The following is a 72,089-nucleotide window of genomic DNA, read 5'->3' on the forward strand; positions in this document are numbered from 1 at the left end:
ACGCACAGGGTCATGGCGTCCTGAAAGAGCAAACGAATAAGAACAAGCGAATTAGTGAATTTCGAACACAGGCGAAATTCAGTGCCGTAGAGAGTGAGCAAGGCTGTGCCAGTACAAGCGACGGCGGTCACGGCCGTAAGCGTGAGTGCCACCAAAGTGATCTGCAATCGGTGCGTCATGAAACTCAAGGAGAACAGCTTTGAAAATCTGTCGAGGGACGACACAGAACAGAAGGACCGGCGACGTGAAAATTACGGCGGTACAAAACGCCGTTCTGGAGAACGAACCACCGTAAGGATCGGACAGTAGGCGCAGGTTCAACTCGCTTAATGAGGGTCCGCAAAGTGGCGTCATGGCGTTGCTCATTAGTCATGTTTAATTCTTGGGAGAAGAAGAGAGAGCCGGGCTAGGTGGTGTCCACTCTTCGTGGTCATCAGGACCGTCGTCGTTGTATTTTTTGCCTCATCATAAGCAGACCTCTGGTGGGGAAGCGCAACCAACACTGACCTGAAAAATTCTTCCTTTAAACAAATTTATAGAGGATATACTTCTACCAAGGTCAAAAATGGGGCCTTTCTTCAATGAAACATTTTCTTTTGTTTGTAAAACTGAACACCCATTAATATGAAGTACATTGACACTAAAGATACATTGTTAGCATCATGGAGAAAATGGTGTCATTACAAGCCTGACGATAATCTACCAGTTCATACAGAATACATGCATTCCGTTCAATAAACGTTTAGGTCAGAATAGAAATGGCCACGGCTCCTTTGAAACATTCTTAGATCTACACGAAGTTGTATTACTACTAATATTTTAACAATGACCCTAAATAAATGTTTGCGATGAAGTATGCGTAAGAACTGGAAAGGATCCTAACAAATATTCGCGACGAAATTAAAACAACAAAGTTAATTACTTAAAGTTTCTTCTTTCATGAGCTCTTGAAAAGAAAAATAAGAAATTTAAGAACGTAAGGCGCACGCTGTGTGAAAGGCAGCAAAAAAATTAGAAACATTAAAATAACGACAAAATATTGCTCATGGAAAAAAATACAGCAGTAAAAAAGAGACGTATGAATGGGAAAAAAACCACCCGAAGGAAGTTTATGGAAGAAATAATTGAACAAAATATATTTAATTGGCCAACAAAGTTTCCTGCACAATGAGTTCCAGGCTAACCAAGGAGTTCAGCCCATCTAGTTTTTCACAAGAATTCGCTCGTAGCCTGCACTTAGCCTATCACTTGATCGTGCCATACGTGCGAGAATTCAATAGTCACACACTGAAGTCTTCTCAATATTTCAACGTTAGATTTCCGAAAGGAAAAATGGGTTCTTATCTTTCGAAAAGCGTTATATGAAGTTATTGTTGCTTCCCGGAAAGAAAATTTAAGTAAACGAAAGGGACGAGATACACAGTAAGTAAATCTGTCGTGTTCCTTCACTTATCACCCTTCCTTTGGAGAGAAAAGGTCCTAAATTAAGCTGTCCAAATTATACTACTGTTCTAACAGAAAGGGAGTGTCTTTAGAGCGACAGCAATTACCCGGGCACTACCAGCTTGTTCGCGGTGGTGAAGCCACCATCGTGCTGTCCTGGTGTTGAGACCGCATGCGCGACCCACAAATGAAGGCTCGAAATGCTTCCCGCGACGCGCAGTGCGTTTGGATGCACAAGCGACGAGGCCGAGGGAAAGCACTGTCCCGCTTCGCTCAAACGGCATTTCTGGAGGTGGAGAAGCATTGTGACTTTTATTTTTGGCGTGAAATTTCAGCTCTACAGATGAGGAGCGATGCGGATGTCACACGGTGGTACAGATTCTACTTTAATGGGAAACAGAAGAACGGAAGCCTGAGCCCTATTTCGCACATATTTGTATTCATACCTTGCGTAGCGCACGAAACGAACTGACGAAGAACTAGACCGGTTGTGCCCAAAACAAAGTCGGAGTACATGTAAGAGGACGGGTGTATAAAGTCCAGGTTGTGGTTTACACGGTGTGCAGCTTTCGTGCCCAATAGCTATTTATATGTCACACGCCTGCGCAACATATATTGACTGTGTGATTTATTTTTGGTTTCTTCATTAAACTTGCTTCCGTTCATGAGATGTTTATGGGGCCGGTACCACCATGTACCGGATACAGTGCTTTCCCAAGTTGCTCAGGCGACTTTCTTTCTTGATCTCCTCCTATTTGATTATATCTCGGAAACAAGAGAATAAACAGAATGGTGAAATCGGGCAATTTAGTTTGCCTAGGTTAAAGACCTATTCTTTGTATTTGACTTCATTCTTTTGCAGAAACGAAACAGTAAAGAAGATTTTCAGTAAAATGGACAGGTCGAGCGCTCATCATTACGGGAAGCATTTTACTTTACAGTGGAGGGTATGAGGCTCCATACCTGTTTCTTACCTTGCAGAAAAAAAAGTTTATGCAAACAAAAATTAAAAGAGGACTAAAGGCCTTCTTTCTTCTAGAAGTCCTGTTATTAATGAGTTTACTTGGCAGAGAACTGAGATCGACATTTATTCATATGGGTTCTGCGCTTTAAGATTAGGTCAAAGCACGCGCTACTGGCGTTATTTTAATTTCCTAGACCATGTTGTGTATTCACCTATGCTCGTGAACGGTTGGAAAACCTCGTTTTGCAAAGGCACCTAGCAGCATACATTGGTTTATTGCTCTACACCAGGATTCGAACACGTCCCAGGAACAGAAAAAAAAAAAACAGTGATCTCGGCCTTTACTGTTTTCCTTGAATCATTGCAGACAGTAAGCTTTCGTGCGAAATCATGACCTAATTCTTACGTATTTTCTTCCTCACCCTAAACAACCACCTCTATGTAAATATAAGCAGAAGATGGGGCTTTGTTAGCGCCTCCTTGACACACAGCGGCCATGGATTCTGACACGAGTCAGTTTTAGGAAAATACGTGGATCACAGCACTAAGAAAATGCTTGAAATCCTCCTTCTTCGTTGCATAATAGAAGCACGCGTGTAGGACCACCAGCTCTTTTTTTTTTTTGAATGAAATTTATCTATTGTGCCGTTTCTTCTTATCTTAATTTATTGTTGTTTTTGCGGTTGTAAAAGTTTTATTGCGAGCAACAATACTTTTGTACGTACTTTCTTTCTTTGGATGGCTCTTCGTATCAGCACTGGTCTTCCGAAATATACGACAACAACGAGATGAAGTCTTAATATTTTTCTCCTTGGCCAAATGACAATGTTAAATTCCTTCCACATTAATTTCTAAAGGATGTTTACGGATTGTCGCTTTTGTGTAATGGCGGGTAAACGATCATCGCAAATCCAAGGATCCAATAAAAGAGGCCCGATCAGGTTAGCTACGTGAAGAGAATGTGACCAGTGATTTTGTCCTCTCAGCTTCGACATGAGGCGAGAGAGCTCCTCAGACTAGAGAATCATGGTACGTGAATCGCGCTCTATTGGTGATAACGTTCATCGGAGTGCAACTCTTATACGCGTGGTGCGCGGCAGGCGAGAGAGTGGCGAGGCCACGATGGCACCCCAGCAATACGCTAGCACGCCACTGTAGAAACGCTGCTTCCAACACCATTGCTATCAGGCCATTGTTCCATCATATGAATAGCCTCCGATGCTAATTAGTCAATAACCGTGCATTTTAGGTGACTTGCGTGGCTTTAGTGTAGGGGCTGCAACGTGAACAATAGAAGATACCCGTCCACATCGGTCTTGATCGGAATAGTTAGTATTGAAAGCGTATCATTAAGCACTTGTTTCACTCTGTCAACTCAGGGTCATTTCGAGTCGGAGGTAGAGTGCGGAGAACGTGTATTCATTGAAGCAAAGTCAGTGGCAGGTATGATGACGCATAAATCTGTAAACCGTTCCTTTCGGCGCCAACTATCAAGTTAGTAAGATAGTACATGACATGTTTCTAAAACGCCTGAATAACAATAAATCTAGTGCGGTTCCATTTTTTTCCCAGCTGCTTCGAGTGCGTTTTCTCACACACTTAGAAATATTTAGTGCGTGAATTAAGGAAATGAGAGCGTTCTTTAATGTAACACCTTATGTGTTAAGTCTCAATCTCATTTGTGCCCTTTGTCGGGTGCACTGATCTCAATAGCAGTGCACTGCCCTTGAGATCAGCCAAGACGCTAGTGATGCTAGTAGTGAGGAATAGCAGTGCACTGCTCTTGAAAAGCCAAGATGCAAGCTTGCAAGTGTAATCGGCCCTATTGCGCCCAAGCAGACCAACCTAGAGAGCCCGTAGCCTGATTAGCACAATTACTGGGAATTTGAGTGCTAGAACGCACCTGTGCCAGCTAGCCAGTTTTTCGTCAAATTTTCATCAGTCTCTGGAGCGCTTCCCGCGTCCTGGCTTGAGGCGATGGACGCGGAACGTTCCGCAGGCTCGTGCAGCCAGAAGTCTGCAACTGCAAGCTCTTCTATGAGTCAAGGCACCTGGTCAACCACCAGTGAACGCTCCAGAGAGACTCGTACTCCTGTGGCCATGGATGCAGAGCCTATTGCCGGCCCGTCTGGCCAGATCACTACATTGACAAGTTCCTCAAGGAAACGAGGTACCTGGTCCAGCACCAACGAAGACACAGAGGTCTACTGAATCACAGGTGACGACTCATCCGATGACAGCTTCGTGTCGGTGAGAAGCCGAAGGGCTAAAAGGAGGCTTATCAAGGCGTCGTCACCAGCGAGTACGTCAACCATGCAGACAGGTAGTGAACGCTGGCCGCACACCATCCTCTTCATGCCAGTGGATTCTTCCGTCAACCTTCGAGTATTGAACAGGCAAGCTCTCTCTGTTTTTCTTGAGGGAAACGCGCCAAACGAAATCAAGGAAGTCCGGCTGAACACACGAAAGAATGTTCTAGCTGTCGACACAGCCTGTGGAACCACGCTCGAGACGCTACGGCAGATAACACAATTGGGGAACATCAAAGTACGAGCGATCATACCAATGGATGGGGCCTGCACTGCAGGTGTGATCTACGATGTTGACTTGGCTATTTCGAACTCGGACCTGCCAATTCTGATCAAACCGGCATGCGAAGGAGTGGTCATCACGCACGTATGCCGACTCGGCAACAGCCGTTGTGTGAAGATTGTGTTCAAGGGGGATTCCATCCCTTCACACGTAAAGGTCGGTCACTTTCGACATGTCGTACGGCGGTTTGTCCCAAAGCCGCTTCAATGCCACAAGTGCTTCAAGATCAGGCATGTTAAGGGCACCTGCGCAAACTCCCCAATGTGCCCCCGGTGCGCGGAGTCACACACTGTAGATGTCTGCCGTGCAACAAACTTTAGGTGTGGCAACTGTAAAGGCACCCATGAAGCGACATCTAAAGAATGCCCAAGACTCAAAAAAGAGTTCGAAGTTCTGAAGCAAATGGTCAGGGATAACTCAACCCATAGAGAAGCCTCAGAAAAGATCCGGCGTCGACGTCGTCATCGACGAAAACGCTGAAGACAGGGTGGAGTTCGTGCGCCGCTTGCGCCAACGCCATCATCCTCAAATAGAACGCCCGAGAGCACAAGGAGGCCTCAGACGGGAAACGCTGCCCCCGTGGAAGAGTGGCCGGCGCTTGCAAGCTCTCAGTCTTCTAAGGAGCCTCCACGCTTGATGTTCCCATCGAAGCCCGCTTCTTTTGGTGAGGCTTCAACAGTCGACTGCCAAATGATCCCGGTGCTGCGATCCATTGTGAATGTAATCAGGGCCATGCTAACAAGCATTGACACTCCATCTGCTCGAAGTGGACTACAAGTGCTCGACGCGCTGAGCCCCGTCCTAGCAAGGCTTGAGTGAAGCCATGACTGACAATCACCAGTCATTTCGAAAGGAGGTCAGAGAAGCGCCGATCCTTCAGTGGAACGCGAGAGGTCTAAGATCTCGCATCGCCGATTTTCGTCAATTTGTTCTCACTAACCGATTTCCAATCATTGTCATCTGTGAACCAAGATTATCCCATCCAATAAGACTATCCGGCTACGAGACAACTTTCTCATCAAGCGACATCAAAAGTAGCAAGGTCGTCGTGTTTATTCGCCGTGAACTTACGTCGTCCAACCGGTGCAACCTCATGACGACAATCAGTATGTGTGCATGACTGTTAAAAATAGGAATGTCACCTTTGCACTCTTGGGGGTGTATCTGTCTCCATCAAGCCGATTTGACACCAAAAGGCTAGAAGACATCTTAAAAACACAACCTGGTCCATGGATTATCACCGGGGACTTCAACGCACACCATACCATTTGGGGAAGCTCTAAGGTTAACGCGAAGGGAAGACGACTAGCTTCATTAGTTTCCAACAATGGTCTCTACCTGCTGAATGACGCGAGTCCAACATTTCTGCGGGGAATAACGTACAGCAGCTGCCTCGATTTGACTTTCGTCTCCCACCGCCTCGCCACACATGTTAAGTGGTTTTTGGACATTGAAACGCACGGAAGTGTCCACATCCCCACTTACCTCAAGATCAAGGGAATGTCGAACACGTATACGTCCACCACGATGCGAAGAATAGATTGGACTGTCTTTAAATCCCACAGTGAGGACGCTTGTCACAAAGGCCTCTCTTGTGGACTTCAACAAGCTATCAAGGAAACGGCACAGAGAGCCACGCGCACACTCACGTGTTCTCCAAGGTATTCTGAATTCGACCTGGAATTGGAGCGGCTTCGTGCGATTCGCCGTCGTGCCGAAAGAAGATATCGACGCACTAAGTCAATTCAGAATCTAAGAACAGCCAGGCGAATGCAAAAGAAGATACAACGCCGCATGGACAAACTAGAGGCTCAGCGGTGGTCAAAATTTTGTGCGTCGCTAGATCCCCACAAACCGCTATCTCAAATATGGAGAACTGTGCGAGGTCTACGTTCTGTTCCGGAACAGCGTTTCCCGTTTAAGGCCCTAGCACTATTCCAGCGCCGACAAGACATTGATGTGGCGGAAGACTTCTGTGCTATGGTTGCGGGCCAGCCAACTCGTACAAGTTCGCTTACATTGAACCGTATTCCAGATTCACGAGATTCACGCATGGATAGGCTTTTCACGACGCAAGAGCTTGACGCGGCGCTATGCAATCGGTCGTCGTCGCCTGGTCCGGATGGCATATCTTACCGCATGCTATGTCACCTTGGTGAACGGGCACGAAGAGCACTCCTTAATATCTATAACGAGTCGTGGCAGGAGGGCAACGTTCCCCAAGATTGGAAGATCAGCCGCCTGGTACCGCTTCTTAAGCCTGGCAAGTCTCCCTTAGAGATTACTTCATACCAACCAAGTGCGCTGGCAAGTTACGTTGGGAAGGTAATGGAGCGAATAATTCTCGCCAGACTTGAGTGGTACCTTGAACAATACGAAATCTACCCGGACGCCATGGCTGGTTTTCGACGTCACCGATGTTCTATCGACAACGTTATCGATCTGGTAACCTATGTTCAACACCAAAAGACGTGTAAGAGGTTATCTGTCGCAATGTTCTTAGACATAAAGGGAGCCTACGACAACGTTCTTCATGACGCCATACTTGAAGCATTGGAATCGGTGGGCCTAGGCGGTCCATTATATCGTTGGACTCGCAGTTATTTACATAGGCGGTCTCTCTTTCTTAACACTGAAGCTGGCCCAACCTCGCAATACTATACGCACCATGGAGTTCCACAAGGCGGTGCCTTGAGTCCCACACTTTTCAACCTTGTACTCATTGGTCTCGTGGAACGACTTCCGAACACAGTTAAAATATCAATGTATGCCGATGACATCTGCGTCTGGGCATCTGGTGTGACACGGCCGCAAGTACGCACCAGGCTTCAAAAAGCTGCCACGTCAACATCGGCATACTTAAATGAACAAGGCCTCAAGATCGCGCCAGAAAAATGCGCATTGGTCGCGTTTAGCCGAAAGCCAATGAGTACATACGATGTCTCTATCGACGGTCAAAGCGTACCTTATGTCAGGACGCACCGATTCTTAGGCGTAATAATTGATCGTGACCTCTGCTGGAGTCCTCATGTGGCCTACCTAAAGAAGCGCCTGACAGATATCTCTAATGTGTTTAAGTTTCTTGGAGGAAATGTCTGGGGTACTTCAGTACATGCAATGATGCAACTGTACAGGACGCTCTTTCTTGGGTATTTGCGATACAGCTTGCCTGTGCTGACCAACACCTGCAGAAGTAATATCCGTACACTCGAAAGCGTCCAGGCCCAGGCACTTAGAGCGTGTCTTGGATTGCCGCGGTGTTCGTCAACGGCTGAAACAATTGCCATTGCACACGATTTCCCAGCCAAGACCCATATAGTCATGGAAGCGCTCAGAGCACACCTAAGACACCTTGCTCGAGCCCCTGCCCATCATCTAGCCTCACTGCCAGAGGATCGACCACGTGCTTCCTTTTGTGAAACAGTCCTGCCTTATCGTGCATACCTTCCATCAGGTTGTACAGCTCCAGCGAAAGTTCCGTTTCCACCATGGTGCTTGGCTCAAGCAAATGTTCGACTAATGGTACCAGGAATACGAACAAAAGCCCAACTCCCGTCTCCAGCACTCAAGCAGCTTTCACTGCTCTTGCTGTATGAGACGTACAACGAGCATCATCATCTTTATACTGACGCTTCAACCACAGTGAATGGGTCTGCAGGATCGGTGATCTTTCCTGCAAAACCTTCCACCATAAAGATTCGACTATCTCACCAGACTACATCGACTGCCGCGGAGCTTGCTGCTATTCGTTGTGCACTTCGTGTAATTTCTGAAGAACTACCCAGGAAATGGAGCGTGTTCACTGACTCCAAGGCTGCTGTTCATTGTTTGGTTTCTGCCTTACGCCGAGGACCCCACGAACAACTAGTTATGGAAATCAGACTGCTCCTTCACCACCTCGTCGAGCAAGGACACGACATCACGTTGCAGTGGATTCCAAGCCACTGTGGCATAATGGGCAATGAACATGCCGACGCAGCAGCACGATCTGCACACGAGGAGGGCTTGCAAAACTCCATTCCATTCTGAAGAACAGACGCTGCAACAAAAATTCGTGTGCTTGCAAATGAAGCCATCATAACTTTATGGAACACACTCAGCTTAAAGCATACACGTCTACACCGACTGGACCCATCCCTTCGACTTCGACCCCCACCTGGACTCTCTCGACTCGAAACAGCAGTACTTTGCCGACTGTGGCTTGGTGTCGCCTACACAAGATCCTTCGCCTTCCGAGTCGGTATGGACGACAGCGCGGCTTGCAGACACTGCGGCGGCGAAGAGACTATCGAACACGTGCTTTGCCACTGTCCTCGATACAGCGCGCACCGGCTGTCACTAGCGACCGCGTTGGCACGCCTTGACGACAGGCCACTTTCAGAACAGTCAGTTTTGGAATGCCGACATGAACTGTCGTCGCAGCAAAAGTCGGTCGAGGCTCTGTTGACTTTTCTACGTGACAGTGGCCTATTAGAAAGACTATAATGACCCCATTTCGTCCCTTTTCATATTTTCTTTTTCTCACGCTTTCATTTTTGTCACGCTCTTCTTTCCGTCTTTACTTCCCCTTTCCCTTCCCCTAGTGCAGGGTAGCAAACCGGACGTTTAAAGTCTGGTTAACCTCCCTGCCTTCCTCTCATTTGCATCTCTCTCTACTGGGAATTTTGTGCCGCTTTTTCTGTCAGTAGGCAACCTTTTATGTCCAAAAACGTTCCCAATACGGCACAGCAGCGTAAATGGTGCAAGTAACATCCATAAGAGAACTAAATGAATACGAATGCCAAATAAGCCAGAAGCTCATACAAAAACAAATAATTATCTACATGGATTCTGCTGTGCCTTGCAGCGACCACTTCACCGCGTGCACCTTTAAGATGAACAACTTGTCGCATGTAGGCCTATTGACTGCGTACTTGCACAACCTTTACTCCTCCTATCATCGCCGTCCCTTCTTATTATACTGGAAGGATTTCCTCTGTCAAACGTATTGCTTCTCCACGTTCTGCAAGCTGTTTTATTCTTCAGCCATATGTAGTTAGAGGCCTGCATGTACAAATAATTGTGCTCTTGAAGGCTGGCGCTAACTCAACATCGAATTACACTAGTGCATCTGCTGCCGCGTAAGTAAGCCATGTCACAAAGTTATTATATTGAACAAGCGCTATTTGGTGGTTTCCATCCCACCATAACTTCTTCCGCAGCAAACGGGTGAAAGTTTGTATAGGTTATCGAACCTTTTTTGACGCACATATTTTCACCAATATTTTTCTTTCGCCTTTGTCGATTTGCTAATGCCACATATTTTGCAGCTATCTAGTAGCCACCAAATGTGTTGGGTATTTCTTTGTTATTAAAGTTTACGGAACAAGGCTTCCCCCTTTCCTATCTTGGAAATACGGGCCAGACATAGCGATGACAATGGTGATCTTAGCCTAGAGGCAGCGTATATTTCACGAAACCCCTAACATGCAATTTGAAGCAGCCGACAATGTCAACATTGTCGAATGCTTCTGTAATGGCAACTTTCCATTATGCTACCAATCGATAATGTAAACGCGCCTCTTCCTTCAGTCATCCTAGTATATGATACGATGAAAACTGTTGATATGTACAGAGAAAGATTTACCTGCGTTGTCTGCGTTTTGAAGACACGTACGCCTCATATGCTGAATGGCTGAATGCCTAATATGGCAGAGAAAGTTAGGTCAGGAATATTTTGAACGCGTCACAAAGACGTTTCGAACACTAAAAAGTACACGCGGCTTATCAAAATGGCTCAGTGGCAGTGAATTTCTACGAAGCACTCAGAACGCAAATGAAGAATTAGCGATATTTCAAGTGGTGTGAACTAAGCGGCTGGCTCTAGCTGCAGGCGAGGCGCAGACAAACAGTCGGCTGACGGCGGACGCTATGTCTACGCCTGCGTAGATGCCCACAGGCACACATGAGAAATGTCATGCAGGCCTCTGTTCAGTGTACACTTCAACATCCTTCTGATGAGGCGGGATATAAAAATTAATTGATATAACGAAGTAAATACTTGAACTCCACATAGACATCACCGTATTCAAAACCCCATTTTACCGAAGTAAATAGTTCTTCCGCCAGTGTAACACTGGCGGAAGAACTAAAGAGGGAGCATACAGGAAGAGAAAGTGGACGTACGTGGCATAAATTTCTTGTTCTTAAATGTTCATTCTTTAGTTATTCCGGCAATTTAAAACTAAGCACAATACAATTATGAACATCTACCAACGAGCCCCGTTGACTGCTTTAGACGAAGTTGTTCTGTCAAAAGATACAACGAACCAGATTACAGTCTGAAACGAAATAAAGTCACAGTTTTGCGCGAAAGGCGAAGCATCGATTGCGATAACGCATTACTGGTCAGCTGGACGAAATAAGAATATGAGCGTTAACTCCCGTATAAACTTGTAAACATCGGTATGCTAACTGAATTACCAAGCACGGCGTCAAGCGCGCACAACCAAACATGAACACCTCTGGCTCGACTACCGCGTAAACTGGCTCTCAACACGCTGGAGTGAGGAAGCATTCGTCGATGCCGAGAAACTGACCAACCTAATGCATAGGTAGGCTTGTTTTGCAGAAGCCTGCTCGAGTGTAAATTTTCTTCGTCAACCACGAGCAGACCGTGCTATGAATGCGCGTACTTTGAATATGATGGTGGAAACCGTGTCTAACCTACCTCTTGGATTCGTTGTTCATTATTCAACAAGTGAGGCACATGGGATTATCACCATTCAGACCTTTATTCCAGTCACGCATTTTTACGAAACAAATAAACTTGTGCTTTTATTCAGTGTACACAAACAACGACACTAAACGCAATTGATTTTGCTGCAAGGGCTGATGGGTGCGTAGGGAATGGTTTTAGTCTTGGTGTACCTCCAATGTAGCACCGATTCCAAATGGCCCTTACGTGAGATTTTCAGACTCATAGCTCAGTGTACTGGTAATTTAGAGCAAGGTGGTAGCCTGCTCCTCTGTGCTAGGTGCAGTAACGGAGTCCTTTGAAGAAGACGCTGTTTTTTGTACGAAATCAGTAATGACTATCGATGGTCGGCTGCTTACGGCGTCACTGGCTGCCGCGTCTTCGTTGGATTGAACGCTGGTCTCACTGGGAGAGGGAACTTTGGATTCCGCCGGGCTAGACATGCTAGCTCCTTCGAATTGCGATGCGGGCAATGTCTTTACAGATGTGGTTTTCGAGTAGTCAACTACATTGGCGTCAGACTGAGAGTCGTCCGAACCAATTGGACGAACTATTTCCTTGTGAGTAATAGTTGTTATAACCTTTACAGTGGCTGACTCAGCAGCAGCAGTCGTGGTCTCATAGACTTCATTTGCAACGGCAACAGAGCTTACTTCAGTGGCATCCTGCAGAACCTGAGACGCTTCTTCCGTGGAACTTGTCGCACTAGCTGTAGGGTCACCGGATACAGAGAGAGCTGCGCCCGTGTGGTCCGGGCTATCACTTACGCTTTCGCTGGATTCAGCCACGGCAGAATCTGTGGGATCAGATGCACTTGTTTTGTCAACTTCTGAAAGAGGCAATGTCTCCACAGATGTGGTTCGCTGTGTGTCGACTGAAGTTATTTCAGGTTGGCTAGCGTCGCCGTCTATCGGCCGAGTGATCTCCTTGCGAGTAATAGTTGTGATACTTTTGACAGTTGCTGATTCGTCCTCAACCGTCGTTTCTTCAGTGGTCTCATCCCTAACGGGAGCTGCTTTAGTTTCGGGTAATTCAGTCACAATCTCTTCTGGTTGGGCTGCTTCAACGGCTAAAGCCGTTGTGGCCACAACTTCAGGTTCATTTACCAGGACACCGTCTGTAGAGCTAGCTGCGGCTCCTGTATTCGTTTCGTCTGGAGCTACGCCAGGATTCTCGCTGGACACTGAAACCACGGATTCTGCTGTGCTAGATGCAACCGTTTCGTTGAGTTGTGATACGGGCAGTGTTTCCACGTAGGTGCTACGAGTCGAGTCAACCACAGTAGCGTCTGACTGGTCAGCATCTGGCCCTACGGGACGGATGATTTCTTTGCGAGTGACAACTGTGATAATTTCCGCGGTCGCTGTTTCCCCTACAGCTGTAGTTGCTTCGGTGGCCCCGCGTGTGGTTGCCAAAGTCGCGCCTTCAGTCACTTCCTGTTGAATATCAGAAATTACTGCATGTGAAGTCACTGTTGCATGTTCACCGTCAGCTGGCTGGCTAGACACAACTTCTGTCGCTGTGCGATCCCCATCTTCACCTTCGTTAGTTGGAGTAGTACTAGGATTTTCCTGGGTGGCTTCCGTTACGTCAGCTGTGACTTCTTTCTCAGGATTGTGTGTCTCAGTAACTTCTTCTAAAACACCTTCAGTTACGGCTGACGTCGAGCTTTCTGTCTTAAGCTGCGTCTCGGTGGGTGAACTTGCATCGTCAGCATCAACGTCTCCTTCTGAAGCAGCTTGGGAACCTGTGGTCGTGATGGATGGCTGACTTGTCTGTGGATCTTCTGTTTCCAATTTAACGTCGTCGTCGGCGCTACCTTCGGATGCTGACTGAGTAGACGGGTGTACAATGACGGTATCAGTTTCTAAAGCTACAGTCACAGTTTCCTCAGTACTACTACTCGGTGTAATTGTCGCTTCGTCTGCGGCGATTTTGGACGTAGACAGTTCTTCGATGTCACCAGACCCTTCGTCGTCCTCACCGGTAATTTGTCCAGCGGCAGTGGTCTGTTGCTCTCCTTCACCTTCTCTTTCACTGTGCGTTGTCACTTCATCGTCTGACGGTGTTCCAGCATGCTCACTTCCTGCAATATCTGTCGCATCTTCAGGTGCAGCCGTGCCTTTGGGCAACGAATCACCGGTGGTCTGGTCCTGGGTAATCGTCACGTCCTCTACCGAGTGACCTATGTTATTCTCGGTCGTTTCATATACTGCTGTCTCCGCAGCTGGTGCTGGTTCGCTCACGCTATCTTCGGTGCGCGCTTCATCATCTGCTGCCGGTGCTGAGTTCGCTGTCGTGGCCTGCTCGTCAGAGGAGCTTGCCTGCTGTTCGGTTGTCACAAATTCTGAATTCACAGTTGTGCTTTCAGTTGCACTGACTGAGGTGCCCTGGTCAGCGTTCGTGTAACCCCCTTGTTGAACTGCACTGGTTGTGGATGTTGATAGGGTTTCTACGCCTTCTGTGTCTGCTGCCAGCTGAGTTGTAGGTTCTTCACCTGCTTCAGTGGCAGTAACGGCGTCTCCATTTGTGGTCGTAGCGACGGTAGTAGTACTTTCTTGATGTAGTGTTGTTGCTGCTGTGGTCAGAACAACGGGCTTGCACTTGCCGTCAAAGCACACGCCTTCCAGAGTCTTCTTTCTCTGCAATTGTCAGAAAACCTACATTTACTTTAATAGCCAATATGACGAAAGTAAATAAGCAGTAAAGCTTTAGCTCATCTCTACATGTCGTGAACGATGAATGTTCCACCTAATATGATGATTAATATCAAACCAACGACCTTAGAAATTGATGCAATGCTAACAGAATTTTTGTTACTTCCTTGCAAAAATACATATCATGTATAAGAGCCAGCGCACTTGTCCCGCAGACCCACCGATCATATTTCAAGAATCACCGACTGTGTTCACCGTTCTCATTGTGCTTTGAGTGTAGCTTGCTTTTGAGAGCACAGGTTCTCTCAATAAAAGTTAGTGTTGTCCTTAACAGTTTTGCGACTGTCTTCTTCATCGTCATTACAACGTGATAACATTCTAAGTTCTGCCTGGGATTTATGCATGTACTAGTAAATTTAGTGGTACGGGTGACAACTCTTTAATATCGCGCATGACAAGCCCTCATAGAACGATACAAATGCGGAAGGAAATATGTATTGAACGAATGACGCCCAATTAGTCGTTATTGGTGAACAATATGAACGTGTTGGAATTAAGAAAATGGATATTTGCACACCCGAAAGCAAACCTGCCATCCTGTGCACTTTAAAATTCCTAAAAATCCCGCAGACCAGGTTAACGGGTTAGCACACATTTTAAAGAACTTTTTTCTGAGCACGCACTTTCTTTGGTGTGCACATACCTACCAACCTGTTAATTTGAATATTCGTATACATGTCGAATGCTCGGAGGCAGTTGCGTGCCTTTTGATGGACCTTGCGCTGGGCGCGCGCCTTATGTGACATACATACGCACCTCTTTGCATAGTCATCGTAGCAAATTTGTGGCAGCAGAGATTGACAAGCCAAACATTGTATTTTGGCCACAGTGATCTTCGAAGTGACTTTCCTGACACCTAATTCGCCTATTTAGGAAAATTGTCTCAGAAAACTTGCACGAACGAATCAAGTAGCTCTATTGTATGCAGCGTTTCTCGAGGCCACAGAAGGCGGTGGAAGTACAATCACAATTTCTTTTTTTCCGTGCATTTTAGGGAACCTCGCACCAACGTGCCTTTTTAAATCTTTAAAACATTTCGCATGAATTGAGTTTATCCTTCGTAAAACGTGACATAACATTAGTAACATCGCAAAAGACGCCAAATTCTTAAATGTTACCGAAAATTCGGGACTTGCAAGATATGCCTTAAAGTTAAAGATCATTTTTATTTGCACATGTTGGGAAGGATTTCTTTTTATTGCGTTCCGGACTATATCTTGGCCGGAATATAACTTTTGAAATGGGCAAGTGTAAAAAAAAAAAGTGTACACATGCCCAAACTCTGACAAACAGGCTGCTGGAAATCTTCGAGAAGTGCATACGTAGTGAAATATCGCCTAACAGTATGTCGGCTGAAATGGCGACAGAGCAGAAAATTGCGCAAGTCGCTTACTTTTATTGCGTTGGATTTTCTAAAATCGAGTGCGAGCGCATATAACGTTACCCTGCATTTCAATATTCTTGTTTCTTTTTTTTTTATTTTCAACGTACAGAATTCCTGACTTTAAATATTTCGAAAACGTCTATGACGATGAAAGCCTTGGATCTTCTAAGTGTATCGACAGCCTTTGATCTCGCCACCGAGGAACGTGATTAAAAGGCAACCCTGGTTTTGGTCGTCACCATCACCTGGTAGACACATGCCTGCCGCGCAGTTCTTGGTTCTCAACCGCGGCTCATCTTTGCACCAGTGCGCGCCCTTTCGTATGATACGGCTTTGATATGACGATAACAGATATCGCAGTGGTCGTGTTCTTCTAAATTTGTTCGTGCGAAGGGAAATGGAAAGGAGTGAACGGCTTTAACACACCAAACTTCCGGATCGGGTGGAGAAAAATTTTTTTTCTCTTGGAACGAACCACGAGATTCTGTCAACAGTTGTCCCTATTGTTTAGAATATCGGTGGCCTTTGCACCACACAGCATATCAGCGCCATATAAATGCGAAAACCCTCATGATTTGCCATACCAGACGCAAGCGTGGAAGCACTCAATTGCGAGCGCTCTCTCCTGTACCCTTGCCTTCACAAGTGCACACGCTCTTGCTTTGTTATCTGCGAAGTCATATCGTTGAAACGAATCACTGACTGCACCTCGCGCGTCCTTATTCATTCTCAGTTGTCCTTACAGCTGAAATCTGTCGCTCATGCACAACTACGATAAAACAAAAAAACAAAATAATAACTTCGTCGCAGTTTACACATTTCAGACCTGCACATATTCTGCGTAGCACGTAACGGTTTTGCGTCCTTTTTTGTAATATGACCGCATCCGTCTTGTAGGACATGATCTGCTGAAATAAATGGCGTGTAGCAGTGAATACTCGAGCTGGAGTATTCTTTGCTCCATTGCTTGTACTCCGCGTATCTCCGCGACACGCGGCGTTCTACTAGGGCGCTCTCATGCCTTGCGGTGGACGCTTGTGCTACATTTTAAAAAAATACCTCAGCCTGTAGTGGCTGTATGCGAATATTTTTGTGTTTCTATTTGTTGCTGCTAGTTATAGTGCTGTGCAGAAGGGCAAGGCTTTGTTTTCGTGAAGGCGATCTGCTAAAGGTACGCATTCCGATAGCGGCTGTGTTTAAAAGAGCTTGCGTACTTCGCGCTAGGCACAGATTAACAAAAACCAACTAGTTATAATATGTCAGTTACCTTACAAGTACGTGCGTCTTAATTACGCTTCCGCGTGTAAATGCTAAACAATCAAATGTGTTCCAGTCAACGAAGGTACGCTCTATGAGGCGCAAAACAATCTAACCTTGTCAAAAGATGCTGTGTAAAGTTAATTCAATTTTTTTTTTTACGAGCGACGTTATTTTTTCACTTGTGCCAGTTGATGCCTTTTGCATAGTGGCACTTCGAAAGTAAATAGCGGCATTTTATTTCCCCAGAATATATCTCGAGGGCTAGCAGTACAGTCAGATAAAGATACTCGCTAAGGATCAAAAGATAACTCTCAATAGCAGCCGAAAATATTTGTCTAAAAAATAAGATCTGCAATACCTAGAACACATTATTGATAAAGGAAGAATCTGATTTCGTACCGGTATTTGGGAAAGTCATCTGAAGCATTGACTGGCATTCGAAGACTGAATGAACAATTTGGAGTCAGAATTTCCCGATGAGATTGGTAAATTCATATGTATTCGCCTTGTCTCATACCGCATCTAAAAAATGAAGCTTGCCTTACCCAGCATGGTGTTCCATCCTCTTCAAAGCCAATGCCGAAGGAAGGGTAGCCTCGACACAGAAAGCGGCACTTAGCCACATGTCCATTGCTCTAGTAATTAAGAGGAGAAAAAAACAAGTAAGTTTAATTGTATTTGTTTGTGTTGTAAAGGCAATTTCGCGTTTGCGGCACGTACATTAACAGACTTTATTGGGTAATAATATGCATTTCCTAGAGGTTCCTTAAATTTGTACTGATAATTCCCTTATGATATACAAAGTTGCTGATCTTCCCTTCAGTACACTTTTGGTCATTAAAACGTGTCAGGAACCAAACCTCTGCTTTCTTTAATGTAATTCCAAGAGTAACAAAAACTTTGTTCGCAAATGTACCCGTTCCAAGTTTACAGGCATGCATGTGAAATGGTAGAGTCAACGGAATTGATGGCTATGTGCCAGGAGCACTACTGGAAAAGCGCTTAATGTTGCATTGTGCACTTTCTAGGTCAATGAATTGCGCTGCATCACTGACCACAAATAGAATGCCACAAGTGGTTCCCCTTCGGCCCTGAAGCAGTGCCAATTTTCTATCGCTGCAAATGTGTACAGTCGCCAGAGGGGAATGTTCCATCCATATCAAGCATTTTACAATCTTTACACTTTTGAAACTTGGAAACGTTGGTAACTTTTTAGTATCAATCCCACTTACCACTCTAGCCGGGTAAGCCCTGTCACACTTCACGCCGACGAAACCTGCAGAGGAAAGGACATTGTTATACAAGAGCGCACAAAGGCGTTCAGGAATATGTAACTACTCTGATTATTTCCTAAGCTGCACTGTCAAGTGGCAGGGTGTTGGAATAGTTGCATTCGACACGCTGCTGACGATGACCCGAAGAATATTAAGAACTCCTTAACTATACTAGCGAGCACCTTTAGCGCCGGAAATACGAATGCAGAGGCAAGAGTTTACCAGTGTCATCCAATGTGTTCGTTACGTTAACGGCTGTCCGAGTCTCTAAGCACCTTGCCGTCAGTACACATATTCCTCCGCATCTTCATACCATCTCACCAAGGCTGTTTTTGTTTCGAGATAAGAAATACCTGACATTTGCGACAGCACAGAAATAACCCGCAGTGCGTGTTTCGTGTAGTGCCAAATTGACGGAAACGAGTCACCAAGCGTTCCTATAACTGTATTTTGACCATTATGTTCAACCTTGCCCTTAATGGGCCAGAAACTTATGTTTACTATAACAATGTGGCAAAAGCTATGGTAGGTTACGGTTAAACCATTCAATGATAAATTTGCATTTCTGGGCAATGACTGCTGCAAGGTTCAGGTACGTAATCTGAGGCCAGAATGCACTGATCAACTGAATGCTCTGATGGAAGTAATTATAGCTAGAGCTGTCGACACGCACGTTTTTAATTGTTCTCGCACAAAATGAGGCGATACGCTTTTGCAGACGTCACGCTTGCCAATGTTTATTCGGCTGCTTCGAACTAACTTCATTGAAAAACAAGCCTCGAGAATTAGGACATTTAAAGTTACCCCTCATTTTATTGTGCAGGCGCGCGCCAACACATCGCAGAGGAGACACACCTGGTCGCCAAGGTGGCCTGGCCGCGGGAGCAGCAGTCGCCGGTGCTTGTGTGGCAGCTGCAGTCACTGCTGCTGTGGGTTTGCTGGTTTGCACTAGAGCAACATCATGCTCGGTTGCTTGTGCCGTAGCCGCTGGCACCGCAGGAGCTGCGGAAGAAGCGACTGGAAGCTGCGGTGTTGTCGATTGCTCTGTAGACGTTGTTTGTGCTGCCGTAGGCGCCGCGGTAGGTTCAACGGCCTTGCACGTGCCTTGGTCACAATAGCCAACATTTCCTCCCCATGCCTGCGTGTTGCCGCAAACGACGGTAAGGAGAAATATATAAATGAACTAATGGCAGGAAAAACGAAGTGTGAAGGGAATGAAGGGAATGACACTCTGGTATCTGGCGCTGCTGAGTTGCAGGTACTTGTTCGTCTAGTGCCGCTTCGCGTGCACATAAGTGAATATATGCTAGGAAAGAGCAAATACGTCCCCAAAGCAGGCGTATTGATGCGGCTTGCGGTCCATCGATAGCAAAAAATTACGAGTAGGTTTGAGCTCCCGTTCAAGCTGATTTTCATATCTTCTGGTTGTGTTGCGCTTCGGGGAAATAAAATCGTATAGGGGTTTGCGAACCAATTGGAGGAATCGTGAAGACAACCGGTACCGTTAATTTGTAGTAATATCTTCTCTGCTGAGAATAAACTATAGTTGTAAATGAGCGTTTATGGTGTGCCAGCCTCCCTTCCATTAAGGTCAGCGCATATTACGAGCACCGTGGTTTACCTGAGCTGCCGGAATGGTAGGCGGGTTACTAGATATCATGCTCAATCTATACAAGCTAGAGTAGTTTCGAAACCGCGCAAACAAACAAGAAGTGAGAAAAGGACAGAAAAGAGAGCTGACTAACAACCAAATACTTATTCTTTCAAGAAGCTTGTGTAAGCACTACGTTGAAAAGAAAACCAGAAAGTACGTGAAATGAGCATGCATGTAAATAAAGATGTGATCCCTACGATAAGAATGACAATTCCTTCAGAAGAAGTGAAATTGAAGAAACACAAAAGCATTGCCACGCTTCTGGATCTAGAAGTCTTCACAGCGTGTGAAGCGGGGCATTGTAAAAGCGTGTATCAATGAAGCCCTTAGCAGGTATTATGGTCACCAAGTGGCAACAAGCTTCACATCCCAAGTAAAAAGGCAAAAACCATTAGGGTGCCCCTTCAAGCTTTCGACGAACGATGCTGATTGTATACTGGCTGATGTCAAGATCAAGAAACTGGGAGCCGCTCAACCTGATGGTCCCTGGTTGAAAAATCTTGCCGTAATTCTGTATATGCACAAGATATGCCACAATCTGAAGAAGGTTCTTAACAGGACAGGCGTCAGGTTGCCATTCACTCCCCTAAATAACATTCGTAGTCTGTGCCAAAGGATTATTAGCGATACCGGCGATGAAATAAGTTGCCGAAAAGAAATCATGGACACTTTGTTAAGTGCCGTTATAACGCTGTTTATCGAATTCTTCGTTCTTGCGACCGTTTCTATGTTGCACAAGCGGGGCGCTGATTGAATGAATGGCCTCATGCGCGAACACTCAAACAAGTTCAGTAAGCAAGAAAGAAATAGCCACCTATTATTGCCTTGTTTTGAATGTGGCTGTGAGTCGTTTTTTATAGATTAGGCCATAATGCCAAACTATCATGATGAGGGCGCACGACTAATATCCGAATCCTTCCACATCTAGAAGAGTGGTGATGCTTGTGTACGTTTTCCTTCAATGTTACTCCTTCCACAGGATAACTCATTCACATCAGAGCGATTACCTCCTTTTTTCTTCCGCGAATGTTCCATTCATGTGTTTTCTGGCTTTCCTCGCATCGTGGTACCTATGTTTGCTGCGTGAAAGATAAACATTTGGTTGTGAATCGACGCTGTTGCTGGTCCCTTTCCCGCGACTTGTTATATTGCGCTGTTTCGGCTCAACTAATGAACCATATAGCCACAATGCGTACGCTTCTGCAGTCAAACCTGGATTAAGAGCACGCGTGTCTTAGCAGAGGTTGATGTCCACATCATGCACGAGATCAGACGGTTAGGACTAAAATTATTTCATTACGAGCAAATTGATAAGAAAGCCAGGCAATGTGTGATGTGGTGACAGGTTTACGCAATGACGGTAAAAATGTTTTTTTTTTTTTTTACCAAGCATGGTGTTCCGTTATCTTCATTTGCCAAGAAAGAGTTCCTCCTTTGCTTGCACACGAACTGGCAAGACCGAACAACACCGCCAACCTGCACAAACCAAAATTAAAATGCAACTTTCACAGCAACAATTAGACGTAGAGCTTGTTTAAGCGCTGATGCTAATGATGAAGCAAGTAACGTTCTTTTAACATGATTTGCACTAAAAAAGGAAGGGAATGACAACATGCACGTAGCGTTAGTTCGATTCCGTGAAGTTAGTTGAAATCCTTGACGAGAATGGGAAATCCAAGCTCCTTTTGTTTGCAACATTCTGCAGGAGGCAATCACAATCAAAATGCCGGAACGTCTGTACGAGGCGTTCTTGTGAGGCTTTTTGAACGCTACACGAGTCGGATAACTGTACATGTATAGAATGTAGATTCGAACGTCAAAGAGGAAGCCAGCAGATCACTACAGCACTTCATAAAGACCAATTTACTGCATTACAGCCCTTAAATAGGCCTAGAGCCCGCACATGACATTATATCACATTCTTCCCCTTCACTCCTACTTGTTGTAAGGTACTGAACTAGGTGCAGCCTGTGACGGCCTACCTGCCTTTTTTTGTGCTTATTTCTCTTTTGTTAAAGAGTATCGCTTAACAGCTAGCATGAGTAATATTGTCACGTTGTAGTCAAGGCAGAAAACCAGACAGTAGTACCACTCTGATTCATGAAAACTAACTTCTTGCTGCGCGAACTTGTGCCCAGAAAGTAAAGACGCAAGCAGAATGACAGAGGCGACCGCGGTAGTCGATTGCGGAAATCGTATCCACGGGGTCAGTCGCGTAAACAATTTTACAGGACTCTGAGTAAAGTGTGCTAGAATCGCTGTTACTCGCTCGCATGCCTTCAAAAATGTGCAACACAACACACGTCGAGTATGCAGTATAATTACAACGTTCGGCGAAATGGAACCGGCGGAAACCATGGAGATGTTCTAATACAAGTGGGCGCGCTTTGCGCCATGCGATAACCCCAATAGCTGATAGCAGATGAAAGAGCCGTCACAGGAAATATGATAAACTGTGTGCGCGTGTCAATACGATTATCAATGTGGTGCGAGCTTAATAGCTTCGTGGAAGAGTACACCGCTGTGCAGTGCTCATTAAAGCGTTAAGATTGAGACATCAATGCCGCTTTGCACTGTACTCACCTTTACTCTTTCCCGTCGGTTTCTACACATCAGAAAACGCACAGGGTCTTGGCGCCCTGAAAGAGCGAACGAATCAGAACAAGCGAAACACAGGCGAAATTCAGTGGACGTAAGCGCAAGATTTCGAGTACCTCATCTATCGAGTCTATATTTTCCCTGCTGAAATCAAGAATACAAAAAGGCCACTACGCATCGCAGACGCTGACAAGAAATTGAGATAAAAAAAATGCATGGCAATGATGACGAGCTGCATTTTCATTCAAGCTGCTGCTTAGTATTTTACGCCCTGTATTCTAAAACGATCCTCGATTCTTTTCTGTTCCTTCGCTCTACTGAGCTGAGTACTGCACCGCCCTGAACAGAAGAATACGCTACGTTTCTCAAAAATTTCTCTGGTGTCTCATCGAAGCGAAGTTATCACTTTGGCTATGGGTGGCGCTGTCATTCAGCTTTTCTTTTTTTTTTTTGTCGAGCTGGATTGCTGGGCGGAGGAACGTTCGAGAGTATTGGGTAAAAGTAGAGGGAGAGCAACAAAAGGGAAAGGAAAGAAAGGGAGGTTAGCCGGCGTAAATACCGGCTGGCTACCGTCTGTGGGTAAAAGTAAATGATTACTGCAAGTCAGGTGCGTAAGCTGTCTTCATAAAGCTTACCAATGTGGAAGTCCAACATTGTGACAGTCGATTCTGAGGGAGGCGGTCGACCGACAAAGTAAGAATCTTTCATCAGGAAACATTTGTTTTCTGAGAAGGTAGTTCTAGCTGTTTAATACAGAGTACAAGTAGTCAGTGGAGACAATAGTGAATTACGCAGCCAAATTGCTCTGTAATCGAGCAAGCTTGTCTTCGAGTATATATATATATATATATATATATATATATATATATATATATATATATATATATACATATATACGGCGATGTTAAGGACAGTTCAAGAGAGTGACATTTAGAATAAGTGACCTGTATAATGTACAAAAATTTAACGTGCACGGTATTGACAGGTTTGTAATAGCGTTTTCTAATAAACTGATGGTTGATATGTCAGGTATTGTGTATAAAAAAAGGAAATGTCCCAAGGAATGACAGACATAGCATACAGGATGAAACTGCTGCCAAGCTATTTGTAGGAAGTGAACGAAAACTAAATGAGCGCGTGTAAAATGTTTACAAGTACTGACAGCTCCAACCACGCTAGGCACTACTGCCTAAATGGGTTGAACTAAGGAGTTGCAGAGAGCCCAAAGTAAATGCTATTTTGCCTAACTTTCCATGGGTAAGCCGTCACAGGACCATAAGCGCCAAGAAGACACTTAAATTAATTTTAACGCATCCGGCAACATTGTCACCTAAGAGCACCCAAGCGTTGCCGGTAGCGAGCAGTGTGCGGTGACCCCTTTCTTAATGTCGCAGTGCAAAAATCGCGACATTCATTGCGTTCAAGTGTAGAAAGGTGGTACGTGCACTCATCTCGAAAACAGGTAGTTTTTTTGTACAGTCATTATTATAACCCCGTGGATGCTTATCTTGTATCTTAGGCAAATGCGACAGAACAAAGCTTTCCTGTACCTCTACCGAAGCGTGCTTTCCTAATGATAACCGGTAATTTTGGCTACGTCGATGAGCAAAAAAATTTAGCAGTGTGAGCTGCTTCTAGAAGCAACACTCGTGTCATCCTATCTTCTGTGCTAAGTGATTTTCGTGCAGTTAATCTGTCTCGCGTTCCTCGTATCTACCAAAACTAACATGTGTGTAAAACTGAGAACAGCAAGTGATGCAGCGCAAGCTATAGAATGTAAACGCAATATCGTTATCATGACCTTGTCACTTTAATTTTCAGGACCAAATATCTTCAGCTTTACTCTGGTTAAAATTCTCAATGCAGCGCAACCCTTTCCGATACCACTAGGAAGAAACATTTGCGTGAAATCCGTACTTATTTCCTAGTATAATCAAATACACATAACTATCTTCACAATCTTAACACCTGAATAGAGGCTGCTTGTTGCATGTCATTCACGCATGCTTTGGCAAAATGCGATATTAAGATGTTTCTTCAAGTAAAGACCGGAAATGCATCTTGCCAGCTTCATAAGGACACATAACACTCAGGTGTCATGAATACAAATAATTTGTTTCGGCCGCAATAACAAAAAAAAAATATAATTGATTTGTTACGGCCACTGCTTATGATTCTGCAAACGTTCGCAGTCAATTTCCATTATAACTTAATCGACGTAGATTCGGGGCACAGTGTATCTTTTACGATTTTATCGGTTCTTAAAATTTCATCAGTACGCTTTCATTGCACGGCATTTTGCTGGCGAAGTAATTTCCAGTATCCGTCCGTCAGTGTCCGTCCAGTATCTGTATCCGTCATTACTTTTTCTTTGAAGTTACAAGTTCCTCATGGGTTGTCCACAGTAGTTTTTAATGAAAGAAGGCCTGACAACCTTAACAGTCATGCGAAGTTTACTATATATTGAGGACAAAATAAATGAGACCTTACAGCTGTGGTCGTGCCACCTTGTTCGCACGTTGGAAAACATGTTAACCTGAAAAATTACTTTTTTTTACAGCATGCTAGAGTGAAGTTGTAAGCAGATCTAATAATTACCTTCTACGTTGTTGTCTTCGTCTCTTTGCACCGTTGGCACCAGGTACTGCCGTTGGCAGCGGCCTCTGAAGCAGAAGCCTTGTCGCCACCAGGACTGTATTGATGAGAAAACAATATAATACATGCTATAACATATCAGAATGATACTTTTGAACTGTGTCACCAAGAATAAATAGACTAGCTCTAAAGCGTGCCTGAATACTGCTGCGAACAAAAAGCAGTACGTCGCACTCTTGCAGAACTATGCGATGATAGCTACGATGACAGCTACAAAAAAAGCCTCGAATGAATGCAGCATCAAGACATCAAGCAGGGAAATGGTTTTCGAACGCCATTTCGTTTAGGAATATAACGTTTTTATCACAGCAAACACATAGGGACCATAACAAGCATTAGGAAAATACCAACAAGTGAAGGTTTTTCTTTCATTTCACTTAACCATTAACTTTGGCAAACTCTCTCCAATTCCTAGTCTAGCCCAAGGCGTTCATTTCACGCCTGGAAGACGATCGCTGATGACCCGTACATCGGTGTTTGAGACAGCCGCTTGTGATAATTTGAGGATCGTTTCACGTATGTTTCGCGGAGTTGTAGAAGCATAAGAAAACATAGCTCACCAGTTGGCATGGTGTGCCGTCTTCCTCGTTTCCGTACCGGACAGGCCAGCCTTGGCAGGGGTACCGGCAGGTTGTCCTTACTGCGCTGGCCTGCCGAAATAAGCGTGCAACGCAGTTCGAAGGCTTATTTTTCGAACATGTCTCAGGACTATGGGAAACAACTATGTGCGCAAATATGGTGAGTGTACGACAGCAAAGCGGGGAAATTTTAAAGATTCCATGTGCACTATTACCGGAAGTACACTTATCCAGGGACACCAGTAAAACTAGTCAAGTCAGTCACAACCACACAAGGTTGCCGACAATTGTATAAAAATGAAACTTAGGGAAATCTAAGTGTTAGTTTTCTTTAAATTTAGACATAATAAAGCGAAGGAAAATGAAAGTGAACTAAAATATTGCTTTCCGCACATAATAGTCGAACTCACATCTTCCGCATAATGCGAGCGGCGCTTCGCGTGTCAAGCTACCACGCAACCATGATAGAGCATAGTCTCATGGATAGGTGTGTATGCGTATACGAGGTTAGCCTGGGAGTGTTAGCCGGTGTCACCGGCGACCGTTGAGATAGACGTGAAGCGATTTTTTTAATTTTCCAGGCAGAATCGAGACAGCGATAGAGCGATAAATGAGAGGGGAAAGGCGGGGAAGTTAACCGGAATGAAAATATACAGTATACAAAAATATACAATATACAAATATATATGCACTGGATGGTGCTTGGTGTGTTGATATTGAAGCGGAATTATGCGTCACAATAAGAATGTTCCAACAGGGGGAGCGGGATGTTACATTAACGTCGTCGAAGGGTCACTTGATTCTTCTAACTTGCGAAATTTGAAATTGAAATTATTTCATGTTATGAGAGCAACTTCATCTAGAGCACCACTTTTCTGATAAATACTAGCGATGTTTGTACACTTGACGATAGGAAGACACCCAACTGCAGTGACAACCACTCATAAGGAGGGCAGGTCAAGTACAACTGCAATTCCACTGGTGCGTTTCCTCTCACCTCCCACGTAGACGAAATATCGCTACGATCGGAACTTCATCTTTGCCATCACTGGGGTCACTCGGTTCTGAATGGTGGATGATATGAGCCAAATAAAATTGGGCGAAATATATCCTTGCACGATACCGGGGTTGAAAGCGTAAAGTTTACTGATCGAATATCAGCTCAAAACCGGCTGTCTATATAAACCATACAAACTATATACTGAAAGAGTTCTTTAGCAAAACCTTAACGATAGTTTAAACTAAAAGTGACTTCGTAGAAGCATAAAGGATGGGCTTCCTACTCATTAGCTTTTCAGGCAATTTGAGAATCACACCTGCTGGTGAGGGAAATCTCACTTACCTCATTCACAGGGTAGGCGCGGTCACATACTGCACTGACAGAAGGCTGCCACACTGGTCTCCAACCGTAGCCACCCCAGTACTGCTGGCCTAAGATGAAGAAAAATAGAATACCAGTTTGCCTCATTGCAAATACAATCACCGTCGAAAGAAAATTCTTCCATCACTTAGCCTAGCTCATGAAAAAGTCACCTGAGTTTTCTGAATCACTCACATTACTCACAACTTCTTTTTATTTACGTATTGATCACGACAATTCATCTTGTGAATACGTGTGCTTATTTAGAAATGTTACCACCGCGTTTTTGCAATGAAATACAATTCCCGGCTTGGCAGTGGCATTTTTGTAAGAACGAAGAAAATGGTAATGTTTGCCGACCTATGTACAAGAAAGAATAAGTCTACTGAAACCATGTGCTTCTGAATCAGGTAGTCAGGCAAAAGTAACATGACACCCCAGTTCATTAACACGCAGTCGAAATGTATAGAATGTCTAAAAACGTCATTTTTTTTGTATTTGCTCGAGCTATTTACCTTGCGCACCGTTTAACTGCCATTCGTAGGAGGATACCAACTTTATCGTACAGCTGTACAAACTTATCAGCGCCAGAGTTGTCTATTTTTACTGTTTCACCAAATGAAATTATGTTGTACTCAGTATTATCCTTTCACTTCAATGTGTCACGATGCAGTTTATGCTTTTAAACAAAGGGAGTATTTTAGAAGATAAGGCGTCATTTATGGGAATAAACCACCGCCGGAGTACATATACTATAATTGAAACTCCGCACAGTATACAGTTACACACGAAGCCTGGCCTTTAAAAAACAACAGATGAAAAGTGAAAGAGAGCAAAATCAACGAGCTTGAGTAACACATATTTCGCGCCTTCTAGCCTTCATAGCGAATGTGGATAGGGCATAACAAATTCATAAACATCGCCACGAAGGCGGTAAGTTGCCGATTTGACAGCATTTCAACAGCGGCTGTTTAGTATTTCGAGAGGCGAAAAAGGCTCACATTTACCCGCAACACAAGGCCTCACATCGGCCTTCTCTACAAGCATACAAGAATGTATGGTCGCTTTTTAGTGAATTGTTAGGTGGCTATGGAGCTACTGCTAAGGAACAATACACAACGAAAAGAAGCCCGTTTCCCCTCCCCTATGCATTAAGAACACAGCCCGCGTTCGCGCTACGAATCTCGGAACCTCAACAGTCGTTTACGGCAAACTCACGCACCTTGACATACGGCTGGCAGGCAGATTGCGAGCATCACCGCACATGCGGCGACGCTGGTTGCTCCCATTCTTAAGGTCGAGTCGGCGGTGCGTTGTAGCACCTTGCTGTTATCCTTCAAACTGCCTCGACAAATTCTCTCACACCGCAAAGCGACCCTTTATACATGCCGGAAAAAGTCGTCAGCGTCCCACGTAGTCCACAGCAATAGCTGTGACGTCGTGGAAGGCAATCCTTATCGACGCTAGCACCGTTCGCCTCTGCGACAGCGACCGTTATCTGCTGTCATTGCGCGCCCAGGCTTCTACGTATATCGCAAGCTGCGAGCAAGCGAGCAGCGTCTGCAAGATGACGAGCGTGTCTAGCGCTTGGCATTATAGGGGGGGGCGTGTCGACGTCACTATACCATCACCAAGGCCCCTAATCATCTCTCCTTCTATCTTAAGGCTGTTTTATGTGCATCCGGCTTGAATATCTGGCATGCAAGAAGGTTGTAATTCAATGTCGAGACAAGTTGAAACCCACAGCAGGAAAAAAGAGGTTCAGGATAGATTTACGTAGCCGATCATAAACAAAGCAAATGTTTGAAATGCTTAACAATGCGCGGTATATGTTATGTGACATGAACATCGGAGGGCGACACTTAAGAGAAAATACTCGCAGACAGACACAATGCACAGAGCCGTGTTCACAGTGTATTTTTTCATACTCATATTCTCTTTGAAAAGCAGCGAAGACCTAAACTTGAATAATCACTCTGATTCTGATCATGAATGATTATTTGAAGCGATGGGCATTCAATACTTCGTCGTAAAACAAGCCCCAGTACAAGATTCGATGTAACATGCGACCCATGAATTGTTGCACCATTTTTTTTTTCATTTTCGTGAAGAAATCAACATCTGCTATCTCTTTTGAGTAAACCCTGCAGTTCAAATTGTGCGCTTACGTTTATTAATTGTCTTACTGCTTGGAATTTGTCTTACAGCTAGACAGTATGTATCATACAAACTCGTCCACGTCTCTTTTCCTTCACGTTATTAGCTTATTAACACGAATATATACCATAAGACATAAAGCGACACTTTGCATTGTAGCCATCTAAATATGTCGCTTTGAGAGTAACACGTACTTAAGATTAAAAAAAATATATAAAAATTCATCTCCCGTGAGTACGAGGGGACTTTCGCCATAAGTATACGCAACCTCCACTGAAATAAGAACTTGGCTTTACTAATTATTGCGACATCTCGAAAATACGCAGGATTTATCTTGCTAAATCAAATGCCTGTAAATGTTGGAGTATTACAAAGCTAAACATAATAGTAGGAACCTGACTTATTTGATGAAGCAGATGAAGGACAAAGTAGGGTGATGCATGGTCTAAAAAGCCCCCGCAAGGACTAGTTAGGCCGACAGAAATAGGTACTTATATTGTCTCCTATATTTGCTGCATTGACGTCATCATTTACAGACCGCTCGCCGTAAAATTTCTATTATCCAAAGGTATAAATGTCATATCTGTATCAGCCTTGTTGTTCGAATCTAATATAGCGTATCCAAAATAACACACTAAAATATTATGTTTATTCTCCCAAATTAGCTGAATGGCCTATGGGCTACATACTAAAGTTGTATGGTATGAGGTATACGAGAAAAGGTACGTTTGACCATCCAGCGCTCCTTCGCCTCCACCTAAACGAGGTACAAGAACCTTTCAGCATTTAACTACCTTGAGAACGCCATCGGCAAGCCGCCATTCTAACCAAAAAGATCGTAATGGCAGTCCATCACTACATTTGCCTGAAAAAAAAAGACAGCAAAGCCGGTTTTGGGGACGCGGATATGCCAATGAGCTAACTGTAGACTTAGCGAATGCAACGCGGCCACACGGAAGGGACGCGATGCACAATGCCGCCGTGTTGTGTTTGGAGATAAAGCTTCGTGTACAGGTACTCATTTTTGCGTTCGCTGGGGAGCGCGTAACCTGAAAAATCTGTTGACTAGCAACCAGAGGTGGGAGGAGAGCGCCTGAGATTATAATAAAGGCAGGCGCTGAAGGATTTGCAGGGCACTGAAAGGGCCGCGGGGATCATAGCTGGAACCACGGAGGTTTGTTGTTTGAACGCCACTGAGGCAAAAGCCGATACCGGGAGGTGCGTTGACACAAAGGAAAGGGAGCTGTAAGCTGTTGCTGCCCACCTATCTTAAGCCCTTCAAGCACGCGGAGGCGTTCCGCAAGCCCCCTACACATGGACCAGTTCAAGTTCGAACTTCGGTGTCACCATTGCTCTTTTACTGTGTTGAAGTGGCAGTTTAAATATCCTAAATGATGACAATTTGCTTATACTCGGTACATGCGCTAGCGCAAATGGGCGCCCTAGAGGACTTGCCTCCATACGCAATATATCCACAAGGTACATATACATGGCGGTATTGTGTTTCCAGGCCTTTCTGTCTGACGGCCCTGCAGTCGCCGGTTTCTCTGGGAGCAGGAAGACAAAATAGCCTTGGGCACCCTATACCCAGGACCATCGCTTGGTCAAGGTGGTGAGGCAGGTGCACTTGGTCTGCGAGAGATTTAGCCTTCGTCAAAGACTCCGAGTAAAGTGGGAAGGGTACTGCGGTTTCGTGTAGGAAGATTCTGGGAAAGGGTCGTCCACAGTGCAGGAGAATAATAGGCATATGAAAGGACCCCCCAACAGACGACGCATTTACTTAAGGAGATGGTGCTGTGCTGGTAGATTTAGTGTTACTCAATTGGCGTGCGTGTTTGCGCTTGTCGAATGATTGAGCCGTGTCTTTAGGCGAGCTGTGCCTGCTGTGGTTTCTGCTCTTGCACTAGCTGGCCGGATTTCGAAGATCGGGTTCGAGGCGTATTTGTGTTGGACCAGTGTTGGAGAGAGGCCGGTGTATTGTTCCACTGCTGAGCCAGCCCACTCCCTCGTTGATATAGATATATAGCTGGTCGAGTTGTTCTCCTATAAAGAGCCTGTTGAGTGGGCTTGAGCTCTGTTGAAAAGTGACTAATTACTTAAGTGGGAGCAGACAGCATACATTCGACCTTGAAGGAGTCCATTGATGGGAACACGCCTGCAAGAGAGCATGTCCCTCTTCTTCCCTCACCCATGCCACCGTCTTTGGCAGCCGTGCACTCGGCCTATGGACATTTCCATTTAATAAACGTTATCAGCATAATGGCACAGCTTGATCAAGCGCTATATGTTGTGCAACAGTCCGCTAGCAGATCTACAACGAATCGCATTGCTAAGAGCTCGTCCACATCGTCTTTTTATGGGGCGTGATTCAGTGGCAGTGAGCAAGATTAAGCTCGGCCGCGGACTCAGTCTGCGACCCATCCCAAAGCCCCTAAACGGCCATAGTTTATCGTGTTCTTTTGCGGGCATTTATATGATTCGCATACAATAGGAGTTGACCAACGCCCCAGTGAAGACTCCGTCTTAGTAACACAAACACGCCATGGCCGCCATGTCCTGGGCGTCACCTGTTTCAATCCGGCATACAAAGCTCTTACTACTTAAGTGTGCGATTCTGATGGGTGAGTGAATGAGCCATCCGCATATCAAAAAGACATAAATATTGTTGCAAAAAGAGGGGTAGAGGACGTTTATCCGAACGTTGTATGAAGCTTTGCAGATGCCGTGCTTAGCTTCGATGATGTAGACCTCTCTGCTAAACATTCGGAGCCACATCGTGCATAGTTAACATGAGATATTCAGCTCTTAAAACTGCATCTTTTGTTAATCCATCGATGGTGCTGAATTAGATAAATTGTCCGTCCTAGATTGCGGAGTGAATTTCCTTGCTTAACCATGACTCGCATTAACTACTATAATATAAGCACCGGTAGACTTTATTTTGCATAACCCTTATGGCTATGGATATAAGATTTTACTACATATTGCGCCATGGGTACTTGCCGAATGATATTATAAAGACGAAGTCAGTTTCTTCCGGAATATTTTCAATCACTTCCTCAATCATTATGCACTTTTTTACAATGTACAAACTTATTTGTTTCTCCTACTATGTAGTTCCCTTTATTGCCTTACATAGTTGTAATTTTTCTGTAACCCCCCTACCCAATGCTCCACCGAGCCTGTAGGGTAAACTGAATACATAAACAAACAAATAAATAAAAAAAATTGTGTGTGTGTGTGCTTGCGTGTGTGTGTGTGTGTGTGTGTGTGTGCGTGCGTGCGTGCGTGCGTGCGTGCGTGCGTGCGTGTGTGTGTGTGTGTGTGTGTGTGTGTGTGTGTGTGTGTGTGTGTGTGTGTGTGTGTGTGTGTGTGTGTGTGTGTGTGTGTGTGTGTGTGTGTGAAGGAGACGCGCAAAAAATACCGACGGGCTTTCAATCTTCCGAAAATTGTCATTGCACCTGCCTGAGCTGCAACGAATGGCTATACTGCGGCAGGGTACAAACGTGACGTACACCTCTGCCGACAAAACGTTTCATTTTCGGTGCAGAAGCTGCGCTTATAGAGATAAGAAAGGCCGTATATATATATACAAGGACACTAAACGAAATAATGGCGCGAATGACGTTATGAATTGCATTCGTCCTTGAAGGCAGAAAAAAAAGCAGATAAGAGATGCGCGTGTGTGGCTTGCTCGAAGGCGCTGAAACCAACGCGTTGATGTGCGCAAGTGTTTCATTTAATTCATTAACGTTGTTTTCTTTCAAGGTCTTTAATTTGTGTTATTTCAAGCTTTACGTATATTAGCGAATTTGTCAGGAATTATTAACCATTTAGTTCCTGAGATGTTACAAGTATCATCAACACGGTAAGTACCACATCAATGAGTTTGTTTGTCTGTGGGCGCTATTGTTTTTAACGTTGATAATTGTATCTTGTGTATAAGATATAATGAGCAGGTTGCGTCAAAATAAAAATAAGGAAATAAATTATACGTCGCCCTGCGCATGGGTTAATGATGAATGGCTTCAGCGAAATTATAGGATCAGCGTCAGTACAAAAAAAAAGCAAGTAACAAATTTCTGCTGCTATATATATATATATATATATATATATATATATATATATATATATATATAAAGATATATATATATATATAACATAATATATATTATATAACATAATAAATATTAAATTGCGACTAGTCTATTATATTAGTTATATTATTAGCAACCTGGGTGCTGGTAATGACATCTAGAAACGTAAATATCCGGAGCAGTACAAGCGACTGGAGCGGCAATTGTAAACGTGAAAATAACAGGAATATTATCTGAGCAAGTCATATTCTACTGCAGATTAACGCTTAAATTTGTAGTTTTGGAGTTAGTTTAATGAATGAAAATTATAGCGGGTGGTGTACGAGAAGGGAAAAACGTATGCAGAATGAAGGAAGGCGTAACAAATGGTGACACACAGATGACGTGTTGAGAACCCAGCATAATTGCTGGATTAGCTGACGCGATACCGAGAAAATTTGGAACTTCTAACACAAACGTTGGTCCTGAATAACGCTCAGTCATGGCCACCAATGGCCACCAACATATGTTAAAGCCCCGCAGAAATCCTAAGCGAAATAATATTTGCACCCGCAAGAAGTTACAGTTCTGCCCGAAAGACGACACGTTACAAGCTATAGCAATGTAGCAGACAACTACTTAAATCAATGTTTGTAGCTATATCGGCCGTCTAATATGCTGGAGATATTCGCTTATTAGTTAAATTACCAATCATGACGTCACGCAGACACTGGCAAAAAGCAACTCAACGCACTCGAGAAACATCAACACTCGCTGTTCCAACGCTGGCGCTATCAAAAGCGCCGACAGTGGCGACTGGGCCCTTCATGCTACTTCTCGCTTCAACGTGTTCCAGGTATTTGATATTATAAAAGGTCGAACGTTAGATGTGCTGGAAGGCAGAGCACACAGGTTAGTCCTGTTTCCACAGCCCCGGCAGGATATCCCTATGATGTGGCGCACAGTCAGGGTATGTGGCGTTAGATACACACCATTAAATAACATCGTTCAATTTTTCTGAACTCGCCGCCGCACTCCAATTTTGGTACGAAATTACGCGTCGAGCTTGTTATCGAACCCGTCAGACAGGTTGGCTATCCCGCCCTTGTGTTTCGCGCGTGGAGCTTTTGTCTCACCCCCCCCCCCCCCTGCGTGACGCTTCCCGAAAGCTTTAGTGGAAGCTGCTACAGTTCGAGGTAGTTGACTCTAGTCCCGGGAAATACTGCTTGCCGCACTGGAATCTCGTTCAAGGCGACCCTTCTCCTTTAGCTGAGCGCCTGCCAGGCGAGGAGGCAAGGCCGGATGGAGGCAGCCGTCGGAGACAAGAGCCCATGGAGTGCCCCCATTCGCCAAACATTACTCAACTTGCATTGGCCCTACAATTGGACAAATATGACGACAGCTGCATGGGCTCGACGACTGGCTGAAAATGTCGTGGCTCCAACGGATTGAAAGAGTTATAAATTAGAGAAGCATCGAGAAGAAACTCATCTTCTTGCCGCGGGCAAGAGCTTGCGATTTGCTGCGAGCCGTCGATAACTTCTTTACAGGTTTCTGCTCCTGTAAATGTTCTAAGCAAACCTTCCGTTCTCAAAGACCACCTCTACGTCGGCCAACATCCGCTCTCGACGGCAATATGAAATAGTAGTTAGCCGAGCCTTGCACTGTCACAGCCGAGAATGGAGAGACACGCACTCGTCATCTTGCCCTAGCGCGCGCTAAGTCGTGTTGACACGCGGTGTCTTTACCTCCCTTCCCTCCCCGCCTCTTGCGCAGAATGGACTTCATTGCCTCTCAAATTGATGGCGCTAGAAGGTGGTGTACTTTATCACACTATCCTGATGTTGTTCTAGCTGATATGCAATCATATATTTGCCTGTTTCAGGGGTTGCTATTAAATAATGGAATACTTGCATTACTTCCATTCTTCCTAAAAACGAGGCGAGTTATTGATTATCATTTGAAGAGTTATCTTTAGCATCACCATTCTGTAAATATAGTAAAGAGACCATTGAAAGGAAGACACATTTATTAAATCGACTGTTTTTCTATTCCTAAGTGTATAAAGAGGGATGTGTAACGGTTACTTACATCGTCCAATGGGTACAGCTTTACTGATTATCAGCAGTTACTCCTGGCCTTGTATAAGTGTTATCCGGAAAAGCTTTAGAACAGCGGTTTCAGTAATATTTGTAATCGGTGCAGGAATGGGATGGAGTAACAGACATCAAAGCTACTCAAGTAGAAATAATTTGGCGAATGATGCCTATATTCGATATAAACATTGAATGGTGGTACTGAATCGACGCATCAATTTTCTTGGTTAACTTTTAGAAGACTCACGGCAAATCCTTCATGGCAATTATTTCACACTTATTATTCAAGTCCAAGTGGACCTTCACGATGGAGCTTGTTGACAAAACCCGGCTGCAGTACGCATATAGCATGTGTACTTTAAAGATTGATCGGCCCTGCGAGACGCAGATTTGCGTTTCCCGCCCAGGGTGTAAGTAAATTATAATGGAGTAACAGGCGTTAAATAGAAGAACACAACGCACTTCATAGGAATGCTGCCATGATCGGTACCTCACATATTTTAATACTTATGGCGTGTCTAATGTTACACCCTGTTTGAAAATAGCGGTTGGCAAATCAACGACGTACTCATTCTACCTGTGATATGATACGCTAGTCTCCCATTACCTGACTGACTAACCTTGCGATTCCACCACCAGCACCACCACTATTATCGCCATACAGGGACAAACGTGGCGAGTTCCTTAAGTGACACCCGACCTTTACAAGATAACAGAGAATATTGATTTCGCCAGCTCAGACGAATATTCAAATCAGTCTAGCACGTAAGCATCTCCTCAGGGGTCGGCTCACTGAAGAGCCCGCTAAATCTGTTTCTGTTGTAATTATGAGAACGCACCATGCATCCGGCGCAAATGGCATTCTGCGCTATACTCCCCTTGCTGAAATCCACATTGCTTCACCTTATAATTTACGCCAAGCAGCCGACTATCGTAACCAACGTTCACGGCCAATGTGTCCTTGCGGACTTTTTTGTCCTAACGCTAAAGGATGCCACACGCGAGACTTTCAGCTGAGACCATTGGCACGATTTTCGCGTGGAACAAAATGCGTTTCTTTTTTGTTGTTTTTTTACACGTATAGCTTTCTTTAATTCAACTACATTACGATGTATTTAAATATCTCGATTAGGCGTTGCGCGTTCTGAGTTATGCACGTGCCTGTCATAACTATCATGGGACACCTGTAAAAGGCTGCAGAACGCTTTGTAGAAGCGGGTTTCAATTTTAAGAATAAGGTTTGCCTTCAAAAGGGATGCCCTATTTGACAATTCCAAGTTCGCGAACATGTCTTAATGCGTGTTCTTTCTGTCACTACGATGAGCACCAGCCGATTTAAACGAAGGCGGCGAAGACTGCCTGAGCTATAGCGCTCTGTAGACTACTGCACCGGGGTTGATGAGGAATGAGGACGCAAATGTGGAATAATCAGTGGGGAAGACACTGACGACGAATACACAAAGGTATAGACCAGATGAATATTGTGTTAATTACGAAAAAATGTTCAGCAATTGCAATTTAGAAATTTCAGCGAATAGTTCACAGGGTTCCATATTTTTTTCTTAAGAGGCTGGCTGAAATAAAATCCAACAAAATGCGTCAAGGAGAGTGAACCTTCATGGCGTTTCAAGAAAGCGGAGATTTTAGATAACAAACAACCGCGCGTATTGATCCCAGCAGATGTTTCAGCGTTTTCTAAACTTTACATTTGTCAATACTTCTGCATCACTTGCATCACTTTCTTCCTAGAGCATAGCCCTCTTTATGGGATCAATCATTCGCTTCTTAACGTTGATGCTTCACCATGTGAAGCCCGTGCACCTATACGGTAGCAAAAGCTGGACGGGTAACGAATGAATTTGTGTCGCTAGATTCTATTCGTGTCTTATCATCTACTATCAAATGAGCGCTGCTCGAACGACTCACCAAGCACTAAGAGCAATAACAATTGAATATAATGGTTTCATTATCCGAACCTTATCATGCGTCCGTATTTATCGGCTGCGATGAATATATACACCCTGCATCCTCCACATTTGTGAAATACGGCAATTAGAATAGTAAACTGGGTAAATTGCTACCGATTCACGTTTCGATCATTCGGGCTAATACGGAGCGAGAGAAAGACTTGTTTTTATTGGTACCTGTCCAGTAGTTCTGCGTCTTCCTTTCGTTGTTTGTTGGCTATAGCGCTACCCGTGAAACAGGAATCGCTCCAGAGATTGCATTAGGGGCGGTTCCTTTTTTTATTGTCCATCTAGCAGGGGTGCTAGTGGTGTAGAAACGGGCAGTCTAGCATTGCACGATGCACGCGGCTCAGCGCAAGAGTGCACTACAACCAGTAGGCAACGCGCAGCTAAAGAATGAGTTATTGCTTATTAGCGGGAACCTGTTCAATAAAGCTCGATCTAGAGCTGCAGAATTGAATGAAGAAGCATTTATGAAAAAGAGCGTGGCTTCTTCTCAATAGAGGCCCCATCAAAAACCCGCGGTTCGCAGCTTTTACAATGCAGGTATTCGTAGACGTTAACTCTTTCCGTACAAGGGTCATTGAACACAGAAAACTGGTAATCCCTGAGTGCGACGAGCAATTTAAAGGATCACAGCGCCCTTACGGACTTGTTAGGCCATCCCAACTGCTTTATATAAATGCCATGAAAAAACAGAATGGTACGGTATCGGATCGGATCGGAAAACATTTACTGAGCTCTAGAAAAGAGATCTTCGCGGCTTCAGACGGCCTCTTCCATCTTCTGATGGAATCTTCTGTCTGCAATCACAGGGTTGGTGCCCTAGTCCAAGGCTCCACTGAGTATGGCCAACCCGCGAGCTCGCTCTACTAGGCGCTTTTGGCCGTTCAAGCTTACGCTGGAAAGCATACTCTCCCACTGTTCCGCACTCGGGTTTTTAATTTTATAGATAGTTGGGGACTCAATATTTTGACAGGCCCATGATATGTGGTACAGATCTGGTTTCTCTGTAAACACTCGATTTTGCCATGACTAAAGTCTACGAATAATTTGGTAATGCATGGAGATCTTTTGATGGGGTCCCATTGTTCGAGTCCCACCAGGGAATTCATTTTTTTATGCAATTTGGAAAAACATCAAGGGAAACCTGGGCAGAACTACACCTCTACATTTATCGACGCACACACTTTTGCAACCTGCAAGCATAAGGAAAATTATAATGTTTTAGGAATACTCTCATCTAGAAGCTATGATATTATGTAAAGACAATTTTTCATAAGGATGACACACGTGCATCAAATCAGAAAAGCCATGAATGGCATATTGTTCGCATTAGTGAGACCAGTTCAGAACTGTGTAAGGCTGTTGTCTCGAAAATGTCATGCCATATTGTGCAGCATGACCTGCAGGGTGCAAAAGTAGAATTACAGTTGATGGCTCTGCGATCGCAAGTTACGTTAGATTACACGTCTCGCTGGTATCAGGTCATTTCACACAGCCGCGTGTTTTGTGCTAGCATTCGGAAGATTCTCTCAACGAGCACGCGTACTGCATCCGTGACGGGCATGTGTTATCTTCCAACAAGTCTACAAGTTTACGCTGTCTTGACAGAGTCATTGCACCTGGAAAGGAAAGCCCGATACGGTCAGCAAGAACAACAAAAGCAGTGCTTACTACATGACGCCTTTCAGAACGTTATTTTTCTCTTTTGTGGCTGCTGGCCGCTGCTGCAACAGGCGATTACGTTGTTTCAAAGAGGACTTTGTTGCAGTAGAGTGTTCTACGAAATAGGGTTGACTTTTTTTTTAGAATGCTGTGTGTTGTCTATTAACAGATGTGTTAGTCTGCTTCGCCTGTAGTTCATTGATGCATGAAATAATATTCTGTCGAAGAAACAGGGCTGACGCTCCCTAAACCTCTATGCACTTCGTAATATCTTCAGCAACCTTATTTAACTATATCTCCGCCATGGTTGCCCAGTGGCTAGGGCGTCGGGCTGCTGAGCACGAGGTCGCGTGATCGAATTCCGGCACGGCGGCCGCATTTCGATGGGGGCGAAATGCGAAAACACCCGTGTACTTAGAATTAGGTGCACGATAAAGAACCCAAGGTAGTCGAAATTTCCGGAGTCCTCCATTATGGCGTGCCTCATAATCAGAAAGTGGTTTTGGCACATAAAACCCCATAATTTAACTATGTAATTGCGAGGCACCGTGCGAATGCGCTAGGTAAAAGAAACATTCCTTCGTCGTCACACTGAGAGCTGCAGTTTAAATTCTTTTCACAATATCAGGAAGGTTGTTTAGGTAATTGCAGAGTGGCTGCAATGGACACTTGCCACATTCTAATAGGATGCTACGAACTGCTTTATGGTAAACATATTGACGAAACTTGTATTGACGAAGCTCTTCGCAGCCAATCAGAGAGTCAACATGGCGGATAATGGCGGCCGTGCAGCCGCCATGCGTGTCGAGAATAGAGCCCTAGACCACCCCAAAAAGAGAGCGCGTATTTCTTCGGCGCATCTTGCAACGCCACTGCATTTCTCTCGCGGTTCTCACGGGGTATGCTATTGCAGGTCACTTATTATAAAACGAACTGTCATCGTTAATTGTGTGGCGGCCTCCCGATTTCCTTAGGCGCACTCGTACGGCAGCCGTGTATTTCTGGCGTTTATTGTTGCTCGTTGGGGATATTGAAGCAAGTCCTCGGCCTATGAATCAGCCACAGGAGAAAAAACTAGATTTTGTGTATGCTGCAATTTAACGGCTGGTAGGCAATAATACTAAACTCTTAGAATCAGTGAACAAAGCTTTCCTCATACCTATAACCTAACAAAATGACATAGAATCCCTCACTCAGCGAGTCCTGCAATTTCAATCGAAAGTGAAATCACTGGTTTCTCGAAGGTTTCCCACGAACATCGACAAGAACATTAGTAACATGTTGAGCAGGCTAGATGCACTGCAATCCAAGGTTGACGTTTCCTGTGTTGCACAGACGGCACAAAGCAGTGTAAACATTTCAAAAATGCCGGAAAAAATTTACAATTTTTAAAACCGTTCTCGACGAGCCAATGTAAGAATTTACAGTACACCGGACACAGAACAAAATATACCGTGAGAAGATTCGGAACGACTTGCAGACGACTTTTTTACTAACCGCCTGGAAGTATCAGTTTCCTGTGTTTTCAAGGAAAATCGGTGGGCCCACTTCACAACGGGTAAATTAAGGCTAATAATAGCTAAATTTTACGATGAGAGAGAAATAGAGTCTGTGGTGGACCTGGGGTGTAAGATGAAAATCACAAATTTTGCTTTGTCGTGTGATTACTAGGAGCAGTAGGGGATAAAAGATGAAAACTGTGGCAGTTTTCATAAAGAGTAAAGAAAGAGATGGTAACCAGTTCGCTTAGTTTTTAACAAGCTGTTCCTCGATGGCGTCACATATTTTAGGACACGGAAGTAGACTTTGCAGTGCCTGTGTCGCGGCATGTTTCGGAATGACAAGCCAAAACTTCGTGGACTACATATGGGCTCCGTGGAGTGTGCTTGGGCCGTTACTGTCCAATAATAGTTTATATTGATGACTTATCTCATTGTGTCTTCCCGCATTATAGTTTTTGCCAATGATCGTGTATTGATCGCCATATATCTTGTGATAACGATCATGTAACTGACCAAAATGATGTAGACGCAATTTCCACAAGGTGTATATTATGGTTATTGCCTCGAAAGCTTACTAAAACTAAAATTGCCTTTTATCAACCGGGCCGCCGAGTCTCCATTTCCTGTCATTTAGAACTCATTAGTGTCGAACTTGCCTCAACTTATAAGTATTGGTGCCTAAAGAACGGGCATTTGCCAAGAATAAAAGAAAACAAAGAACAGACGTTCGTCAACAAGAACCAGAACAGCCGCGAACGCCCTGGCGGAACATGACGAACTAACCGGGCACATCATTGACTGGGACTCGGCAGCCATCATCGCAAAAGAGAGACACTTATGTTCCCGTTTACTTTTAGAATCATTTTACATCCAATCAACAAGACACACGATATACAGGACGCGGGGCAATCTTCCCGAGATATACACCCCAGCGCTGCGCCACCTCACCCAAAAATTGCCGCGCGGCCATGCTTACATCTTCAGTGTGATCAAGGGACCCGTACGGGGCCCGAAACTTCTGCTCGTTGCTTTTCTTTTATTCTTGGCGAGCACACGTTTTTTTAGACACTAATACGTTTCCTCGCCAGGCGAGCTCTCGTTGAACACTTGACAACTTATAAGTATCGTGGCGTTCATTTACATTGCGATTTAACATGAAACCATGATATTTACTTCGCCCTTGCAGCTGCTGATTGTTCTCTTGGAATCAATAAACGCAACGTTAAGCTCAGTCCCGTTAACTTACGTAACATTGTTTACGCTCCACTCATCCGCCCTTAACCGCAACATGCACCGGTAGTATGGGATCCCATCCGGCTCAGGCCTACACTGGCAACGGCACTGAATATGTTCAAGACGGGGCTGCTTTTGTGACTATTGAATTTACATTAGCGTTTCAATATTAAAATTAGGTGCCGATTTGAAAGCGCTATCTCTTCACCCCAAATCAGTGCATTTCGGCCTGCTTCACACACTTTGCCGTTATCCTTCTTTTCAGTACGATTTCCTTCAGTCGCCTCCCGTCGTCTGTCCACGCCGGCCTAACCAATTCAAGATCAAGGGCGTTCTGTGTCAGACAAAACATTACGGACACTCGTTTATACCCCTCACCATCGTTGAATAGAAAAGCTTGCCCTCTGAATCTGCCATGGAAACTGACCCTGTAACGTTTCACGGCATGCCTCGCAATGTTAAATAGTTGCATTTTTGCTCATGTTTTGTTTCTTTTGAGTTGCTATAAATATTTCCATAATTACCATAGCCTATGTGAGCGTTCATCTTTTCACCATAATGATTTAGCTCTATGCATTGCTACTTTTTGCAATATTTGTTACACTTTTTTCTTACTAGCTAAACTGTGTAAGCATATTTTTTGTGTAATTCATGCTATTGTTTTTTTTTTCGACTATTATCCGTCTCCAGTGCAAGAGGACCGTGATCCAAATCCCGGTGCCGCGCAATTCTCCACCGGAAAATACAAAAAAAAAAACCGTGTGTTGAGAAAATTGCACAAACAGGCCTGGAGTGCGGCCTGATCCCGGTGACCAGAACCGGTAACGCACTCTCTCACCAGAGCAGGATTGGCCACCCTGGTGCAGTACTTGGCCACAACCTCCTATATGAATACAAAAATCGAACCCCGGCCCTCAGTCACCAGCAGCCGCGAAGCAACTGACCACGGCGGCGGTCAGATCTGTGACGCTGCAGAGGGTGCTAAGAATACCTGGCTCCGGACAGGCCGCCATTGGAATCTGAACCTGGCAACGTTTAACGTTAGAACGCTATCTAGTGAGGCGAGTCTAGCAGTGTTATTGGAGGAATTAGAGGGTAGTAAATGGGATATAATAGGGCTCAGTGAGGTTAGGAGGACAAAAGAAGCATATACAGTGCTAAAAAGCGGGCATGTACTGTGTTACCGGGGCTTAGCGGAGAGACGAGAACTAGGAGTCGGATTCCTGATTAATAAGGAAATAGCTGGTAACATACAGGAATTCTATAGCATTAACGAGAGGGTGGCATGTCTTGTTGTGAAACTTAATAAGAGGTACAAAATGAAGGTTGTACAGGTCTACGCTCCTACATCTAGTCATGATGACCAGGAAGTCGAAAGCTTTTATGAAGACGTAGAATCGGCGATGGGTAAAGTCAAAACAAAATACACTATACTGATGGGCGACTTCAATGCCAGGGTAGGCAAGAAGCAGGCTGGAGACAAGTCAGTGGGGGAATATGGCATAGGCTCTAGGAGTAGCAGAGGAGAATTATTAGTAGAGTTTGCAGAACAGAATAATATGCGGATAATGAATACCTTTTTCCGCAAGCGGGTGAGTCGAAAGTGGACGTGGAGGAGCCCGAATGGTGAGACTAGAAATGAAATCGACTTCATACTCTGCGCGAACCCTGGCATCATTCAAGATGTAGACGTGCTCGGCAAGGTGCGCTGCAGTGACCACAGGATGGTAAGGACTCGAATTAGCCTAGACTTGAGGAGGGAACGAAAGAAACTGATACACAAGAAGCCGATCAATGAGTTAGCGGTAAGAGGGAAACTAGAGGAATTCCGGATCAAACTACAGAACAGGTATTCGGCTTTAACTCAGGAAGAGGACCTTAGTGTTGAAGCAATGAACGACAATCTCATGGGCATCATTAAGGAGTGCGCAATAGAAGTCGGTGGTAACGCCGTTAGACAGGAAACCAGTAAGCTATCGCAGGAGACGAAAGATCTGATCAAGAAACGCCAATGTATGAAAGCCTCTAATCCTACAGCTAGAATAGAACTGGCAGAACTTTCTAAGTTAATCAACAAGCGTAAGACAGCGGACACCAGGAACTATAATATGGATAGAATTGAACAGGCTCTCAGGAACGGAGGAAGCCTAAAAACAGTGAAGAATAAACTAGAAATAGGCAAGAATCAGATGTGTGCGTTAAGAGACAAAGCCGGCAATATCGTTACTAATATGGATGAGATAGTTCAAGTGGCTGAGGAGTTCTATAGAGATTTATACAGTTCCAGTGGCACCCACGACGATAGTGGAAGAGAGAATAGCCTAGAGGAATTCGATATCCCACAGGTAACGCCAGAACAAGTAAAGAAAGCCTTAGGAGCTATGCAAAGGGGGAAGGCAGCTGGGGAGGATCAGGTAACAGCAGATTTGTTGAAGGATGGTGGTCAGATTGTTCTAGAGAAACTGGCCACCCTGTATACGCGATGCCTCATAACCTCGAGCGTACCGGAATCTTGGAAGAACGCTAACATAATCCTAATACATAAGAAAGGGGACGCCAAAGACTTGAAAAATTATAGACCGATCAGCTTACTGTCCGTTGCCTACAAAGTACTTACTATGGTAATCGCAAATAGAATCAGGAACACCTTTGACTTCTGTCAACCAAAGGACCAGGCAGGATTCCGTAAAGGTTACTCAAAAATAGACCATATTCACACTATCAATCAAGTGATAGAGAAATCTGCAGAATATAACCAACCCTTATAATAGCTTTCATTGATTACGAGAAAGCGTTTGATTCAGTCGAAACCTCAGCAGTCATGGAGGCATTACGGAATCAGGGTGTAGATGAGCCATATGTAAAAATACTGGAAGATATCTATAGCGGCTCCACAGCCACCGTAGTCCTCCACAAAGAAAGCAACAAAATCCCTATAAAGAAAGGCGTCAGACAGGGAGATACGATATCTCCAATACTATTCACAGCATGTTTACAGGAGGTATTCAGAGGCCTGGAGTGGGAAGAATTGGGGATAAAAGTTGATGGAGAATACCTTAGCAACTTGCGATTCGCTGATGATATTGCCTTGCTTAGTAACTCAGGAGACCAATTGCAATGCATGCTCACTGACCTGGAGAGGCAAAGCAGAAGGGTGGGTCTGAAAATTAATCTGCAGAAGATTAAAGTATTGTTTAACAGTCTCGGAAGAAAACAGCAGTTTACGATAGGTAGCGAAGCACTGGAAGTGGTAAGGGAATACATCTACTTAGGGCAGGTAGTGACCACGGATCCGGATCATGAGACTGAAATAACCAGAAGAATAAGAATGGGTTGGGGTGCGTTTGGCAGGCATCCTCAAATCATGAACAGCAGGTTGCCACTATCCCTCAAAAGGAAAGTGTACAACAGCTGTGTGTTACCAGTACTCACATATGGGGCAGAAACCTGGAGGCTTACGAAAAGGGTTCTACTGAAATTGAGGACGACGCAACGAGCTATGGAAAGAAGAATGATGGGTGTAACGTTAAGGGATAAGAAAAGAGCAGATTGGGTGAGGCAACAAACGCGGGTAAACGACATCTTAGTTGAAATCAAGAAAAAGAAATGGGCATGGGCCGGACATGTAATGAGGAGGGAAGATAACCGATGGTCACTAAGAGTTACGGACTGGATTCCAAGGGAAGGGAAGCGTAGCAGGGGGTGGCAGAAAGTTAGGTGGGCGGATGACATTAAGACGTTTGCAGGGACAAGATGGCCACAATTAGTACCTGACCGGGGTAGTTGGAGAAGTATGGGAGAGGCCTTTGCCCTGCAGTGGGCGTAACTAGGCTGATGATGATGATGATGACTTCGTAATCACTTTTATGTTTATACTGCTCCCCCCCCCCTTATGTGATATCTGCAACTGAGGGCGTAAAGGTACTGTGGATAAATACCTAAATATTAAACATACACTTGTTTAACACGCTCAAGTGAGCAAAAATGAACTATATTCAATTTCAGCAAGTCATGGCCGATATATGTTCGATATATTGTATTATAAACAGTACATTACATCACATTTGGAAGCAACAGTCATTTATATATCCAGGAACATAGCCACAATGACAAACATGATGATCAAATGCATGAATGATAAAATGATGTCGTATCAGTGCGTAGCCTCAAGAACCTAAGTGAGCTGACATTATTGCACCAATCTTGAATTTAGCGCACGCGGCTAGGTGGTTTCAAGATGCACTAAGATAGCCTGAAAGTAATAATCTGCGCCAATCACAATTAGGGTATCGTTGTGACCCGAAATTAGCCAGCTTCGGTTCACTCATTTGCATATAAATTTCGCCACTGACGGTTATCAACACTCACAACACTGCGCTCCCTAGAACTGGCGTCGCTCTGCGGCCTTGGATGAATGCCAACCATTTCAGCGACCCAGTCGCCTCGTCCGAGCCAGGCAACCACATTTCTCAAGCACGCCGCAGTATTTATCTTTATGGCTCCACACTGGCGGGCACAAAAGCTGGCTCTCACCTACAAATCTCGTCGCATACCGCGCCAGCAGGCTTTCCGGAAAGCAAGCCGTAAATGCGGCTATAAAACAGGTGTTAAAAGTGCTCAGTCGCCAGAGCGACCACTTAACGCACGAGTTCGTGGCGTTGCCATTGACCGTACGGACCATTTTCTTTTTACTGTTCGCGTTTTCTTCTTGCTTGTGTATTTGGCTGCGTTTGTGCTTCCTTTAACATATCCTATGTGTACGAGCCCCGCCACTATTCGCGATCACTTCTATATGTATATACATATGGAACTCATTCAATAAGTTCGTCATATGCGATTAAAAGCGCCTCGTTTTGCCGTTCCGGTATCTACCGCCTTTTTCGTTGCGCTAATAATTTCCCACAATAACAGGAACGGTTGAAGAGCAAGAACATTTTGTCGTTCTGAATTTCGGATAGGCGTGCTTACTGAGCGGTTTCGCTGTTCATAGTGACATTCTTGCCGATACAGAAAGTACTCATTGAGCAGCTCTACCATTCTGGCATTCTCACTGAGGTGTCTGCTTAAGAGTCCACTGTATGCATTATATATTTACCGCTACATCAGTTCAGAGACAGAGAGTGCGTTTGCTTGACCCTTTCTGTGACGCCTTTGTCATGCATGCCCCAGTCACCTTTGTTTTGCTCAGGCACCTCCTAATTCTTTGCTTTGCCACGGCATCATCCGGCATCAAACTCACAGCATCGCGTAATGTGCAGACTGACGCACTGGAAACACTCAGCCTCGCTTAGGATTTCAAGCGCAACTATTTGGATTGCGTTTATCTCTGATTGTGGACACTGCAACGTATGCATTTAGGAAGTTGAAGTGAGTGGGCTCAACGTCCTGTACCAGCGCTAGAGCTGTCGATCAAGCGGCATATACTGGAGGGCTGCTGATTCATTTTGAACCTATGGGACTCTTCAACGCGCCACTTAAGTTTCAATACATAAGCATTCTTTTTTTTCTATTTCACCGACGTACATATAGGGCCACCATGATTGGAAATCGATCCTGTGACCTGGAGCTCTCCAACACAATGCCATAACCACTGAGCGCATGTCGAATGCCACTTCAGGTAAAACTGTACCAGATGAATATGATACCTCCAGATGGGAACCCCGCAAAGGATTTATTCTATGATGATGGTGACAGCCTGTCGCATTGCATGGTGCAATTTGTACAGAGCTCAAGAATTTGCTGAATTCTATTTCTTTGTGAATGGGGTATGCAAACGTTGTTCGCGCTGAACACAGAGAATTCTTGGCAAATATATATTCTGCAATTATTACTGAGCGCTCCGCTGATTCTTTCCCACGTTGACATCACTTACAGAAATACAACGAATAACGAATAATATTTTGAGCATATGCGCCCGTTGACCAACAGTGCTGCGTACAGCAAGGTGGAGAGAAATATAAAAAAAAATCGCAACAACTATAAGCATTACATCCGCTCATCGGCGTACCTGGAGAAGAGCCAAACCCATAAAGTAGGTCTTCAAGCCCTATAGACGCACCGCATTCTTCGTCTCTCCCGTACAAGGGCGAAAGGTGCGAGTAACCTTATATAGAATCTGGCTCTATGTTCAACGCAAACACAATCTTATTTGGTGAACGATGCGTACTCAAGCGCAACACCTTCGTTCTGAGGCCCAAGAGTGACGTCAGTGACGCACGTAAACAGAAAGGCAGGAGCATCGTGAGTAGTCAGGAACAGAGGGCAGATCCGGGATACAAACAACTGGCAATTTAGGTATTTCTGCAGCTGTGGCTTGCAACAGTTAATGGGAGAAAAATCTAAATTCAGGATTGGAATAGCGTGACTCACATAGAATGTGTGGTGTTAGTAATGTTTAACAAGCAGCTTACATGATGGAGGTAACTTCAACAGCAACGGCAGCTGAAGGCAATTGCCTTTTCATGCGCAACTTCTATTTGGTGTGCTTCGTTTTGGCATGACATATATATATATATATATATATATATACACGGGTGAATAAGTCGTGGTTGTGGTGGTTGCTGTTGCCTGGCAGCCGGAAGTTCGGGGATATTTTGGTAACTTTTCGATACAACTAACATAAAAATGGTGTCCTTTTAGACAAGAACGTTCCCTTTGCACAAGCGAAATCACTAACAGGGACATGTAATTATGAAGAGTGCTCCTCGCACATTATGTGACTAAGACATCTCTACATCTACTCGTTATCGAGACAAATTAATACATTTAAACGAAACCGTAATAAAGGAACCACAAATCAAGAGAGCTTCGTTGATCGTTCTTTTTGTTCTGTGCACTTTTCGTAACACAGAAAAGAGCAAGAAAAGTAATGCACAAGGACATGCTTCTTATTAGGCCTGACGCTTTCATCTTACAAGGCATTTCTGATGTACGTTAATATACGCAGTGGCCTCAGTTGTGTGTACAACGTTGCGAGAGGGGTGGGGCTCTAAGACACTATTTGCTTGCGTGTTGACCTGTTTTACCAGTTGCCAATAAAATCTATTGCAACAAAATTTATGTAATACCAACTAGACGAACTCGCCACCCCTGTTTAAGGGTGACGCATTTTGGTAAACATCCTCTCAACATAACAGCTGCCATTCGCAATGCGCCGCAATGCCAGCACAGCGTTAATTCGCGTCCTTGCTTATTGCTGCTATTTACATGTATGCAACGCGCAGGAACTGACATACAGTGCGCCATCGTCCTATATGCGCAAACGCGACCACTAAAAAGGAAAAATTATCATGCACTCAAGGCCGGCCGACACTGAAGATATTATTCGTAACAATATTTTTAATACCGGTTTGTTTTGTCTTGTGTGTATTTACGCGAAACCATGGCATAAACAATATTGTTATATCAATAATATTATTATTATATATCTTGACCAGATGCTCACGAAAGGTTCGCAGTGCTCATAGTTTGTAACACTCGCATTTATTATCATCCTCTTCGTCGCGGATAAATCCGGTTTAACATGTTTTTCTTCATGGCGTGCGAAAAATTCACCGACGATTACAATTCTCCCGAACGCGAAGTTTCAGTGCCCTATACGTGTTTTCACTACGCGATATGCTGGCTGGCGCGGTCAATCTGTTTCCTTCAGCACACTGCAAACGGAGTGAAGTGTAGCATGACTGCCTCGTTAATCGGGAGATCGTGAGGGGCAGCGTGTGGGTGACGCGTGGGCGCGACTCACAGCAGCAGCTGCCGCAGATACACCTCCGCTCAAGCAGTGCTTTATTTTCATATATAATATCGCTGGGCGCGCTCGCTGCGTGCCGTCGGTTGATGGCGGTGCCCTGCTCTTGGCGCTATACCGTAGCGGTGGTCGCCGCATAGCCCGTCTTCTCCGGCACAATGATTTTCTTCTCACGCTTTCGCCATACCCTCCTCCTCTGTTTTCCGCCTCATGATTCCCTTGTATCCTCCTCCTCCATTTCCTTCTCGGGATATTTTCGCTATCGCCGTCTTCCTTCCCGCGCTGCGCTCCGTGTTCGCTCTTTCATCATGCGCTGTGCTCGTTCACTCGGTTACGCCGAGGGAAGTCGCCGAGCGACGATCCTTACGCAAAACGCAGGAATGGGTGGCAAAGAGCTGAGCTCTAAAATTGGGATTTATTGGACTTTACCCGAAAACAAAGGGCCCTACTTGTGTTCTGCAGTAGGCTTAGCGGTTATGTTATTGACTGACAATGTTTCAGTCTAGATTCTTTCTGAGGAGGATGAATGTGCTTTGCAGCAAAACCCGTATTTTTTGTTAGTTGATGGTTTTGTCAGCAGAACTACGCTTGCGTGAGTGGTTCGAGGTGCGAAGCAGTGATTACTTGTTGCCACTTCAAAGTTTTGTCAAGTACTGACGGCTTTGACTTCCTGTTATTTAGCAATCTTTCCACGGACACTGTAAAAAAAAGTGAAGAAACATTTTTACGAAGTCGTTCTATTCATCTGCGGGTATTTCCTGTAGTCTGGATGTAGCTTACCAAGGGATAAACTCAATGATCATCGTCATTTTATGCCAATTTTGTTATGTACACTGCAGGCTAAGGCCTCTCCCAATGATCACCGATTACTCCTGCCTTGCGCTAGCTGCTTCGAACTTGAGCTTGAAAATTTCCTAATTTATTCACCCTACGTAATTTCCTGCCGTCGTCGACGGCGCTTTCCATCCCTTGGCACCCATTCTGCAACTTTAATGGTCCACCGCTTACCTGCCCAATGCATTACATGGCCTGCCCAGCTTCATTTCTTAATGTGAACCAGAATATTAGCGATCGGAGTTTGCTCGCTGGTCCACACCGCTCTCTCCTTTCTCTTTAGCTTTCGCCTATAATTTTCTGTTCCATCATTTTTTGCGTGGTCGTTAACTTGTTCCCTAGCTTCTTGGTTAACAAGCAAGTTTCTGCCCCATTTCATAGCAACAGTAGAATGCATTTATTCTACTTTCCAGCGACAGCGGTAAGCTTCCAGTCAGGATGCCTGCTGTATGCACTCCAACTAATTTCTATTTTGCTGTAAATATCCTTCTCTTGATCACGATCCCTTGTGAGGAATTGATCCAAATAAACGTACTCCTGCAAAGGTTCTACAGGCTGACTGGCGATCCCGAATTCTTGTTGTCTTGCAAGGCTATTGAACGTTATCTTTGTCTTCTGCATAATAATCTTCAGCGCTACTCTTACGGTTTTCCGGCTAAGTTCCTTAATCATTTGTTGCAATTTACCCTGAGTGATGCGAAGCAGCGTAATGTCATCTGTAAGGGGAAGGTTGTTGAAATATTCGCCGTTGATCCTCACTTCTACATCTTCCCGGTCTAATCATTGGAATAGTTGGTTTAAACGTGCAGTGAACAGGATTGGAGAGATTGTTTCTCCTTGCCTGACATCTTTTTTGATCGGTAATTTTCAACTTTTTTGTTTTGATGAACAAAGGGAGTTGCAGCATATTTGTAGATATTATTCAAGATATTCACGTATGCCTCCTGTGTTCTTGATTAAGCAATGCACCCATGACTGCTGGTATCTTTGCAGAATCAAATCCCTTTGAATAATGTATGAAATTCGGCAGATATCTCAAACACTTGATGGCTGACATGGACGCCATCGATTTCAAGATATCCCTTCAAGAGCGCAGCCTATTAACATGGTTGATAGAAATCAAGGTTTTCCCTGATTCTCTTGGAAATAATTTTGGAGATTATTTTATACATTACCGAAAGCAAGTTAATATGCGCAAAATTACTCAATCGTTTTAGCCCTTTCCTTCTTGTGGTTTATTATACCCTTGGCATGCTTCAAGCTGTTTGGTAGACTTTTAGTCGTCAGACACTGCGTATGAAGGGCCGCAAGCCGTTTATACGCAACCTCAACAGTACTGCAACATGATGCCTTAAAAAAGCAGCTACAGTGAGTCTGCCAGAATCTTTCAAGAGTGGTAAATGTCCTAAACGTCAGAGATAGCGTCTGATTTCTTTTCGGAATGTATTAAGAAATAATATACCAAACCAAACCAACTTAGTGTGCCAGCTACTGGCGGCGCACATACACGAAAAAGATTTGTACACGTTAGTAAAAAAGTTTCCGCTTACAGTTACAATTTCTTAATTCAAGAAATGTATTTGACTAGTGTTTCCGATTACAGCCCTATGAAAGTAACTGAGCACTTAGCGAAGAGTAATCCAATAATATTATGTTACTCTCCTTCGAACGTTTATTAATATGGCCACAAATACAGTAAATATGCAAAACAAGCTGACCTGCCTCTTTGAGTTTGCCATTGCAGACCGTCAAACGCTGCTTAACTTCACTAACATTTGGTTTTTCAACAATTCGTCGGTAACATTGCCGATTTTTATTTCTCTAAAGGCGTCAGCAGCGAGACTACAGACTCACTTGATGTGAACGCAGGAATGAATGGCGGTGTTGTAAAGCATAACACTTTGCGCACCAGACACGGTTGCTCAATGCCACGATGCTCCTGTCTGGGTCTTCTGTGTAGCGTAGTGTTTCGCTGCCAGTGGAGCTGGATAAAGACACTTCTGGTAAGAAAAAACTCAAGACATGATCTCTGGGTGATTTAGTGGCAAGAACTTCCGAAGTGGTCATCGCTTTATCAGAGCAAATCCGGTTCGATTCGTTCGCCAACATCCGGTGGAGCTTTCCCCGGTTCACTTCAACTGTTAACCTATTCAAATGGCAACAAACGAGCTGAGACTCCGGCTGGCTCTAAAACTGACAGATAGGCAAATATTTCAGAAACCATTCTATGCATGAAAGACAAATAGGCAACGCAAGTGCTCAGCGCCTCTGTGTCAATCCCTTTGTTTGCTCTAGTTTCCGCGAAAGAGCTACCACAAGAGGCAATGGCAGCTGCTATTTTTTTTTTTTTTTGCTGTTGGAATGCTTAAACAGCTCACATGTAGAAAAGAACGAACACAAGGTGCAGCACGCGATCCGAAAAGGCCGCGTTGATCGAGTCTCTCGAGACTCGGATGTTGCGGATTTCTGAGTGGTAATATGAAACGAGGGGTCAATCGCACACACTTATTGGATGGCAGGTCATCATTAGAGTCATTCTGCCAAGGAGAGATATCGCAAGCAATAATGAGTTCTTCTTTCTGCTTAAGCGCCAGCTGCAGCAGGATTCTTTGAAGAACTCTTTGAACAGAAAAACGGACGCCATGCCAATTCTAACATGTCTGAGGTCACGTCTGGACTGAGACACATAATAATCCGAAAGTTGTTCGAAGTTTCCGGAAATTAAAATTCTGAGAATGACGTGTGTCAGCTTATGCATGACAAGACCGTATATTTTTTTAACGAAAACAAATCTTTATGCGACACTGCGGTTCTTGTTTCCCAAGTTAACTTCGCCGGACTAGATGACATTTTCCTTCTATCAACAGAGAAGTTATTCCATGTCATACAGGATTCTGCAACGTACTCCGTTGCTGGCTTTCTCCTTATGCAACTTCTTAAAAATGCAAAGGAAGAACGGGCATTCTGCGATATGCTCAAAGATGATAACTGTAGCTTGAAAAACCGCATCTGCATTTAACCATGCTCAAAGCTTATCAAATTCCGGGTAGACTATTTGGAAACTTGGCAGTGCATTCTAAAGCTTCTTTTGCATTTATACAGCTACTGAAGACTCCATTCCTTTCTGCAATTGAAGAAACGTCCACTTGTGCCGCGTCATGGTACACTCTATCAGCTCACGACAAGTCTTGGCGATTTTACTTTTTGCTTTCTAGATTGCCGTGAATGGTTTCTCAGATTTTTCTGTACAATGGGCCTGTCCTGGCAAGTAAGCATCATCAATACGAAATTAGCATTCGCTTCAAGACATCAGTGTCTGACAGGCAGCTAGACAAATTTAATGGCTGATTGCTCCTTTCTTGTCTCAGTTCAGCGGCCAACAAAACACAGGGCTCTCTCATATATACCAGCTACTAAGCTCATTAGTACGCTTGTCATGCATTACATCTTTGGTCTGCTAGGTTTGAAAACTACTAAAAATACTAATTAATGCCTACATGTAGGACAATGGTTGGTGCAATATTGCATTCTGTTTTTACTCTTCTCAATATGACTACAGCATTTTCGAGGTTACAAGATACCTTTTTTAACCATTTGTCCAAGTTTTTCTTTGTTTTAGAGCAAGAGCTTGCAGGCCCTATGCGGATTCCGTTTACATGGTGTCAAGGCCTTCACCAAAATTTTTGTAATGATAGCTTTTAATTGAGAGAGAAAGCCTAATATCATGATGCTGGGATGTATTCAATGTGTTGTGTTTTGATTTGTGGACAGCTGATTGATCAAGGCTGGTGTGAGGAATAGCGCGCAGGCCCTACGGGCTTTTTCCCCGTACGTGTACCCGCCGTTGACAACTCCCTTTGTGTTGCTTATACACGGGTTATATATGGGCCTTGAAGAAGACAAGTCCACTTGTCGTAAAGTTGGCTCCTGCTTTCACCTTGTTCACGTTTTGCTCATTGTCTTATATACGGGTGGTATTTTAGAGGAAAAACACACAGTGCGCGTGCGCATTTCTTTCTTTCTTTGTGGCATGGTGTCACGCCCTTCACCAAAACATCTTTCTTGCCGCTCTTGTGTATAGGGTGCATTTTATGAAGTGTGCTATTTACTGCTCAATTCCCGATGTGAGCAAGGAAAATAATCCTTTTTGGTATGGAACCACTGCTTCCTAGTGTGTTCAAATGCAGTGAATACAGCTGATGAATATAGTGCTTTGCGGCGCAAAGGCAAAGTATGACCAAAGAGCGCCAGGCCAGTGGTAATGAGTTGGAAGTGCAGTGATTAATTACGAGCAATGGATGGGTTGGAGCTGTAAAGGGGCCTAAAAGACGGTCGCTGTGAAGTGCATTAAAGCTACATGTAATAAAATTACGGCAACGACTAAGAAGCATGCCAAGGACAACAAAGATACTCTGTGAAAAAATTACGGTATACTGAAATTTGTCGGAGGGAAAACATTTACAACAACACTACTGCCCTAACAAAGCCCTTGAAGCGCAAAGACCTGAATGCTTGTGCTATACAAGGACTACTATCACAGCAGCATCCTCTGGAGAGAGAATTCACAACGAAGTTATTGGGCTATTAACATGCAAGACCACGTCGTACAAAAAACGTAGGACATCTTTGGTGTTTAAAAGCGGTCATTTACCGTGAAACATAGTGGGATGGAGAGAGACAGAATAGCGATAGGCTAGAGGAAAATGTTTCCTTCACTCTCTTTCGGCTTCGCGACACTCCACGAGGACGTGGGGGACGCTGAGCCTCTCACCACATCTACCTCTGTTTCTAGGTTCATTGCCAGTCAGTAGAAAAGTGTGAGTGAGTAGCGTATCTGTGTGGCTATTCTGGAACGAGAGAATAGGACATCAGTTTGTCGTGTTTTTTAACGCAGGGCCAGAAGCCTAACTTTGGCTTAATCAAATGGAGTTTATTAATTATTTCAGTGTCCTGCAGGCGTTGCCAGTGGCTTCACAGTTTTGTTCGAAAAAAATACTTGACATCTGTGGCAGGACAGCAGCGGAAGGACTAATAGCTTGCAATGTAACCGATGTGGCAATTTGGTCTGCTAGCACATTACCCTCAATGCATCAATGGCCAGAAACGCAGCATACCTTTATTGTCACATGTCTACGAGATGATTAAATATTGCACGCGTATAAGTAACCTCAATACCAGCAAGGTTGTTGTGTTTTATTAAGCACATTACTGTTTTTACGAGACCTCACGAATCCGTAAATATTATTGTTCTTCTAGTTTTAATTTCTATATGTGTTTAACTACACACAATGCTGCATAGGCTTCTGCAGTAAAGATACTTGTATGGGCGTTCAATACAACTGATTCAGAGAAAGAGGGACCAACAGCCGCTTAAGACACGCCAACATGCGACTTTTATGCATCGGTGTAGAAATTAGAAGAAGAGTTCTTCGATTGGAGTTCACGGAAATACATACGAATTTCGAGCTGTGGTGCGTATTTTATATCTTTTACAAAAGATATATGACATTCTGCCAGTTGCAGCTCACAAAGTGGTGGCTGCTTGGCTGGAGGTCTCAAGTGTTGTTCGAAGACTGGGCCATCCCTCGCACGCAGTGAAAAAGGCTGTGTCACAAAAGGTCGATTACGGAAAAGCGATATACACATCGAACCTTTAACTGGTCTAGAACACGGATGCTGATGATTAGACTGCACCTTGAGGAAATACGTGAAGCTTATGTATGATCTCTGCAGATGGACTGACCACGCATTCGATTCTACATATGAGCTTTCCATGGGGCTTGTTCTGAAGGCACCTGTGGCTAGGCGGGTGCCCAGATGGTGGACGGGATCCAGCATCTTTAGTGGGCTCGGAGTGGCAGAGTTGTATATTACGCCGCTATAATCGAACCGTGATCGAGGCAGGCTGTTGTAAAGATTCATTATACATTTCCTGTCGCTACCCCATGTTGTTTTCAGACATTTAATAGTCATCAGGCATTTCGCTTTGATATATTTTATGTGTGGAATGAAAGTAAACTTAGTGTCATGTGTTGAACCCAGAAATTTGTGCTCTTTGTTGACCGCTATTTGATGTCCACATACTTCGGCGCACGGATTAGGAATCGGGCCTCTATATCTTTTTTTGTGAAAAGAACTCAAGAACGTTTGAAGGGGGAGGGGGTTGAGTTTCAATCCATTTTTGTCTGCACACTTAGACACCATCTTTAAGCCCTGCTGTACTTAAACAAGTATAAACAAGTATCGAGGCTTTAATTTAGGCACAGATAAATCGTGAGTCATTCTGTATAATTGAAATTCTGTTGCTTTACGTGCCAAAACAACAAGATCTTGACGATCGTAGTGCTGGAAGGCTCCCGATTGATTTTGATTATTTGAGTTCTTTTTTTTTAACACACGCCGAAAGTGCGGTACACGGTTGGTTTTGCATTTCGTACCCACCGAAACGCGGTCGCGAGGGATTTGGAAACGTTATACGAAATGCAAGGAATTTACGGGGACTTGCGAATATTGTTGTCAATGAATCGACATATCTAGGCCTTAGTTGAAAGACAGAGAAGTTCAAAATTTTTTTGTAATAGATTAAAACTGACCATTTTACATGTAAAAGCCGTGACATGCTTATAAGGTAAGCCATAGTGGGGGACACCAGATTAATTTTACCGCCTGGGATGTTAAGCGTGCCATCAATGCACGGTAGACGGACTATTTTGCATTTCACGTACGCAGCCTGCACCACTTGCTTCCTTGCAGCACCGACACATGGCACCCGCCTTCGCGCATCCGCGTAAGCGGTGGCGTTTTCAGTGCGGACGAAAGAAAAAAAAAAGAACCAGAAAGGTCGCCTTCGCTGCAAGCGCTTTCCTTAAAAGATTGCGGTTGCATAAGCTGCAGTTGCCGGGTAATGTAACAACACATTCACATGTAGAAGAATAACCCGCCAGGCAAATGATTTCATTTGCGTTCCGATAGCTCTATGGAAAGGCCAAGCGTAGTTAAGACTGCCGTAGAGCAGCGTGAACACGAAGGGCGACGACGGCAACCGCAGCATCAGTATGCACGACGGCATCGTGCTCAGGCTCGGCCGGACCTCGTTTAAGGCTACGCGCCATTGGTCTATGGCATCAAGTATTACCACAGCTTCGCTGGCCAGCCACTTTCTCAGCATGGATTGGAGCCCATTTCTTGGCATCCCACCCTAGTGATTGAGTGAGAAACAAGATAAACACAAAAAATCTGCACGCGGATGTCATTTGCCACCTTCACCATTTATGAGCTCTCTAATAGTTTAAAATAAGCAGCTCTCTCCTTCAACAACCCACATTACAATTTCCTATCCCACGGCACCCGTGACATCCGCATATGTCAGAGGAACTTAAAATCACGATGGCGCAATACCCTAGGTTTTTTAAAGCTACAGTTTCATCTGCGATTAGCTTCGTCGCCTGTGGCTGCATTGACTAGGTTGGTATGTTATCCGTTTCTCTGTTATCAAGTTATATTTTAAACGTTACAGAGGTCAAGCCACCCAAGAAAAGTTTACACGCTCAAAGTTACAATGTACTGCACCTTTGGACTTTTTCACTGCACGAACAATGATTATTCGATCATTTTATTTCAGTCGTTGACAAGTGTCCTAGGTTTTGGAGTAGTAAAAAGTTGAAAGCCATAAATGCAAAAATTATCAACACCAGACACTTTTTTTTCACCGCTGCGAGAAGAAGCTATATACGTTTGTTCTTTAGTTGTCTGCATCTATTAACGTATGTGTAAAAATAAAACTTCAGTAGGACCGTGAATATAAAATGCCAGCATAAACCTTCCTCTTCGACAACAGACTTTAACGCACTTACTCGCCAGACTGTGTGAAGCTTCGAAGATGCAAATCCAGCCCACTATTTTGATTGCATTACTTGGTAAGTTGCAATTTCATAATTTATTGCGGCTCATATACCTGAAGGATCGCTTTGATAGCATATATGAAAGAAGGCATTATTTTTTAAGTTTCTATTGCATTTAAATTCAAATGTAACAGCGTATCGACTATGGGAGGTAATTTTTTTGTGATCACCGTTTTAACGAAAGCTTTATACAGTCGAAATTGTAAGAGAACTGAGCCATAAAGTGTATGGCTCTTGAAGTCCGCAATAAAAAAAAGATATGATTGTTTTTTAAACTCCGCGTTTAACTCATATGTATTAGACAATACAGATGCATTATAAAAAGACAGGCTATGACGCCGAGTTGGATCTGTGTGTACCGCCTGTACGAAATGTTGTGGCAAGTTTAGATGCATTGAATTCGTAATTCCAATAAGTTGAACAGTGGGCCACACAGAGTTAGCTTATATAAATCTTGCAGCAGCATTAAATAGGAGACCTGCCCACGAGACGAGTCATCAACGTGTCCATCACTGAGCTAGCATTGTCTTACCAGAGAGAGGACGACGATCGGTTCTCTTTATACGTGGCTACGGCAGACATGTGCTTAGCATAAATGACTCTATCTGAAAACAGTATAGTATTTTTGTATGCGGAGGGGAGAATATTATAATTCCTAACCACTGTAATCTATGCTTAAGATATAGCGTGATATGAAGGTGGTATACCATACTATCCCATTGATACACAAATGTATTCGCAATAAGGTTTGCGCCATTTACAGCAGAATTCCGATGAAGGACATCTAAGCGTTACTGTTGTTCAGAGAAAGCGATTTTTGCGCAATTTTCTTGTCTCATTTTTATGACGCAATCGATGAACTCCTGCGTAATGCAGACCCCATGTCAAAAAGAGAAGGGGAACTGGGGGTCACTGTTTGCTACAAGTACATAACATCGACAGAGAATAATTCATAGGACACCTGAGGGAAAGTCAGGTTTGGTTATTAGCAAAAATCTTGCATTATTTTGGAAAAAGGAAATGAAAGTGGACAACCAGACAACTCGTCGCCAAAGTGAGCCAAACTACATCGTCCGCGTCATTCCCGCCGCTACAATTAACCTACAGTGGCAGTTGTTCTGTCTTCCACTTTGTTAGATATTTGCGCATGTGAAATTCTGGGTGTTTTTGCTTGGCCCAGTTATGGCCACAGCAACTGATGTTGCACTACATTTGAACCCCACAAATCACGCAGTATACGCGAACTTTAGAATCAGCAAGGTGGCTGATAAATATTTGTATGCTACGTGCTGACATCGAAACTGCCCGAGTAAAGACCATCGAAATCACCCCCCCCCCCCCCACCCCCACCGAATTGAGACCCTCATTCATTGCATAGCGAGGGTGTTCTTCCTGGCTTCTAAGGAGACCCGAAATTGATAGCGGCTATTTCACTTGAAAGTGCATGCACAATGGAATCATTGTTTTCATTTGTTTCAGTGATCAGTGCCGTAACCTGTTCTAATGGCACCAATGCAAGACATGGAGAGAGCGGACGGAGAACTGAAACCAAAAAAGGTAGCTGTTCTTTTTTATTAGGACATAGTCGGTTTCAGCGTATAGAACACGGTGTCCGTGGCACAGAATAAATGGCTCAAGTCAGAGTTATCCACCCCGCGTGTTTACGTGACAGAGAGAAAGTAAAATAAATTTTGCCTAGATAAGAGGGGTTACAGAAGAGATGCGGGCATTTCATGGTGTATATGCCGGAGCAAGTATTGCCGAACTTCGCGATGTGCTCACTGCATTGTTTGTCTTCGTCCACCTTGAACCAACTGTGTTATCCATTCCTCTGCAGCACTTCTCTTAGCTGAAGGCGCACATAATTGCACGGTTGCTCGAACACAAATATGCATAAAATGCATGAATAATTGTAAGATACTGCCGTATATAGGAGAACAATCCCTCTTTCAGAGCAATATGCTTGTGTGGTGTGTGGGTCCTTAAATAAAAAAAAAGGTTATCTCATTTCTCAGATGATAGGCGCATAGAAGGTGAAATGGAGGAAGCAATCGCACGAGAGGGAGTGTTCGGCCAGAGATCTCTACAGACGGGGCCGGAAAAAGAACCTGCAGTTGTGGAAGCACGTGAACGCCTCAAAGAAGCCCATGCCAAACTACCTGGTGCCAAGGAGAATCCATATGCACCGGATACTGTACGCCGTAGAAGAGGAAGCTCTAAGAAAACTAAAAAAAGAAAAAGAAGAACTTAAAAAGTCTGAATAGCAGCTTTGCAACTATTGTGAGCATCGTTAAGGCTTGTTAAGGCTTTGTTAGCATTTGTTAAGGCTTTTTTAGCATATAATAAATCCTTGTTATAAAAATTTGTTCTGTGCCTACACGAATTCCTCGTACGCGCACACGTACCTAGGCGCTAGGTGCGGAGTAGTGCCTGGGTAATGTGATTTACAAAACACCTTAGTTTAGTGGTTATCTTTCCTATGCACACGAGTTCTCTTACTGGATTGTCGTCCCATGAGACTGGGAGACAGACGACTCACAGATGTCGCTCAATAGCATCTTCTTTGAATCCATTGGGAATATTTGCAGCAGGTGCTCAATTAAACGCGTTCAAAACAAGCAGCTTTAGGCAAGAATATACCAAGTACCCTAAGAAGAGCGACACCTAAGAGCCGAAAGCGAAGTGCCCGCTTTGATTTCGCCATTGTCTTCAAATGAATGTTACCCTTTGCAGATATGGTTCAATAAACAAGATCGCTACACCGTGCTCATATCCTCCGGGACATTGAAAGATTTAAATATAGTTTCTTCATTCGTGTCACCCCTGTTTAACCTCTAACCTCGTATAACCATAACGTACCCAACGTTTGCGCGAATCACAGAAAGTTTACCGACCACTCTCATTCTAGTTTGCCTAGGACAACCGTTTAGGTGCTCCCTACAAATTCAGCATGACAGTCGTGGCAACTATAAAACAAAAGGTAACGTAAAACCGTGAAGAGCAAGGCAGGAGAAGCATACGTGCCAAATTTCTTGCGATAAATGTATGCACAAAAAACAAGGATATGGGTCCCAGTTAGAATGAAGTACAGTGGAAGTCACTTAGTGCAACATTTGGTTACTGCGGGCTGTCGGAGCAAAGGCTACTTTCAGCGTTTATCCCGCAAATGCGGCTCTGGGCTGTCGTTGATGTCAGTCATTGCAATATCACCGACAACGTCTTTGTCGCGGCGTCGTCATCATCAGGTGCGTGAAGAATGCAGCAGGCAGATATTCAGCAGTGTTAAAAAGTTCTCGCACCATAGATGGTGCCTAGCAGGGAGTCAGATGAGAAAATGCCGCTGCAGCAAATGAATTCAGAGCCAGATGAGCAACTGAACTGGACCAGCTTCTTTATTCTGTGTTTTAAACTCTAAATGATATGCTTGCGTTTCCCGCGCACTTTATTTGATCTCACAGAACATCTGGTCTAAAGGCTTTTCCAACGTCTAAGCAAGTGTACTTCGCGCCTCTCAGAAATTGTATCTTTCTGTAAATTGTAAAAGCCTCGAACAAATGCACGAGGTGTCTTTCAGTTGCAAATATCACACTGCTTGTTAGAACTTCAGGAGCTCCTCTTGGCGCTGTTTGAAACGGCTCTAAATGGACAAAGACCTCCCAGGAAAGAGATTCCTGAGCGTAAATAGGAAGGTGTGGCTGCAGAACAGTGCCCTTACGCTGCTCGAACCGTTACAACAGACGCCTAAAGCGTAAGGGCACCGGGACACTCATTGAACTAGAGGTGAGAATTAGGAGCAACTAAACAGTCGCTGAGACGTCTCAATAAAAAAATTGCTTGTTAAATATGGATTTCTTTGCCTGCTCGCAGCAGACCAACTGTACCCGACCATGCCTCATCCTTAAATGGAACCGCTTACACCTAACAATTACGGCAGAACTCATCTCACAATCACTGTTGACGGTAATAAGATTATCAATCGAGGAATGTGGCGACATACCATGTTCATGAAGTGACAGTTATTTAACACGTGTAGTGGTAATTCTGAGACACCTGTTGATTTGGCTGAATGTCTCACATTATATCATCTCACTTTGCAAAGGCACAATCTTATCAATGTTGCCCATGAGCATACAGGCATAACCCGAGTGCATCAGCCCGACGCAGTGACACTGAGTGGTGAAGAAAGAATGACGCCTATAGAAAGGATGCTATGATGACAATAAGATGTCGCTTCTTAAATTATGAAGATGCCATAAAGAAGCCGACGTGGACAATGAGATACAGCATTGAGATACAGCGACACGGATGAGAGATAAAACACTGAAGACTATTTACAAGGTATAATCGCGAAATCAACTGCACCATCTGCCACTTCAGTCGACAGCTCGAGGCCAAACGAGGCGCCAATAGCAGCAGTGTTGCCGTCACTGGAACTTGTACTGCCAGTACAGCCACATTACAGCGCATTTTACAATGCTGCCATGGGCGAGGCCTACGGCTCATGTAAAAGCAGGCTTGTTTTAGCAGCCAAACTCACTGCGCGTGTAGTTTCACGTAAGCGAGATTGACAGCTTCACAGCATCACGCTGACGGCGGGAGCTACGGCTTTGTTTGATGGCACGACCGGGCCTCGAGTGCCCATATATTCTACATATTGGCATAAAAACGAAACAAAAATTCAGAGTAACGCCAGATATGGCAAGAACAAAGAGAGAAACGTTTGTCTTGCTTACCTATATATAGGGAGTAAGGATAATCAAAATATTAGTCAGGAAAATAAGAAGTTGAATGTTTTTTTCCTCAATGTACATTTCTGATAAATCGGTTACGAGCGTTTCTTAGTCGCAGTAACGTGTCAAAATTTCTGTACATACTGGGAAGGAAGGATTTGTGAAGACTCCTTCCAATAACATATCGATTGCTTGCCTTTGGGAAAAGAAAGAGAGGCAGAAAAGCGTTTGCAGAGAAAATCAATAGTATTTATATTCTAACGCAATCAAAGGATAGGACATGAGAGCAGGAGACAACAACGGAAGATTCTCAACCAGAGCAGCGAAGACAATCTCGTCCTCATGCCTCCCGGACGGCTGATGATGTGGCTGCAGCGCCAGCCCTTCCTCTTCACTACAATCACCCCTGCTGAGGTTTTGAGTGAAGCTAGGGCAAGGAATTCACCAACCTCATCAACAGCTACGTCAGGTTGTAAGGATGAAGGAAAAGTGGTGTAGTGGCTTAGTTACACGGCTCCAGCTACGGAAGCGAACTGCATGCAGGAGTAAATTAAACACCTCAGTTCACATAAGAACCCTCTGTCCCTCCTGCTCGAAAAACCTCCGCGTTTAACACCGTCGTCTTCCCAAGGCGAGCCGACTAGAGAATCGGAAGACTTCGCTGCAACAAATCACAATCGTCGAATTCTTTGCAATACCACGCCCATGCCCGCAGCACTCCGAGCCCCAAGGTATGGAATATGCGGCAGGATAGCCACCTGCGACACCAAGGTGGCCGTCATTGTTCGGTAGAGTTAGATGGGTTCCCCCTTTATCCTCAGCTCATGCTGTCAGGTAATTGTGGAGGTGCTGGCCTTTGAGGACCCGTCAAGATTCGGTGTTCACGCTGCGTTGAACTCTGGATAGGCGCTGATGAATAGGTGGGCTTTTGCCTCGTAGAAAATGTCTAATTATCTGCGCATCCACTGTCGCCGTCATTGTTCGGTAGCTTTGGATCCACCACCTCCTCCCGGCATCCTTAGTTCAGGTTGTCAAGTAATGGTGGGGTTGTGACCTTTTGTGGAGCCGTCAAGGGTCGGTGTCCACGCTGCGTTGACGTTTGGATAGGCGTTGATTTATGGGTGGGTGTTTTTCTTGTGGCAAACGTCTAATTGACGCCTTTGTGCTGTTGAGACGTAACAAACACCTCCACCACGAAGACCTGTAAACTGAGGGTTACCACATGTCAGGTTTCGCGAAGAGTCGATATTCAGTCGCGGCCTCATGGATCGTTCTAGATGTGATGGCTGATGTCACACAGCAGCTCGAGGGCCCAGCCCTTGTTTCGTGGTGTCCATCTTCCTGGGAATACATAGGCACACACACACACTCATCGGCGTGCCAGACTGACACCCCTACTGGGCGCTATGATCCCCGTATCGCTCTACAATGTTCTACCCCTTTGTCTGTCTCTGTCCTTTCTAGTCGCGATCAGCTCTCGCTAAGACAGAAATGTGTTGCATATGTCCATAACATTGATACCTTTCGTGCAAAACACATTCCTAAAAAAATACTCGGAGCATGTTGCCCCCGCCAAGCCCGGCTGGGTTAAATTCCGGCCAAATGCGACAATTTCACCCGTCTGTCGTTTCTTCCCCACATTTGCTTCAACCATGCAAGCGAATGGTTGAATTGTTGCTCTCGACCGTGAATTTAGTGCCTTGATTATAGCATCCTAGCTTTTGAATTTTTCGTACCATGCAAGAAACAGTTTTTCTCTGAGGGGCTAAAAGCCTATTCTCGAGCTGTAATTTTTCGAGTGAGGTACAGCACAGGATACGCTTCGTCGCTTTTGTTAACTTGGGCAAGGACGACACTTTGACCATGGTTGATGATGTCACACTCGAAAGTGCATTCTGTGCTCAAGTCTGGTGAGAAAAGTACTAGTGTGGTTGCTTGGGCTAGTTGGTAATTCATGATAAAAAATAACGTAGAGAGCGAAGGACAAGGACTGCGAGAGATGACATACACACCACTGACTTTCAACAATATTCTATTGGGTTGCCACATCGCGTGTATATATACAAGAGGGGACATGCGCAGAAAATGGAAGGCAATCCCAAGGGTGTTTCTAAAAGAAAGTCGATGTAATAAGAACATGGTCACTTGAAAAAAAATAAACTAACGTTACGATTTCTATCTGTTGAGATACGTGACTTCACTGGGATTCAGCGTGATAGAGGGGACACTAACGCACATACTACCTTGTTTTCTGATGAAATCAGCTTCCACAATTTTCTGGGAAAGCTGTGAGCTGTGTCTCGCTAAAACTTCCGTATCTTCAAAGGGGCACGCAGCCGCAGTCCCGGCAATGGATGCCCAAGCGGCCTTGAACAGTGTTATGGATGTTGTTACAGTGCTCTCTTAAAAGATCGTTTAAGCACCTGCCTGTCTGTCCAACATACTTACTGCCGCAAGACAGGGGAATTTGGTAAATCACATTCATTGCGCACGTCACAAAACGTTTTGTGTGCTCACATATCTTTTCCCAGGCATCTGTGAGCTCGCCCTTATCGAAAGTTACTTCGTCAATCGCCCAACGAATTTCCGGATTCCTCAACCTATGGTTAACCTTCCATACCGAGATCTGCTACTAAGAGCAACAGCTCCTCTTTCTTTAGCACTCTTATATCAATATTTTTTTAGAGTTGTCTACAACTTACGCTGTATTGCCCGCACACCCAGCGGCGATCGATCATAGCTTATTTCCCAATAGAACACTGTCCTTATGTTCGGCAAAACTTTGTAGCTAAAGCATTCACCGAACTTTGAGCTTGCAAAAGTCGTCACCCGGAGCTACGATCTCAGGTGCGTCGATCCTAGCTGGTGGAAGTGCCATTTGCTGCTCTTCCTTCCACTTTTCTCAAGTCGTCCGAGACTCCACGTGGTTGCTTTGATGGTTGTCTCTCCGTGAGCCAGGAAGAGCAGGTTTGCTAATGGGGGATCCGTAGAAGTCCCTTTTCCGTTTGTAGTTTCCCTCGATCTTGCTATGTTCGCGTCTCCCAGAGAAACGTAGACAGATTTGCCGATCCCAGATCGTGAGCACTGCTTTCTTGATCTCAATGATGTCGATCAGTTTGTTGCAGCTTAAGGTGGCGATAGTGGAAGGAAGCTGCCAAGCCCATCGCCGGCTACGTCAGGTTGTAGGAATGAAGGAAAAACGGTTTATTGGCTTAGTTACAAGGCTCCGAGTACGGAGGCTCACTCAATGCAGAAGCAAGTTCAAGACTGCAGAATCAAGACCCTCAGTCGTTCCTGCTCGAAAAGTCTCCGCATTTAATACCGTTGTATTCACTAGGGAATTTGAAGACAGTCCTGCAGCAAATCACAATAGTCGAATCTGGTGGGGTACCACGCCCATGCTCGTCACTCTCCGCAGTAACTCCCCTTCCAAAGCCCGATGGTTTGGAATACGCTGCAGGATAGCAAACTGCGAATCCAAGGTCATCGTCATTGTTTGGTAGTATTGGACAGGGGCCCCCTCATCCTTTGTTCAGGCTCTCAGGTAAAGGTGGGGGTAGTGGCGTTTCGTGGACCCGTCAAAATTCGGTGTGCAGGCTGCGTTGATATGTAGATAGGCGCTGATGGATTGATGGGGTTTTGCTTCATGGCAAATATGAAATTAACTGCGAACTCCAGATCGCCGTCATTGTCTACTAGTATTCGATGGGGGACCCCCTCATCCATGGTTTAGGCTCTCAGGTAATGGCGGGGGTTGTGGTTGTGCACACGTCAAGGGTCGGTGCCCACTCGGCGGTAACATCTGGATAGCCGCTGGTGCATAGGTGGGTGTTTGCCTTGCGGCAAACGTCCCTTTGTGGTGTTCAGGCGAACACCCCCATCAGAAAAAAAGTAATCCTGGTAACTCATGTAGAACACAGTATAAGTGCGTCGTAATAGGCCTTAAGGCGCTGTGCGTGGACGGTTTTGCAACCAGCATATTGTTGGTCCGTAGATGGCATGATAGGCTTGACGATACAGTTCATAAGTGATCTCTTTGCTGCAACGTGGTAGGCTCCTAGATGTGTGGAGATGTTTGAAGGAGAGGCCAGCAGGAAGAGCTGGAACCCAAAGCCACAAGAGGGTGTCTGAAAGAAAGTGGTGACAACATGGGTGGTCGTTGTCACCTCGAAATTTTCGTTGCGATTGGTCAAGGGTTGTGGCGGAACGGGCGAGCTGATGGCATTCCTCGGCGCGGCGGGTAGCTTGAGAGATGGGCGTACACTCGGATGAGTCTGGTTGGTGCGCACATATATTGCCGAACGTGGTCGAATGTTGGTGGTTATGCAAGTGGAAAAATGAGTAAAAGCATGCGGTCACCAGTGGCGCAGTGCTGTAGCCATGCGTCATGAACAACAAAATAAGTTCCCAATCAGTGTGATAGAAGGCAACGTATTCGGAGAGCATGTAATCAATGGTACGGTTGACTCTTTCCATCAAACCCCTAGTTTGAGGATGGTAGGTGGTGATGATGCGATGAAAAATTCGACATTAACAAGGAGCGCGTTCATGATTTCGCAAAAAAACACACGTCGTCTATCGCTCAATAGTTGCCAAAGTGAGCCGTGACGGAGAATTAAGCCTTGCAGGAGGAACGATGCTATATCACGGGCTGTGGCCTCAGGCAGAGCGGCTGTTTCTGCATATGTGCCAATGATCAATGGCGACGACTATCCAGTGGTTTCCAGAAGCCGTGCTCAGAAGGGCTTTGTACAGGATAAGGCTTATGCATCGAAGTGCCTGGCGGGGCACGGAATCGGTTGAAGTGTACCAGAGACAAGCTGAGCAGGCAGCTTACGGCGTTCCAACTGAGGGCACGATCGAAAGTATTTGCACATAAAGCTGTACATGCTATGCTAATAAAATCCGCAGCGAAGCCTGACATACGTTTTGAAGACGCCCGCATGCACACAAGGAGGGTTAGCGTGGAAGGCACAACATATTTCTCCACGAAGATGTTGAGGTATGTTTAGCAGCCACTTGCGGCCTTCAGACAGGTAGTTCCAGCAGTAGATAAGGTCATCCAGCATCACGAAGTGAGAAGCTTGACGGCGCAAAGCTGGAGAAGGCATAGGACGAGTCCATGGGTTTGAAAAGAAGTGGTAGTAGGGCTAATCCAAGCACCCTTGCGTTGCTCTGAAGCGATGTTGCAGCGTGCTGGCAACGAAAGTACTTCGTCAACGGCAGACAGGCGGGCAGAGCCTTCGATTGAGCCGGGCGAACGTGCTAGTGCGCCGGCATTCGTGTGGAGGCGGGAAGACCTGTCGACAACGCACATGTCGAAATCTTTCGACCGCAAGTACCAGTGCGCTAATGAGCACACTGGTACTTCAACGTGTACTTCAACGTGTACAGCCAACAAAGTCAATAGTGGTTTTTAGATGGGTCGCAGGTACGACCATAGAAATAAGGTCTAAATTTAATATGCCTAGGTGGTAGCCAAACACTTCCTTTTCTGTAAAGGAATAACTCGTCTTACTTTGGTGAGGGTGTTGCTTGCGTATGCGGCGATGCACATGTCGAAACCAGAGTTGCGCTGCGCCAGCACCGCTGTCGTCGGTGCGTCTTTAGGTGGGAGTTGTAGGATCGAATGGATGCCGTATCGGCTTCGAGGGTGGTAGACGAGGCAATTCTCGGAGAGCATCGTCACAGGCGGGCGACCAGGCGTAATTGTTCGAGGCGCTCCGCAGAAGCTGAGCTAAGGGAGCAGTGACCGAGGCAAAATTTCGAATGAAGCGGCGAAGGTAAAAACAGAGGCCAGGGAAGCTAGCAAGTTCTTTTATTTTCCTTTGTTTTATTTTATCTTATATAGCGCAATCTCTTACATGATCTTAGCAGGGTGGTAACATACAAGTACACTCACACAAACATTCATTACTTACAATCTTTCCGAAGCTTGAATTCAGCCTGGCAAAAGGACAGAAGATATGAAAAAATGGAGCAACGAAATTATGTGCGATAGAGTTAATAGTACAGCTGCGCCTAAAAACGTGCTAAAGAGTTTAGTGTAACGACTTCCTCAGAAAACTTATTTTATTCAACTATTGTTTTTGTAAGAGTATTTGAAACAGTTCTTAAGCGGTGTTAACGAGGTTACCGCGAGAAAGTGTTTATGACGACTAGCATAACCAGCTAAAGGTGATAAAGGGACACTAAAGACAAATATGAAGTTAGGCTAAAATAGTTGATTTGTCGGTGTTAATCACTAAGGCGTCAATGTTGTCGCGAACGAAGGCTTAATAATCATGAAATTTAGGTAAATACGTGGCTTGATTCGAGCTCTCCCGGGACATTCGAGCACATTTCTCATGATGAAAGCACTCCTCAGATAAATACTGTGAGTAGTACTCAGCCACTTGTTGCAAAAAAAAAACAGTCATCGTTGTATAGCATTGTCAGACGAAATAAAATGCTGCTTTTCGAGGTGCACTTAATTTTTAGAAAAAAGAACTCATTAAAATTGCCCTTGACAACGACGCGGATGTTAGAAAGGTCTCGCTTTCATAGAATCCGTTCCGCCAGCGCATTCACGTAACAGTGGTTTCGTTAACACCTAGTGCTGCGCTGGTTCTGCCAGCTCGCGCAACTCGCTCAAACTGCAAATAGCACAGAATTCATGTGATGTCGCGCGATTCCCGAACGGCCTGCGCCATTTGACCGAAAAGAAGCTGCAGCGGCTAATCCACCGTTCTATCTTGGCTCGGTACCGTAATCTGTCGGACGCCACTTTACTCACTGCCGGAAGCATAGGGTGGTTATGGCGTATTGAACGTCGTCACTCACCCGATTGGGTGGTTCGAGATGTGAATTTCGAAAAAGGTATTCGGACCAAAATGCATTCGGGATTCGTTGCCAGGTTTCTTGAATGGTATTTAAACAGTTCACGTGGACGTAGTACTTGCCTTATTGTCCCTTTAATGTGTACGAGGTACCAATATATTAGTGGCCATTCAGTAGCTAGAAGAAGAATTTTAATCGGGGAACATAATTTTGTTCTGTAATAAAAGAGAAGCCACTACGTCTAAGGAGATCTGTTGTAGAATTTCGACCTTAACAAATGTAGTTAAATTCGAGAGCTTTCTTTTGAATTCTTTCTAATTTTACATCTGTTTTGTATATGTGTCCCAAGGATATTATGTGCCAGAAAACGAACAGCAGGTGCTGAGAGCCTTAGCTAGCATCTTAGGGACAACAATTTCTGAAGACAGTTAGCCCTTACAGAGTCAATGTGTCTCGACCAGGAAACATTGGGATACGTGTATGCCAAAATATTTATAAACTGAGATTGCCGACTTATAAGTGTTCTGGGCAAAATAGGAGAAGAGAAGGGGCTTTCCTTTAGTGTTATTCTCATAAAGACAATTTTTGCATAATTAATAGACATTTCCCATTCTCAACGGAGGAGGGTGTGGGAAAATCAACTAGGTGGACCTTGGCGGCGTCAGGAAGGATATCGTCTTTAGATACTACATGGCCAAGAATGGTGAGCTGACTAGTGCGAAAGTAGCATTTCTTCAGGCTGAGCTGAGCTGAAGGCCGGCGTCAGTTAGGCACTGTAATACATCCTGTAGTCGGCAGACATGGGTGGGAAAGTCAGGGGAAAATATAACGACATCATTTAATTAGCATATGCGCGTTATGGACTTGTGACCGCGCAAACCGTTGTCCATCAGAAGCTCAAATGTTGCGGGCGCGTTCCAAAGCCCGAATGTCATGGCACGACCTTCATATAGGCCATCTGGCATGACAAAGGCCGTTTTAGCTTGGTCGTTTGGTGCCAAGAGGACTTCTCAAAGGCCGCTATCTAAGTCGACAGAAGAGAACAACTGCGTGACTTGAAGACGGTGTAGAGCGTCGTCTATTCTTGGCAAAGGCCAAACATCCTTGCGAGTGATCTTGTTAAGCCAACGGTAATCGACAAAGAAATGAATCAATCGATCTTTCACTTTAACAAGAACAACTTTGGGTGACTACAGCCTATCCAAAGGCTGGAGAAGGCCGCGCTTGAGCATGTCAGATGATTAGTCGTCGATAACACGGAACTCTGCGGCGCTTACACGGTATGGTCTGTCGCAGTGGCGCATTGGCACACGTGTCGGTGCGCTGATAAACCAACGACGTGAAGCCCAAGGAAACACACTGGCGTCCAAAATAGTCACCAAACAATCAGTCAACGTGCCGGCGATAGAGCTATGTAGAACATCGGTCGAAGTTGGCTCTGGCACCGGCTTACAGGTCACTCCGGCGGCCTCATGAGTGTTGGTGGAAGCAGTTGTCATATCAATGATAGCAACAGGATCGACACACAACGCATTCCCTACAAAGCAAAGTGAGCGGACATGACAATTGGTTGGATACGAGCAATTTGCTGATGCCATCAAAAACTTCTAAAGTAGCAAAAGGCAGCGGGGAACATTTCTGACGAACGAGAGTAGCAGATGTCAAAAAACTGCGCTTGCATCAGCGACGCTGTTACAGGGCACCGTGGCAAAGGCAGATGAGTGCAGTATTATTGCAGCGTCTTTCTGCAACTAATACATTACCTTCTGCTTCCCAAACGTCAAGAAACAGAGCGTCGCAAAGCGTTTGAAGTTCCACTTCAGCACGAGAACAGTCGATGATGGCCTTATTAGCGGAAGGAAAATAGCAGCCCAATATAAGGTCGTAGGAGCGAGAATGCAGCACCAGAAATTCAGCGATGAAGAGGAGGTCCTTAATCAGAACGCGAGCAATACGGCAACCTCTGACGTGATGCACTCTGCGCCGGCGGTACGATGTGACATGTTTGACACTGGCATCGTAACCCTTATGACCAAATGACAAAGTTTGACATTAAGAATAGAAACTGCGACACGAATGTCGACGAGGGCAAGTGCACCGATGTTGCTCACGTATACATCAATCACATTAGTCAGACAAGGAAG

General features: G+C 44.7%; 1 protein-coding gene and 1 long non-coding RNA gene across 2 annotated transcripts; one reads left to right on the forward strand and one right to left on the reverse strand.

Moving 5' to 3' along the window:
- Window positions 1-11,753: 11,753 nt before the first annotated feature.
- Window positions 11,754-28,593, reverse strand: LOC126525108 (uncharacterized). Its single transcript, XM_050173166.3, has 10 exons — window positions 28,438-28,593; window positions 27,198-27,286; window positions 25,838-25,927; window positions 25,221-25,314; window positions 22,608-22,663; window positions 21,411-21,500; window positions 19,226-19,508; window positions 18,329-18,372; window positions 17,642-17,731; window positions 11,754-14,377 (listed from the first exon to the last, which is right to left on the reverse strand). Exons 1-10 carry the CDS (start codon window positions 28,502-28,504, stop codon window positions 11,981-11,983), a joined length of 3,300 nt encoding a protein of 1,099 aa, XP_050029123.2. The 5' UTR covers window positions 28,505-28,593; the 3' UTR covers window positions 11,754-11,980.
- A 29,669-nt stretch (window positions 28,594-58,262) lies between these two features.
- Window positions 58,263-60,682, forward strand: LOC140216442 (uncharacterized). The gene is made up of 3 exons (XR_011893112.1): window positions 58,263-58,411; window positions 59,876-59,953; window positions 60,412-60,682. It is a non-coding gene; the product is annotated as an uncharacterized lncRNA (long non-coding RNA).
- Window positions 60,683-72,089: the final 11,407 nt, after the last annotated feature.

The sequence above is a fragment of the Dermacentor andersoni genome, chromosome 3, assembly GCF_023375885.2.
Source record: "Dermacentor andersoni chromosome 3, qqDerAnde1_hic_scaffold, whole genome shotgun sequence".
Taxonomy (NCBI): domain Eukaryota; kingdom Metazoa; phylum Arthropoda; class Arachnida; order Ixodida; family Ixodidae; genus Dermacentor; species Dermacentor andersoni.

What these genes read in the sequence shown, in the direction of transcription:
- LOC126525108 (XM_050173166.3), bottom strand. Translation starts at nt 28,504, where the DNA reads ATGGGAGCAACCAGCGTCGCCGCATGTGCGGTGATGCTCGCAATCTGC. An exon ending in ACGGCACACCATGCCAACTG is followed by an intron (nt 25,315 to 25,837) that starts GTGAGCTATGTT and finishes TCATCAATACAG; the next exon opens with TCCTGGTGGCGACAAGGCTT. An exon ending in CAGGCCACCTTGGCGACCAG is followed by an intron (nt 18,373 to 19,225) that starts GTGTGTCTCCTC and finishes TTTCCTCTGCAG; the next exon opens with GTTTCGTCGGCGTGAAGTGT.